Here is a 59,942-nt window from a genome sequence, read left to right as displayed (position 1 = left end):
CTCTGGTTCTTCCATGCATGTAGCTATGCCTCTATCCATGTGCAGCAAGAACTTTTACCTGAAGTTCATATCAGCATGTGCCAAATTAAACCCAAAGCCACAGTTCCTAAACTGAAGCTCATTAGGGTGCTCTGGGCTGATCCAGGAGTTAGAACTTTAAATGCATTGCAGATCCCCTGAGGCATAATACAGATATCAGTAGGTTGCAGTTTTGCAAATATATGCTCTCAGTCTGGAATAGTTGGAAAAACTCCTTCAGCCTGTAACTACACTCCTTTTCAATCTCAGCAGAAGAGTAATGTAGTATTAAATGCAAATCTCCCAGAAATGATTGCCTCTGATTCTGGAAATATTTGCTTCTATACATTTACAGTGTATATTATAAATTATTTCAGAATAAGCAACTTATGTTCACACTCTTTAGAAACATATTTTGAAGGAGTTAAACCTATAAATTATGAATACCAGCTTTCTGGAATATTGTTTTTAAGAAGGAAGTAAAGTAAGCCAATCATGTGTCTATTTATTTGTTATCTTTACTAACAATGAGTAAATGTTGCCTGAATACATATGGGATTCTGCTACTATAGTCTGTTACTGGGGAAAAAATATCTAAACTAGACTTTAATCTTTGTAATAGGTTGACTGCACTAACTAATTTCACCAGCAGAATATAATAATTCCCACTTTCCCTAGTTTTCCTCTTTGGAATAAGTTTCTCACTGGACTTGATTCAATAGCAACAACAAAATACTGTAAGATTAAACTATTCTCCAGATATTTTTCTGTGCATTGAATATGATGTACAAAAAAAATTAGATTCCCTTTACTCTTTTGTGAGTTACTGCCTCTTCTTCATTCCTTAGTCTATGATTCAAACATCCATTCAGATTCCCTCACTCTTAAGCTCACTCTCAACACCATACAGTGAGACTCCTACTAGATTTCAGTTTCAGAAGTGCTTTATATCTTTTGAAAACATACAAAAAATTGCCACCAAATTAATTTTTCTAAAACAATGTTTTCATCTCTATTTCTCATTCAGTTTCTAAATAAGACACAGTTATATTGACCTTGTACTAATCTTTTTTTTCCTAACTGATGCCCCATGACATAAGGACAGTAATAACAAATGTCTGGCAATTCAAGAAGACAACAAAGCCAAGTGAAGTGGTGCATAAATAAAATATAAATAATAGGACTTTAGATGTGGCTGAGTGGTTAAGTGCCTGCTGAGTTCAATTCATAGTAATAAAAACAAGAAAAAATTCAATGAACAGCTTAAATATTTTTTTCATCAGAGTACAATTAGGCCCTCACTTCCCAAAGGAAAATGATATCTATTTCATTTCACTCCATCCTATTCTCATGAGATCTGGTCTAACTCGTCCTACCCATACCATTTAATCTCTTTTCCCACTGACCTAGAGAACTTGTCTCTAAATAAAGTGAAAAGGGTCAGTGTTGTGGCTCAGTGGTAGAGTGCCCCTGCATTCAATCCCCAGTACCATAAAAATAAACAAATTAATTTATTAATTAAAAATGCCAAGGAAATGCTTTCCAAAGTAGCTGAATATAAAGATAGCCTCAATACCAAATTTCCCTTTATTCCTACCTGGTTTGGTGTCTGCATAGTTGTTTCTAGAGAAGGTCTGGATAGGAAAGTTTACTTTTTTAGTTATAAAATCAATGAAAATCTCCTGCAATCAAAAGGAAAATATATTTGTAATTTTCCCCCTAAGAAGGCAGATTAATTGATATAGGAATATTTTGCTAAGCTTTACAAGATGCAAATGTTACCTTGGGTTTTAATTTTTCCTCTACCATATTCATTATACCACCTCTCCACTTTTAGACAGTATTGGTAAATTATATTAAATAGACAATCATCTTCTCTTGCTCCTCAATATTGAGTGCATGAGTACTCAGAGTAAGAGACTGAAAATGGCCAAGCAGGGATAAACAGAATTTGAAAAGGATGGAAAGAAAATCAATCACTTAATTTAATGAAAGTGACTTTTTCTGTGTTTCTGGGTGTTTACAATTGTTTCTTTATAGGTTTTGTATACATCTGGTTAAATTAAAACCTATTACTATTATCTTTTGTGTTGGTATTATGAAAAATTAACTTTTAATACAAAGTTTTATATTAACTTTCTTATAGTATGTCTACTATTCACTATTTGTATAAAGTTCTGCTCATATCTCAATTTAAATTTTATATCTTTCAATTTCCTGTATGTACTCACTTGTACTTTGTAATATTCTTCCAAATATACATTTAAATGAACTAAAACTAAAGATGAATTATGTCTTCCTTTCCAATATTTACAAGACTAGTTACCCTCTTTGTCTAATTTTATTGTTTGTAGTTCTAAAATTATTTTTACAATTGTAATGAAGATAATTCCATTTTTGTCTTATTTTAAAATTTCATAGAAATGATTCTAAGATTTCCTTGTAACACTAATTTATAAGTCATTTGAAGAAAATTAATTTCTCTTTTATTGAATGCATTATTTTTCAATATAGAATTGAGTGTTAGATTTCATCAACTTCCTTTTCCCCATGGAATTAAATAGACAAATTTATTTTTAGTCCTATTGGTATGCACATTTTAGTAATGGGCTTCCTGTTAATGAATACTAACTTAAATTTAATCTATTTTTAACAATAGTTTTGGAATATATTATTAATAGTTGGCTTAAGGTTTGTTTTGTTTTATTTTGGGGTTTTAAATTTTTGTTTGTTTTGTTTGGAGTGAAAGATAAGTGAAAGGAATTTGCTAGCATCAAGTAGGAAAAAGACAAAGGCTATGTTCTCTTCAGTTATTTACCAGTCATAGTCTAATAGATCTTATTGTATTTGACCAGTGAGAATATTATCGATTGTTGCATTCAAAATTCATAGAAAATAATAAATAAGATAAAGTTTTTAAAATTATGCTTCAATCACATTATGGTTAAGCATGTAGATTTTGTAGTCGGAAAGCCTACATCCAAATCCTAACTGAATCATTAAATCTTTTGGTTACATGGGTAAGGTAGATAAACTTTCTATGTCCTAGATTGTTTTTGTGGGAAAATGTAAATAATAATATTACCTAATTGAAAAGCTGTGGTAAAATTAAGTTACTTAATTTACAAAAAGTACTGAAAATAGCACATGGAAGTGTTCCATAAATGTTAAAGCATAGAAAAATTAAAAGTGTAATGGAATGCAATGAAAATTCATATTGAAAAAAAGTAAAGTGTATGAAATTGATCATAGGAGAAGACAATTGTTCATGAGGCTGTTAAATAAGAGGAGCTCCTTGAGAGTGCATTGTACCATAGACTGCAGTATGGTTGTCATAACTGCTCCCGCTCTGACTCTAAGCTGGGCTAGTGAACTTATTTGACCTAATAGAACTCTACAGAGGTAAAATGTGACTTCAAAGTACACTCCCTAAGAAGCTTTGCAGATATCTCTCTCACTATCTTAGATTAGTGCTAAGGTCCAAGCTACAGGCGGCTCTTCACAGGACAGTATCAGAACACTGTTACAAGAGTGTGAGCAGCAGACACTATCAATGACATCTTAGACAATCTAAGTAGAGTTAATTGGTTAGGATTTTATTTACCTCTCTCTCTCTCTCTCTTTCTTTATACCAGGGATTGAACTCAGGGACCACAAACCCAGCCTGCTGTTTATTTTTATTTTGAGACAGGGTCTCACTAAGTTGTTCAGGGCCTCACTAAGTTGCAGAGGCTGGCTTTGAATTTTCAACCTTCCTACTTCAGCCTTGCAAGTCACTGGGATTATAGGCATGGGGCACCTCACCTAGCTGATTCGGATTTTCTAGAGATGTAGAACCAACATGGTGTGTTTGTGTGTGTGTATGCGTGTACTTAGTTGACTCACAAAACTGGTAGCCAGTAAAATGATTGTTGTTTGAAGTTACTAAGTTTTGTGATGAAATTTTCATAGTGATAAATTATACGCATGGGAAAACATAACTCTTAAAATGATAAGAATATATTTGATAAGAATTTGTCAAGTACATTTTAAATACTGATAAGCAATATTACTGTCTTGTAAATCAGCTTATTTGTAAACCTTGATATTGGAGATACTTTAGCCTCTTCATGATAAGCAATAAATATTGCTGTGTCATTGGACTAGGGTCAAATGGATCATTTCCATGGAAAACTCCTTCAACTTCAACAATTTTCTTGCTAGATAGATAATTAGGTGAATTTTCCTACAAATCTGTGAGGGAGTATGAGTAGGAGGATGTCGCAAGCTGTGCTGTTAATAATTACACAGAGGCAGATTTTCTTTAATGCAAGCATATATTGTATCACACCAATCATCAAACATAAACAATTAATGCAAAAAGTGTTGGGTGTGCTGAAGCACCCCAACTAATATTTAATGCACACTAATTACCATTACAAGCAAATCACATAATCCTAGGGCAATCCCAAGCCCCTTAACAGAGGCTAAGTGACTTCCCTTAGCAAAAGAGCAGACATTGTTGTTGTTGTTGTCATTGTCCAGTGGTTCTCTCCAGCCAATGGTTGGACGTCAGGGAATGATGGAGTCATCTGAGGATGGATATCAAGGTGGCCAGTCTCACTGATGTCCTAGAAGCAGCCTCTTTGATGTGGTGGACAAGCGATTTAAATATAACCAAGTTGGTGGTGCACATTGGTGATTGGTTACACCCAGTGAAAGTCAATGTCCATTGCTTATGTCCAGTGAGATGTTGTAATTGCAATAGGGCATGTTCTTTGCACATGTCCATGGAACTGTGCTTCCTATCGATTGTAACCAGTCATTGTTAAGTATGCCTATGGCTAATGCCCCTTACAACTCCTTATCAGTTGCAACCAGCGTCTCTATGGTTGCTGTTCTTTATGGCCAGCAACTTAGTGAGTCCCAGCATGTCCCAACATGTCTATGGCAGATGCTCTTTACAGAGGAATAGTTCCCTTTTCCATCTAGAAACTTATTAGAATCATTAGGAGTCGTTAGGTCTAGTGTGTCAACTTTCATCATGTTTTCCTTATTTGGAGTCTCTTGTCAAATTGGACATCACCCTTCTCAATGTTTTCAAAATTAATGTCTTGAATCATTCTAAGTTGAACATTTAACTATTTATAGCAAATAAAACTCCTCGATGACAAAACAAACTGTCTTTTACATTATAGTCTATATATTTGAATTGAGATTTGCTGCTTTTTTCCCACCCTGCCTTTGATTTTTTTTTTCCCTTGTGGTTCTGGGGATTTAATCCAGAGCCTATCACATACAAGTGCTCTACCATTGTGCTACATTCTAGCCCCAAACTAACTATGTATGTATTCATATATGTATGTAAGTATGTATGTATTTATTTTTTGTGTGTGGTGCTGGGATTGAACCCCAGGCTCTTGTGTATGTGAGGCGAGCACTCTACCAACTGAACTATATTCCCAGCTCTAACTATTTTAAAAATCAAAGTTACCAAAGAAAATCTGTTGGGTTAAAATTAATACATATTACTGAATGAGTTTATTACTTGGACACATTATGATAAAATGATTCAAAATAATAATGTAAATCAAATATACATACATACTCTCACATATGCTGGCATTTTGGCAGGAAAAACATTGACTTTGAAGCCATATTTTATGACAAAGATCATAAAAAAATAGGGTATGATCTAACAGATTTGTAGTGAAAAATATAGGGATGAAACAAATTATCACTCATGCTGTTTTCCAGGTATGAAGACAAAAGAAAAATCTATTATAAACTGTCCAAAAACTCAGAAGTTTTAATCTGACATCTCATGTTGAAATATTTTCTTGAAGATCCATTCTACTAACTGATAATTAAATTATGCCAGCAATTGAATAACATAGATCATTTTATACAACATGCATCAATTCTCTTTTGTCTAGTTTGAACTTGCACTTCATGAATCAACAAAAATATTTGCAGTCAGGTTTGTGCAATCCAAGTAGACTTTAACTGGAAGAGCTGTGTGGTGACTCCTTAGTATCCTCTCCAGGATCACCATGCAAAGAGTGTTTCTAAAAACTGCTTCCTATTTAGAATCTATATGACATTTATTGTCACATTTGTTTACCAATAAATACTGATGTTCTGCCCAAGTACTTAATTATAATTAAACATGACATATTTGGGACCCTATGCCAAAAGACATATGAACTTAATTTATTCTATTTTGCATTTAAACACAAAGCTGGGCATGGTGGCACATGTCTGTACTCCCAACAACTGGGAGGCTGTGACAGGAGAAATTCATGTTTGAAGCCTCAGCAAGTTAGCAAGACCCTGTCTCAAAATTTAAAAACACAATAGTTGAGGAGCATTGGGGATGTGACTTAGTTAAGCACCTCAAAATTAAATAAAACATCTTACAAAAAAATGATAAATTCTTTCCCAAGGATATTGCAAAATGAAAGTGTGTAATCTTAAAACATTATTTATTTAATGATCTAAAAGACTACCTTTAAGTTGGGAATGGTGGTGCATACCTGTAATCCAGTGTCTCTGGAGGCTGAGGCAAAAGGATCTTGAGTTCAAAGTCAGTCTCAGCAACTTAATGAGACCCTAAGCAACTCAGCAAGAACTTGTCTCTAAACAAAATACAAAAAAGGCTGGGGATGTGGCTCAGTGGTTAAATACCCTTGAACTCAATCCTGGATACTAAATAAGTAAATAAATAAAAATAATAACCTTTTAAAATAAAAGAAAAATCAATAAAATCATTCACTCTCATCATTATAGAGTTCAGATAAATGCCTAGAATAATCACATTTCATTAAAAATTATTTTATAGTTAAGAATAAAAAATAGTAATTTTATATTGCATGATTTAGAGAGATTGGCATATATGTCTTAATAATGATTCCAATATTAATAATCATTTTCAGCTATTATTTCAGATATACCAATAATAGATAGTAAAGGCAATATTCAATGCAAATAGTTTCCAGAGAACCAATAGAAGAATATACCTTTAACAAGAGATTAGTAAACTTCATACTGTAATTGGGAGCATTGCTAAGTGTAAACAAAATCTGTTTAATCTTTTCTTCATTGAGGACCACATTACTCATCATATCACTTTTATCCTGCTAGGATTTATTTAAGTTGAATTTCTTCCTGATGACAAATTAGAACTACTAAAGTTCCTGCTGCAAACCTAAGGTAAGAAATTTGTAAACCTCATGAAAATCAATATAGAATGTACATTTGGACTTATTCTATCTTTTCTTCTAAAACAAATATCAATCATTATAAGCTTTTGAGTTAATATTTGGTTTATTTCATTGCTTCCACTTTAAAACTTTTAAGTTCTATTCTGAAATAATTTGCAGGGGTTTTCTACCCAGGTTTTATATCTCAAAATTAATTGTTAGTTGTCAAAGGAAATGCATTATAAAGCATTAAACTGGGAGTCTTGGTCCAAGTGTGAACTCATCGTTTTCTTTAAACATTCATCTTATACCCCTAGTTCCTTCTAGTGGAGAGTTAATTTATTCCTTCATTAGGTAATAGAAAGTTAATTAACAAGTAAAATTTAATCTGATATATGGTAAAGGGAGGATGAGTCTCAAAAATTACCTCCATGATCTTTATGAAGATACTTGTAGAAGGGAATGCAAGATGTCAGCCATTTAGGGTACTTCATTTCCTTAATATTGTGTAATGAATTTTTAATATTCATATTATTTAAGAATTCATGTACTTTAAAATATATGAAGTAAGTTTTAAAGACAAGTTTATTTAATAAAGGGAAAGGAAACAAAGCTTTTCTAAAGAAAATTCTGTTATAAAAACAATAACCAATTTTGATAACATAAATACCATTCTTGCTCCTTTTGTGATCAATTAGGCAAAGTACATCTTTTATTTTCATTATCTATAGTAAAAATATTTGAATATTCTTTCTCTCAAATATTTGAACTTTCTTCCTGAACTCATAAGGTTTCATAAACACATGAGTCATATTTTTAATCATACCCTTTTCAAATTTTCAAAAATTTTCTGGAAAGAGCAGATTAGTTTTTCATGATCACAAGTTCACACCCTCACTTGTGACAAAATATTTTATAGCTTCTTAGAATATTTTTCAATATTTCTACCTAATTCAAGAACACAAATGTTTAGTTTTCTACCTAATTCAAGAACACAAATCAATGTAAAAATTTAACAACCATAGTTTGAGAAATTTGTTAATACTGATCATGTTTCTGAGATGTTTAAACAAATATCAAAGTTTTCATAGGGCATAATATGGCTTGCCTTTATAAACTCTGCTCATTATACACAACCAGGTGCTTCATACTTCAAAGTAATTATCAAATTCATTTTACTCATGATGTTTCTATCCTCTGCTCCTCCTATATTCCCCTCCGAAAAGCTGGCAGCAATCCCTATCCTATATAACTCTGAATATTTTACCTGTGTCATTTCATCTAAAGACACTTGTCACTTTCTCTGTGTAGAACAAGATGAAGGAATTACAGAGGAAGATAATCAATTTTAAATATCTCTTTATTTCAGGCACTATATTTGTTACTTAATAAATATAATTTTATTTACATACATAATTATATGGTGAGTGTATTATTTTACATAGTAATTTGTGATCTTATTGTATAGTTACACATGTTTTGTATATTTAAATATAGCATTTGTTTTTTATTGTATTACTTGTTACATATTACAGTCTCTTCAATTGTCTTTTAAATTACTATCTTATAGATGAGAACACTAAGTTTCATAAATGTTATGAAGAATAACATTAAGCTATGTTCTTTACCTTAACTAATCCTAAAATATAAATTATTTTTATAATATGCTGACTAAAATATACTATGTTGATTTTTGTTATGGTTATGTATGTCCTTCTCTTATGTTGAATTGATAGACCATAAAATAAATGTGAGAAAGATCCATTATATTCATCTTCTACCTTGTAGGGAATGTTGTGTGTAATAAGTAACAAAAAACAAACAAACAAACAAACAAAACACACACACACACACATACACACATAGGAATTGAATACTATACCATATTTTAATTGAATACTGAAATTGATTTTTTACTAGTAAGTGAAATGAATAAAACAGTAACAGTGAATCCCAGTCAATTGTTCATTCTAGTGGACAATGACCATTATTTCAAAGTCTTCTATCATGTGACTGTGGAGCAAGCAGACATCAGCAGGAACACCATACAATCTTTTGCAGAGAACTTTAAGTTGAAATCCATTCAAAGGAATTGTATGATCACTTTGCTAAACTTTAAACAATACTTTGCTAAAGGTTATGGCTTGCTCTCTCTGTTTATCCACAAACACAGGCATATACATGCACATGTGTATAGATGCAAGATAGTTGTTATTCACCCAGACCACCTTTACTTTTTTCTGGTACCTGGGATTGAACTGGGGAGTTCTCTACCATTGAGTCATATCCTCACCCCTGTTTTTATTTTTTACTTTGAGAGAGGGCCTTGCTAAATTGCTGAGGCTGGCCTCAGCCTCCTGGATAGCTGAGATTATAGACATGCATAACTGCACTCAGTAGACTAGTTAGCTTTTGAAGAACACTTTTGGTAAAGTGTGCTTCCATCACTAATTCTCTTCGAGTAGACTGCATTCACTAGCACCATATTCCATTGTTTCCTGAATATATTACTTGCACATATTTTATTCATTTAATTATGTTTCTCAGTGATTAACAAAATAATTTCTCAAACTATTAGAATAGTAGCAAATATTACACTTACTATATGTACTTCACATTTTTATAATATTCTTCATAATAATCGTACCTGTTAATACTATTATAATAATGTTCAGTTATTGCTAATGAAATTATATGATCTATTAAATATTTTTTAAAAACCCATACAACATTAGCATCCATTCAAGTCTGAGTGAATTCTGGTCCTATCTGAGGTGACAGTAAGTAATCCCAAGTATACAGTTGAGATATACATGGGCTTCCATTTAATGGGAAGAAATGAACAATTATAAGGTACAAAAAAAGGGCCAAAGGATCAGGTTCAAGAGAAGGATCAGAGAACAGGAATTATAACTCGAACCAGAGCAAACATTTGAAAGGTAAGACACATTGCTCCCAAACGTGTAATACCCATAAAATTTGGAGCTAATACTTCTAATATCATTCAGCAGAGAGATTGTTCTTATAGGTATCAATGTTGGATTAATATTGAGAAATATCACTGTCTTTCCCTTTTGTTTGAAAATCAGATAAATTCATTTGCCTCAAGTCTTCCGCATCATCCACATCATGTTCAACAAAATTCTGCTGTTGTCTCTTCAAATAAGTCTCCTAGGAACCACGCTTGGCGGGAACATTCTGATCTGGCCAATGGAAGGTAGTCACTGGCTAAATATTAAGATAATCATAGACGAGCTAATTACAAAACAGCATAATGTGACTGTTCTAGTTGCCTCTGGTGCACTTTTCATCACCCCATCAGTAAGCCCATCTCTGAAATTTGAAAGCTATAAAGTACCCTTCAGCAAAGAAACTGTAGAAGGATTGATCAAGAATTTTGTTTTGACGTGGCTGGAACATAGACCATCTCCTTCAACCATTTGGAGATTCTATCAGGAAATGACCAAAGTCATAAAAGACTTCCATAAGGTGTCCAGAAATATTTGTGATGGTGTTCTTAAAAATGAAAAGCTGATGGAAAAGCTGAAGAGAGGCAATTTTGAAGTTCTGGTGTCAGATCCAGTATTTCCTTGTGGTGATATAGTAGCTTTAAAACTGGGAATTCCATTTATTTATTCTTTGAGGTTTTCTCCAGCCTCAACAGTGGAAAAGCACTGTGGTAAAGTTCCATACCCTCCTTCCTATGTTCCTGCTATTTTATCAGAACTCTCCGACAGAATGTCTTTTGCTGACAGAGTAAGGAATTTTATTTCCTACCATCTACAGGACTACATGTTTGAAACTCTTTGGAAATCATGGGATTCCTACTATAGTAATGCTTTAGGTATGTAATTTTTTTTTGCTTTAAGATTTGAATGTGAACAAGCAGAGACTTGAGTCAACTCTTCTTTATGTCCCTATACTATTGTTTCACAGTTCTATATATTGATGTACTATTACTATCACTTGATATCAGGAAAGAAGATAAAAGACATTGCACAGGCATTGTGGCACATGCCTATAATCTTAGCTACACAAAGGCCCAGGTGGTGGATCACAAATTCAAGGCGTGCCTCAGCAACTTAGCAAGACCCTGTCTCAGAATAAAAAATAATAAGGGCTGGGAGTGTAGCTCAATGTAGAGCACCTCTGGGTTCAATCCTCCATACCATGTACAACACACACACAAAAAATATTTGCAATATAAATTACGTAGATAATATATACATGACACAGAAAAAAAAGAAGGGAGAGAATATATGACAGGAAGAGAATAAAATTCTGAAAAACTTAATAATGCAATACATAAAGAAAATTTTAGACCATAAATATTAGTTTTCCTGCAAAGTAAGTGTGGAGAAGGAAACTGTGCCCAGTGTTGGAGACTTCAAATGGCATTGGGCATTACTGATAATTTACTATTTCTGAGGTCAAAATGTGAGGTGGATAGACATGTAAAAAAAAAAAAAAACATGCTAATCAACATCAACACAAGAAAGAATGAACTAGTTGGGTGCAATGGCACATACCTGTAATCTCAGTTCCTCAAGAAGCTGAGGCAGGCAGATCACAAATTTAAAGCCAAAGTGGGCAACTTCATGAGACTCTGTCTCCAAATGAAAAACAAAAAAGGCCTGGGGAGGTAGCTAAGTGGTAAAATGCCCCTGAGTAAAAAAAAAAAAAAAAAAAAAAAAAAGAATTGACCGAAACAATTCAATAAGTATTTTTGAAGTATCTTCAATATTATGCTTAGTACTTCTGTTTGTGTCTAATAAGCAATTGGGAACTGTTTAAAATGATATTTTGATTGTGACTAGATTTTTATTTTATATAAAATACCTGTACAGATATGGAAACAGAATAGAGAACTTGAGGCTAAGTTATAACATCACCCAGGAAAGAGACAGTGAGGGCATGTGTTAAGAAAGTGACTTACAGTGGAAGAGCATTTATCTGGGATGCATGAGGTCCAGGGTTCAACTCCCAGCACCACAAAAACTAAGTAAATAACTATCCCTTGTTATTATTTGGTTTCCTACTACAAATGGTCCTTGATATGAGGTATCTCCCAAAAGCTCATGTGTGAGACAAAGAAAGACAAAGTGTGCCTGTGTGCCTGTAGTATGCTGTTTTTAATGCCCTTTGGGTATAGACCAAGGAGTGGGATAGCTGGGTCAAATGGTGGGTTTCATTCCTAGTTTTCCAGGGAATCTCCATACTGCTTTCCAATGCTGCACCATTTTGCAGTCCCACCAGCAATGTATGAGTGTACCTTTTCCCCCACACCCTCACCAACACTTATTGTTGTTTGTATTCTTAATAGCTGCTATTCTGACTGGAATGAGATGAAATCTTAGAGTAGTTTTGATTTGTGTTTCTCTAATTGCTAGAGATGCTCAACATTTTTTCATATATTTGTTGATTGATTATATATCCTCTTCTGAGAAGTTTCTATTCAGTTCTTTGTCCCATTTATGGATTGGGTTATTTGGGTTTTTGGTGTTTAGCATTTTGAGTTCTGTATTTACCTTAGAGATTAGTGCTCTATCAGATGTGCAATTGGTAAAAATTTGCTCCCATTCTGTAGGCTCTCTATTCACCTCACTGATTATTTCTTTTGCTGAGGAGAAGCTTTTTAGTTTGAACCCATCCCATTTATTAATTCTCGATTTTAATTTGTGTGCTATAGGAGTCTTATTAAGGAAGTAGGGGCCCAATCCAATATGATGGAGATTTAGGCCTACTTTTTCTTTTATTAGACTCAGGGTCTCTGGTTTAATTCCTAGGTCCTTGATTGACTTTGATTTGAGTTTTGTGCATGGTGAGAGATAAGGGTTTAATTTCATTTTGTTGCATATGGATTTCCAGTTTTCCTAGCACCATTTGTTGAAAAGGCTATATTTTCTCCAATGTATGGGTTTTTTGGGCACCTTTGTCTAATATAAGATAACTGTAATTACATGGGTTAGTCTCTTTGTCCTCTATTCTATACCATTGTTGCCAATACCATGATGTTTTTGTTACTATTGCTCTGTAGTATAGTTTAAGGTATGGTCTGGTGATGCCACCTGCTTCACTCTTCCTGCTAAGAATTGCTTTAGCTATTCAGGGTCTCTTATTTTTCCAGATGAATTTCATGACTGCTTTTTCTATTTCTATGAGAAATGTTAGCAGGATTTTGATTGGAATTGCATTAAATCTGTATAATGCTTTTGGTAGTATGGTCATTTTGATAATATTAATTCTGCCTATCTGAGAACAAGGGAGATCTTTTGATCTTCTAAGGTCTTCTTTAATTTCTTTCTTTAGTGTTCTGTAGTTTTCATTGTAGAGGACTTTTACCTCTTTCGTTAGGTTGATTCCCAAGTTATTTTTTTTTTTGCTTGTTTGTTTTGTTTTATTTATTCACAGATACACAGAAATGCCTTTGATTTATGGGTGTTGATCTTATATCCTGCTACTTTGCCAAATTCATTTACTAGTTCTAGAAGTTTTCTTTGAAATGTTTTGGGTCTTCTAGGTAGAGAATCTCATATCATTGAAAAATAGTGTTAATTTTAGTTCTTCTTTTCCTAGTGTATCCCCTTAATTTATTTTGTATGTTTAATTATTCTGGGCAGTTTTTCAGAACTATGTTAAATAGAAGTGGTAAAAGAGGGCACCCTGTCTTGTTCCAGATTTTAAAGGGAATACTTTTAATTTTCTCTATTTAGAATGATGTTGGCCTTGGGCTTAGCATAGATAGCTTTTACAATGTTGAGATATGTTCCTGTTATCCCTAGTTTTTCTAGTGTTTTGAACATGAAGGAGTACTGTATTTGTCGAACACTTTTTCTGCATCTATTGAGATGTTCATATCATTCTTATATTTAAGTCAATTGATGTGATGAATTACATTTATTGATTTCTGTATGTTGCACCAAACTTGCATCTGTGGGGTGAACCCTACTTGATCATGGTGCATGATCTTTTTGATATGTTTTTGTATTAAATTTGCCAGAATTTTATTGAGAATTTTTGCATCTATGTTCATTAGAGATGTTGGTCTGAAGTTTTCTTTCTTTGATGTGTCTTTGCCTGGTTTTGGAAACAGGGTGATATTGGCCTCATAAAATGAGTTTTGAAGTGATCCCTCTTTTTCTGTTTCCTAAAATAAATTAAAGAGTATTGGTATTAGCTCTTCTTTAAAGGTCTTTTAGAATTCGGCTGTGTATTACGCCTTCCTAGCCGCAGGGATTACCGGCATATGCCATCATGCCCAGCTTGGTTTATTTTATTTCTAAGAGAATTCTAAAAGGACTAAATTAATTAATCCATGATGGAATTTTAGAATAAAATCTGAGAGATACTAACCATTCAATTAGTGTAAGCTTTTTTTTTTTAGGTCTAATTAATTAAAACCAATGGCTAATTAATGAGAATTATTAAGAGGGATGAAGAAGAAATTAAAATTGATTCAATATTTTTGACTTCAGTAAGTGATAAATGGTGCAAATAACTCAGGATGTGAATATAAGAGAGAGAAAATTCAAGAAAAGAAATAACACATTTAATTTTGTACATGTTGCTGGACACAGTGGTGCCTGTTTATGATCTCAGTAACTGGGGAGGCTGAGGTAGGAGAATTGCAAGTTCAAGGCCAGCCTGGGCAACTTAACAGGTCCCTGAGACTGTCTCAGTGAGACCCTGAGATTCTGTCACTGGAATGGAGACCAGTGGTGGAATGTTTACCTAATGTGTGTGAGACCTAGGTTCCATCCCTAAATTAACAACAACTAAAATAAAAAATGTAAATAAATGTTGTGCATGTGATACTTATGGGAATATTTGGTGAAATCCAATAAGCAATTGTTAGGTGGGGTGAAATCTGAAGAAATGTAATGGGTTAGAGATTTAAGTATTATCTGTATAATAATGGTACATATGCACTTTATCTCTCTAATGGTAGCTTTGTTGCCATGTTTTCCACTTTCCTGTTAATGTGCAGTTTGCTTCCTAGTTTTCTATTTTCATACATAGCACATTTCTGAAGTTGTTCACTCTCAAATGATTTGAAGCCAAGAAGTGGGCTTAATCATGTTTATTATAAACCTGATTATCTTCTCAGCCAATAATAGGTATTTCACACTCCATAATTATAGGTCATACTTTGGACAATCTTTGCCACAGCCCGGCTGGCTGGGCAAAATAACCGGGGGGTGACGAGCAACTGTGTAGGTTGATACAGCAGGAATGGGAGCTGTTTATTGTAGGACAACAGAGGTATTTATACATTCCACACAGCTTATCTTAATTAACATAAACTAGATACAGCAGTCAACCAATAAGAAATCTCCACACTTAATGGCTCTCTGGCGCCACCTCACAAACCACTCCCCCTGGCAAAATACCAGGCGCCATCCTGACTTGTTTACAGACTCTAACAAATCTTAATGTTATATATTTACTGTTTTATTTTGATTTCATGATAAACCTGGTAAGCACAGACCTAATCAAAATGTTTCTCACTTTTGTTAAGTTGTATACAGTATTTTACGTAATGTTAGGAAGAGAAAATTTGAAGTTCCTGTGTGGTGATAGCTATTGACATGCATTGGCTTCTTTTCTACAAATCTCTGTATTATAAAATAATTGTAAAATTGATCTATATGAACCAAAACAAACATGCATGGGATGACAGCATGTGGATACAAGTGTTAGATGCTAAAGGTGAATGAATGGATCAAAAGCTAGTGAGCCCATTGTAGTTAAAAATCAATTTGTATCAGCAAAACTCATCACCTTCTCTGGATATGTTAACCAGTTGCCCCCAACTTACAAAACAGATGTTTATCTCCTGGTTATGAAGGAAACCCAACTCTTTCCCTTCAGACAAAACAAAGCACAGGTACAATGATTACATAGAAGCCTGCAGTGTCCTATGAAGACACAAACAAATGGTCTGCATCATAGCATTAAAACTGAATGTCATTAAAAATAAAGATAAGTGAAGAACAAATGGAAATTTTATGAAGCAATGAGGCTTTCAAGTTCCTAAAAAAAATCTCCTTCATGTCCTTGTGCATGTAGTAAATTAACAGAGATACCTGAATATGTGTAGCATCTCAGTTAATGGAAGAGAAAGCAGTATGTGGAATATTCTTGAGTCATATTGAATGTTTATTTTTTATCCTATCACGTCTGTTTTTAATCACCTATTCATCCTGAAGTTTTAATTTATAATTCATGTGGATACCATGCTACTCATTCATATTTGTGTTATCCTTGGTTTACTTTCCTTAGGCTGGAATTTAAGAATTACATGTTCCATTGTGTTTTGTCTGTAAGGCAATGTTGGTAATAATATCACACTATTCTCCCATCTTAAGACATGATACTAATCTTCCTTAATTTGTTCATGGGAATGCAATATAGATTTGTACAGCTCTAATCTTGATATTAAGTATCATGTTTCTAGTTGAATTATACTCTTCCGAATTAGAATGACTATTTAAGTTTGTTTTTACTAAAACACCGTATTCTCATTCATGCCACAGACATGAACGCTCACATTCGACAGACCAGGTAAGAAGTAAAAGTACTCACATGATAGAGTAGCTTATTTTCATGCAAGCCATCGTAGATGTAGTAGGATACATAGAACTGATTGTGAAATTTTCCTTCTAAATTGTAGTTTGAATTTATTTTCTACTTTTCTAATTCATTAAAGAATTTAAACCAATAATGAACCTATATCCACTCAGGTCTCAAATTTTTACACCTGAGTAAATAAACAGACCAAATTTCCCTAAGATTATCTCTTTGCAAAAGAATGCAATGAGAGTCTCAAAGTGGATCTTTAATCTCTGTTAATTGCTAGGAATTGGATATCACAAAGTTGCATTTTGTTTCAAGTTATGAATATTTGGCCCAAACTCATGGAAATTCTAACAGTAATAGTAATTAGCATTTATTGAGCTCTTCCTATATACTAGACACTGTGATAAGGGCTTTATATATATTAGCTCTCCAAATTCTTTCATTGAATTTGTTGCATCATTATAATAAAAAATATCACACACATGAGAATTTTGAGGCTTCAAAATATCAAGAAGAGAAAAATAAGATTGTTTAGCTACTAGTTTGAAAAGACAGTATTCACATTAAGGTCTTTCTCATACCAAAGTATCTGAGTGTCTGCACCTTCCTAAGTCCCAAAGCTTCTCTCTCTCTCTCTCTCTCTCTCTCTCAATTTAAATTTCAAATTGACATCATCAATTATTCAGAGCATTTTTGGTGTAAACTTTCTTGGATTTTTTTTCCTTGTAATGTATTTAGTATCTGGAGTCAACTATTCATTCCATGTTTTGCCTGTTCTTAATTTGATGAACAGAGTTTAATTGGGCCATGTTATCACTAGGTAACTCACTATTCCTTAAGGTGTAGGTCTCCATGTGATTCTGTTGCCTTAGGTGTGTTGTTTGAGACTATTCTTTCCTGCTCTTAAAGAGCTTCATAAGCAGCTTCTGAGAGTAAGACAGGCCTCTACAGATTTCAAACATTTGTTTAAAATTGAACCAGGTAAATTTCTTTTTTTTTCATAATATCAGTAAAAAGTCACCAAAGTTGTGTTCACGTTCACATTTAAGGAGAGAAGAATATAATAATTGGATGACAGTGAAAATATAATCTATAAACACAGTATATTGCTATCTGCAGTTTAACCCTTTGGCACTTTAAAAATGCAGGATTTGTAAAGAATATTCTTTACTTATTAGATTCATATATTATGCATACAATGCCATAATATAGTATTACATATGAAAGCTGGATGAATAGTCTTTAAGATGTAATGCCATCTGTTATAACTATAGACAATCTTTAGAAAGAAGGATGATGCTCTTAAGATATTTGAGTGAAACTAGGAAATAATTTAGCAGAAGTGGTCAATGTAAAATAAAATCCTGGAAAATAAATATATTGAGTGCTTATGTCTCTGTGGTCCTTGATTTCTAGAAGTAAATTTTAAAGGGAAAAAAAAAGTATATTGTAGTCCTTTCCCTGAAAAGTAATGCATTTCTATTTGAGCTACTTTCTTTTCCCTATTTTTCCTTCTTCCTAATCTTTTCCTTGCTTCTCTCCTTCCTTCCTTCCTTCCTTCCTTCCTTCCTTCCTTCCTTCCTTCCTTCCTTCCTTCCTTCCTTCCTTTATTTTTTATTTACATTAATATTGCTTGGTTAGAATCTTTCAAATACTCTCTGGCAGTGACCCATGAGCTGGATGACAGAGGTACTGCATTAGAGATGGCACTGGCTGTCAGACATTCATAGTTTCCAGAGATAGCATTTATGAAAGCATTGTTATGATAGCATTGTTCCTATTTATGAAAGTATTTCAGAATGAAAGGAAAATGATCATTTTTATGAGTATACTCATGTGCATGTTTCTTAAGGTAAATCATTTGTGACCTTTGGTGCTTGTAACTTTATTGATATCACATTATTTGTTATGTGCTTGCAGACTGAACATGACTGACTTACATTATTCGGGAAATTTCAGATATTTCAGTGTGCCATTGTAGGAAGAGGGAGAGATGGTAGGTCAAGGTGATAAGATCTGATTTATTTTATCATTTTAAAAGTAAAATTGTTTCCACCACAGAATTATATACAGCAAATATCTATTGAGCACAAATGTTACTCTGAATAATTTACATGCATTATTTCGCTCATTTCTTACAACTATAAGAAATAGGTTTCATTGTCCTCATGGGTTTGCAAATGAGGAGGCTATCCAGAAAGGCTGAGGCTGCAATCCAAAAAGTAGAGAATCATTTGATTTCAGGATCTAGACTAAAAAGAAACATTGGAAAAAATCAGTTTCTATACACAATTTTTTTTTTAAAAAAAAAAGTAAATTTAAATTTAAGCTTTCAAAAGTTAAGTAAACACTAAGCCAGGAACTCCAATTAAACTGAACCCCTGATGGTGGAACTGGGAAGCCCCTCTGGGAAACTGTCCTTGTCAGAGCTCTTCTTCCTAATCCTTTTTGCATAGTCTAAGTCTACCCCCTCTTGTCTGGGCATTTTAAGTTCTAAAGAGAAGACCCACCTGGCTGGGCTAGGTAGCACATGACAGCAATTCCAGCACTGAGGAGGCTGAGACGGAAGGATCACAATTTTGAGGCCAGCTTGGGCAATTTATCAAGACCCTGTCTAAAAAAAAAAAAGAAGAAGAAGAAGAAGAAGAAAAAGAAGAAAAAAAGAAAATGTGGGGGGATACTGGGAATGCATCTCAGTAGTGGAGCACCCCTATGTTGAATCTCAGTTTTGCAAAAGAAAAATTCAAATTAGCTATAGGAGCTAGTACCAGGAAGTCAAGGTCCATTATGATAAGTAAAAAGAAGACAAGGCCTACATGACCAGGACTCCACTCCTTCCTGACCTGCTCATCCTTCCCTTTCTATAAAAGCCCTTTATGCCTCAGGCATATTCCCACCCAGAGATGGAGTTTTGAGTTATTCCCTGAATCTTCTAAAGATACTAGCCCTTTATCTCAAGATGCTGCCTCTTGGTTCAGTATGGTGCGCCTGCCTGTGATCCTAGCTACTTGGGAGGCTGAGACAGGTGGATCACAGGTGTGAGGCCAGCCTGGTCAATTTTGCAAGACCCTGCCTCAAAATAACAAATAAAAAGAACTGGGGATGTAGCTCAGTGGTAGAGCACCCCTGGGTTCAATTCCCAGTACAGCCAAAATAAACAAAAATCCTGAATTCTTCCTTCCAACTCTCATCTCCTGAATATTGACATTCAAGCATTGGGTAGCCAGACTTTCATTTCAGTAACATTGGGAGGATAAAATTTAAGGTGATGAAGCATTGATTATGCCTGTTCTTAAACAGCATGAAGTCTGGTTTCCAGGTTTTATGGCCTCAGTGACCGTCTCTAAAATTTGGGAGACAATGAAAACAAGAATCAGCGTAGGTAAATCTTAGCCAGAATGATGCTCAGGTAACACAAGAAAACTTTTATCAGGCAAGAAAGTATCTTTGCAGGGATTTTTTTTTTTTAAGAAGAAAATTTATACAAACATTATTTGAAGAATTCTCAGTTTAAATAACATCACACACATTTTAAGAAACTTTTATCTTGATTTAATTTCATGCAGATGAACTAAGCATTCACTAGAAACTGTTTATATACACAATCTTATTAAATGTGATTCTGAGAAAAGTGATTCTGATTTATTACCTTTCATAGTCCTCTCTTTCAAAGTATATAGATGTTAGAATGAAAATGGCTACTTAATATAGAATACAAGGACAATACTGTAATTGGTATAATTTTTCTATGACTTGTTCACTTGTGGCACTAAATAATTTCTGCCATACCAGATTGTGAAAAAAAAACTAAATAAGATAATACATGTAAAGATGCCTTATAATGTAACAACCATCATTTTTGTCACAATGGATTATATAATAAAGGATTCTAAATTTTTTTTCAATCTAAATTTTGGAAATTTATATTAAAGATACATTTTACTAATAATAGTTATTATCTCAGAGTACATGGATACTAGGCTTATCTCTTCCTTGATTCTTTTTCTCAAAATAGGAGTAGATTTCTTTTTTATTATTGGAAAAATCATATTATACATAAAGAATTTGAATTATATTGTTTTCCTTTTGACGTATAGATCAATTGACCTGTGAATGAGTATATTCATCACATTAACCATTGTTTTATTTGAAAAAAAAATCTACCTAAATATATATGGAAGGTTTCTTTTCATCTTAAAAGATCTTCAGTAGAATGATTTCCCTAGTGAATATCACCATGTCTAAGAAGTTTGTCCAGCTGCTGATTTTAAATCTTACTTTGACTGAAATTGTTCTAAGTGGGAACGTGCTAATTTGGCCTACAGATTGTAGCCATTGGTTAAATATTAAGATTATAATAGAAGAGTTGATTCAAAGAAATCACAGTGTCACCGTACTGGCTTCATCAGAAACTCTGCTCATCAACTCCAGTCCTAATTTTCCTGTGAAGTTTGAAGAGATACCTGTTTCTTACAAGACGAGAAATCTAGACTCCATAATTGAACATATGATAATGCTGTGGATAAACCACAGACCAACTCCTTTCACAATGTGGACTTTCTACAAAGAACTAGGAAAACTCCTAGATACTTTTTTCCAAATTAATACACAAATCTGTGATGGTGTATTAAACAACCCTTCATTAATGGGAAGACTTCAGAACGGTGGTTTTGATGTGTTGGTAGCAGACCCAGTTACAATCTGTGGTGACCTTGTTGCTCTCAAATTAGGAATCCCATTTATGTACACATTAAGGTTTTCTCCAGCCTCAACAGTGGAGAGAAACTGTGGGAAAATCCCTGCACCAGTGTCCTATGTTCCTGCAGCCTTGTCAGAGCTCACTGACCAGATGACCTTTGGTGAAAGGGTTAAAAATACATTATCTTATTCTCTGCAAGACTATATATTTCAATCCTACTAGGGAGAATGGAATTCATACTACAGCAAAGTACTAGGTAAGTCTCTAAAATTATCTCTCATTAATGACTCCAGATATTTTTCATTTTTATTGTCCACACAGCAAAATTTTTCCATCCTTGGATGCATAAGCAGAAGTAATTGGACTTATTATATCTCTATAAAATTCCCTATTGTCTTTGGATAAATTCCAAAAATAAAATGAGATGGTGGTATTAAGTTGTATCCTATTCTCTCTCTCTCTCTCTCTCTCTCTCTCTCTCTCTCTCTCTCTCTCCCTCTTCCTCTCTCTCTCTCTCTCTCTCTCTCTCTCTCTCTCCCTCTTCCTCTCTCTCTCTCTCTCTCTCTCTCTCAACCCCCCCACCCTTGGATACTGGGAATTAAACCCAGGGCACTTCACTGAGCTACATCCTCACCCCTTCAAATTTTTATTTTTTATTTTTAGATAGGTTCTTCCTAAATTGCCAGGACTGGCCTTGACCTTGTAGTCCTCCTGCTTTGGCCTCTGAATAGCTAGGATTGCAGGCATGTGCCACTGTGCCTAATTGCTGATATCTCTTAATGGAAATAATGTTGTGTGTTTTAAGATAACAGTTTCACAGTGTATTAATAAAACTTCAAGTACATTTACTAGCAAAAACTATGACATTGCCCCAAAGTGGTTTGGAAAATATTTTGAGGTAATAAATAATTTACTTTCTCTTCTTTAGTCTTCAGTCTTTACTTTGTAGAAAAAAAACTTAAAGTTAGATATTAAAGAACCTGACTTAATACTCTGCCTCTCAGTATCCATCATTAGGGTAATTGGTTTATGTGGGCTAGTGAGCTCTCAAAATAATTTTTCTGTATCCTTTAGCAAGCCTCAGATTTCCTTACTTCATAGATTCTTTATAAGAATCAAATAAAATAATGTCAATTGTTGAAATAGTTATGGGTGTTTTTTTATATCACTTTTCTTTCTCTCATGAGTTTTCTTTCCTTAATTTTTTTAAAATTTCTTTTATTCTAAATGATTTTTACTCCATATCTGTCAGTATTACCCAGGAACATTAATTAGTAGCAGAGATTAACAGTTTAAGCTACCAGTTGTACTTTCTTACTAATATAATGTACACAATCATATCCTTTTTTCTGTGCCTTTTGCTCTCACTCCCTACCTCCCTCCATTCCTTTCTCCTTTTCTTCCCTCTTTCTTTTGTGGAATTTTTTTTGAAAAAAAAAATATTTATTTAACCCCAATATATTATCTGTCAGTTTTCTGGGTATTAGAAACACAACAATGAGGAAAGTAGATAAAATCTCTACCTCTATAGAGCTTACATTGTAACGAGAGGAGACAGTATAAAATAAATACATAAAATGTAAAGGATGTCAGATATGTATACATGCTATATAGTAAAAAAAAAAAAAAGTAAAACAGAGTTCTGGAATATTCTTCAATCATCATCACTTAAAATTTTTAAGTTTTCCATAGAATTTGTCTAGAGAAAAGATATTGTACATATCACATATATAAAATAAAATGTGTGTAAAGTAATTAAAATTTGCTTATGATTTTGGAGGGATAGCAATTAGAGTTTTGTAAGTAAAATCATATATTTTATGTTCTTCAACTATATTTTGGGAGACTTTTAAATTTTATATACCACAAAAACACATTTTGATTTAAATTAAGATGTTATTCTCCTGATTATTTCTCAAGATATCTGGAATGTATTCTGTAATACTTATCACTGCCCATACGTATATCACATACTGACTATTGGGGTACTAAAGAAGATAACAAAACATTTTCTTTATAAGAAGATTACAAAATCAAGATGGTGAAGGGTCTTGGAAAGCCCCCAAGGTTCTGGGTTCTGGCTACTCTTGCTTACTGTCCAATTAGCAAGTTACTTAACTTCTAGTTTAAGTGCTTTCTCCTTAGCAAAATGGGGATAATAATTTTACTGTATTATTTAAGAAGTTAAATTTGATATATGTGGAATACCGTGTCAATTATAATGAATTGTGCTTATATTGAATAATTTTTTTTTTTTTTACCAAACTACTCAGGGGCTTTTAAATAACAAAGTGTTAATTACACTACCATGGGGCTCTATACATAGAAAATTGTCAGTAAATACCTTCAAAACCTAAATGGCCTCTAGTATGCAATAAATATTTTTTTTTCTCAAAGGAAGCATAGACAAATTATATAATCTCTGAAAAAGCCTTTGTAAAAGAAAAAATTCCCAGCTTCTCATGTTTACAAGGATAATAATCTAATTTCAGAAATCCTACCTTTTAAGAAATTAAATATCTTACTTACGTAAATCTCTTATGCTCCTCATCTTACAAAAATATTTGAATAACAATAACTGTCTTAAATACTTTATTTTAGTATACTGCCAAAAAGAACTAGTAAAATCTACTTTGTCTTATTTCGCAATTTCATTGTTGAAGTCTTAGCAACATCCTGTAAGTAGACACTGATACTGAAAGAGTGCAGATACCTTATATTTTATATTATTGTGTTTGAACACAGGAGATTTAACTTGTCAAGTTTCTGTGGAGTTTTCCATACAATGGTTGTTTTTCAGTTTTGTGTGTGAAAAACAGACAAGGAAAATGATATGTTTAACTATGCTAAATAATAATCGCAAATGTCTTAAAGACAAGAGATAAGTAACAAGAACAAAACTAACCACACTGATCTAAAAGCCTCTTTTCTGTATTAGGAGATCTTAAATCTTATGGATGAAGTGATAAAATTAATCTCTGTTTTCAAATATTCTTCAAACAGCTAATGAAGAAGGAATATTAGGGAATGTGAAAATCATTGTTACTCATATCAAGAAGTAAATCTGTTACCCAAGTCCTAGGGGAGAGACCCAATTGTGGGGATGCCAACAAATCAGGTCCAGCCACTTTTGTCAAAAACCAAGTGAAAAACGTAATGGTGAAAAACAGGAAAGGAGTTGTAATCAGTGTAGCTTCACCAGGAAGATGAGGGTACACATGTTCTTAGCCCTGTCTTCCAAGGCACTGACAGGAGCTTCCGAGGTAATTATTATTTAGACAAGGTGAGCCAGAAATATGCATAATTAAACAGCAGTTTTGGTCAAACTGGTAAGGTTGACCATTATCTGAGGATTGGTCAACTGGGGCCTTGTCAATAATAGGAAAGTTACTGTTACTTGGGGGTGGTTTCACCTCATTGTAATATGTATTTGATCTGAACTGTTGCTCCTGGGATCCAAGGTGATGCTGAGCAAGGAAGACAGGCAAAATTGAGTCAGATAGATCAAGCTTGTTATCCTGCTTTTAATGACCTAATAGACCTTTGCAGACCCAGGGAAGAATCTAAGTTTTTCTTACAAATCTATTAATAAATCTGCCTCAGTCCAAGTGTCTCGTGTGAAACCTTCAAATTGCACTGTCTGATCTCTTCAGAGATCAACTTCTGAGAGGTCTTTGTACAGTACATAGATTTCACTTGGATAGTGTTTTTTTTTTTTTTTTTGAAAGAGAAAGAGAGAGAGAATTTTAATATTTATTTTTTAGTTTTCGGCGGACACAACATTTGTTTGTATGTGGTGCTGAGGATCGAACCCAGGCCGCATGCATGCCAGGCGAGCGTGCTACCGCTTGAGCCACATCCTCAGCCCACTTGGATAGTATTTGAGGATGAGTTTTGCTAAGCTATAGAAAGGCTGAGTCCTGGATACCAAAGTGAAAGTGGTTAAAAAGATAAGGCAACTGGAAGGTCCCACTTTGCCAGTTCTTCCTGGCAGTATACTAAGATAAAATATTTAAAATATTTTTAGTTTGTGATCCGCCAAGAATATCTGATCAATTTTTTTACTCAGTTATTTTTGCAGGTACTGCTCTTACATATTAGATGTTTTTTCCAGTTTCCTTTTTTTTCTTATTTTTTATTGATACATATCAATAAAATTACCAAAATTATCTTTTTAAAAATAATTACCTTTATAAAATTACCTTTACCTTGACCAAAGGACTAAATTTTTAGTACTGTAATATATTGTTTGACATTCAGTAAAAGGGGCTTCTTTCTACTAGATGTCTTAACAAAAGAGAAAGTAAACATCATAATACAAAGCAAAATCTAGTGTATATTCTTTATTTCTATAGTATAAATATTTCTCATTTCTCATTGTTTTTCAAATGTATTCTCTATGAAAAAAAAAGGCAAACATATCCTTGCAACAAAACTACCATTGCTTATAATGTAACCACTGGTTCTATGAAAAAAGGCTGAAATTGTACAGAGACTGTCTTAAACCTATCAAAATAGCTACACGTACATAAAGAGAATTAAGGATATTTCTGTTTCCTGTATTATTTGTAGATAATCTTCCAACATAAAAATTTTGAAAAATGACTTTATCTCAGAGAGGAAAATTAATAGTAATACCATTAGTGCTATAAATTTGGTCCTTAATTGCTGTGGTTTGGATAGGACTTGAGTATGTCCTCCAAAATTTCATGTGCTGGAAACATATTTCCAGTGTGGCAGTGTTGAATTGATAGATCACTTAAGAAATGGGGACTAGTGAAAGGTTCTTCCACTAGTGGAAGGTTCTTGAGTGACTGGGGACATCGCATTATGTAATATAGTTCTGGAGGAACCAGGTTAGTTTCTGTGAGAGCAAGTCAAAATAATAAGAACAAATCTAGTCCCTGTGCCCCTCTTGCTCTCTGACTTGCCCTGTGATTGATCTTTCCTTCTTTCACATGACTCTTCCATGATTCCATCCACCATTTGGTGATGTAGCCAAAAGGCCATCGTCAGAATCTGTGGGCATTAGACTTGATCTGGGGCTTTAGTCTCCCAAACTGTAAGCTAAGTAAATACATTTTCTTTAAATATTACTTGGCCTCAGGTATTTTGTAATAGCAATAGAAAATAGAATAAGACATAACTTTTGTGAAGACTAGTTTTTACTTTTGTTATGATATCAAATCATCTTTTGTATTTTATTACTAAAGTAGCTATCTTGTCCTTTAAGTCACATTGACTTAACATCTTTAAATTTATTGCATGCTGTTTTTACATTTTCAGAGACTAGAATTTTGTTTATTCTGTTTGCATCTTGAAAATTAACCACTAGACTTATTTATCACCTTTTCTGTCTTTTAGCAAATGAGCTCAAAAATGGAAGCTAAATTAGAAAATAGTTCTACAAATGAAAAGAATGATTATATTCATTATATATTCTTAGGAATTTATAACCACTGAATCTTTTCTTTATAATAATATTGTTGAATTTTAGTTTATGTGAAAAATATAGCAACTACATTTTTGAAAGCGATAAAGATACAGAAAATTCTTTTTTAAAAAACTGTATTGCATAACGTGTATTCTAGGTAAGATGGCCTAATTAATCTGAACTTGAACAGGAATGCTTATTTTTGTCCTCTTCGTCATTCATTAAGTTAAATGTTGGCACTATTTATCTTTACCAACAATTACCTATAGGGGAATTGTCTATTTTGATATTTAATTCACTGATTCACTTGCTTACAATATGATTGTAATTCTATTTTATATTACGGTAGTGCAACTTTAGTGAATGTAATATAAGTAGCCTTTTAAAAAATATTGTTCTACTTTTATTGTTCTGGAAACCTTGTGTCTGTGATTAAATCTATCTGCTGGATGGTGAGAAGCACATAGGTCTATGATATGAGGCCACAAAGGTAGGAGCTAGCCACCAGCAAAACTTGCCAGGATTGACCCCTAGGACAATCTCACTCACATGGAGATGAGCAAGGCCAGCTTAGAAGTACTCCATCTTGCCTAAATCAGAATCATGAGCTAAACAGAAAGTTGTTTTAAGACAGTAAGAATTTGGGTAGTTTTTGATGCAAGAACACTCCTTGATGACTTCTAGTCCTGATTGTTCCATATAGCAATCCTAGAACTCTGCTTTGTTTTCATCTTTATATAATCACTGTATTTTCTACATTTCTATATCCAATGGTGTCCTATAAATATGTAACAATTGGTCCTCTGTGCTAAAAGAAAAAAAAAGGCAGCATTTTCCAAATAGCAGTATAAATCCTTCCATGACTAATTGCAAGCTGCTGAGATATTTTGATTTACATATTTCAGTTTAATGGTACAACATTATATTTTTCTTCTCTATTGGTTTTTGTGGATCTTATAATCATGTAGATTTTCAAAATAGCATTTTTAATTCTGTTATGTTTTGGAATCTGGTCTCTATTTTTCAGTATCAATGCCAGAATACATATGGATCATTGTTACTACTTTTCATAATACGTTAACAAAATAGTATCATTAATTCCATTTTTGTAGATGATAAAATAAAAGTTGAGAGAAATGATGTAACTCTCTCATTAACAAACATTTGTCAAAATGACAAACCATTTTGCAGAGTATGTGAATGGAAGTATATTTACATCCAAAGTCCACATAACTGATCTCACTACAATCGCCAAGTGGCTCAGTGGTTTTATGATTAACTCAAGCCTGAGCTCTCTGCTTTTTAAAAATAAATCAATAAAAAGTAAACATTAATTTGAAATTGAGACGGGTAAAACTGATTTTCCTTTTTAGAATAGAAAAGAATGTTATATTTTTGCAAAATGGAATCCTAGAGAAAATTGTCAACAATTTTAAGAGAAAAAAATAACTACAGTGGCAACTGTTGATAAATGCTCATTAAAACATTTAAAGTCACATTTAAATCTAAGAACTAAGTTTAAGTAAAATAACTTCAATGCTGTTTTTTGAAATTTTTATTTTACTCATATATTCAAGATCAAGGGAATAGTATTTTACACAGAAAATTCCTTTGTGATCATGAAATAAGTTTTGTTTTACTGAACTATCCACAGTGTTGTATTTATCATTCTTACATTGTTCTGATTCTAAAATAAATATCATATACTTAAGATAATATTATATATTATGTGTTATATACTGTATATGATACATATGGATGTTCTACTTTTTAATTTTATTTTTTAATTTAAATTTCTTTTTAGCCAATGTATAAAATATAAAAATTGTTCATACGTGTGAGGTGTGCTGGGGTGATTTGATAAATGTATACATTGTGTAATGTTTAAATCAAGTTAAATATATCAAACTCCTCAACATTTATAATTTCTTAGCAGGATGAGGGACACATGCCTGTAACCCCAACAACTTGGGAGCCTGAGGCAGGATCACAATTTTGATTGTAGCTTCAGCAACTTAGTGAGACCCTGTCTCAAAATAAAAAGTAAAAAGGGCTCTGAATGCAGCTCAGTGGTATAGAGGCCCTGGGTCTGGTCCCCAGTACCACCCCCCCCCACCTCCCCACGCTCTGCACACACAAATACTATCATTTATGGTGAAACTATTAAACTCCTTTCTTCCAACTCTTTGAAATATACAGTACATTTTCATTATCTATAGTTATCATGCTGTGCAAAGATACCACAACAGAATTTTTATTAAAATATTATGTATGTATGTTATGCACATAAGTGTGCATACACACACATACACACATATACATATATACACACAAATTATTGGTATTTATATGTGTATATCCAATTTTATATGTAATGACATGTTCTTTGAAAAACATCACATATAGTGCATTTATATACATAATTGCTTAGAATTTTAAAATATGTGATTTATCTCACAGAACAACATATTGTTGTTTTAGATATTTGCAGATAGTTTTCTATTCTGAATTATCTGTTATTACTTTATAGCTTCATAGTTTCCAGATTTTAAATAATGCCATATTCTTTGGTTATAATCATTTACTCGATTTTATGAACTATTGCAAAACTGGTTATTCATTGTGTTTAAAGTATATTTGGTTTAAAGTATATTACCAATACTGGCCAAACACTACAAGAAGATTGAACTCAGGGGCACTCGACCACGTAGCCACATTCCAGTCCTATTTTGTATTTATTTAGAGACAGAGTCTCACTGAGTTGTTTAGCATTGCCCTTTTGCTGAGGCTAGCTTTGAACTCTTGATCCTCCTGCCTCAGTCTCCTGAGTCACTGGAGTTCAGATGTGTGCCACTGTGCCCCACCCTCTTATATTAATTTTAATGTCAGCATACACATCTGGTCACTTATGACAGTGAATGGGAATTTTATTTTGATTTACATACAATTTATACTTTCCACATACCTGTTTTCCATTATTCAAATCCACTTATTACTACTACATTAAATTTTGCATTCATAATTTTTAAAAAATATATAATGTTATCAGAACAGTGTTATAAAGATTCATATATTTGTTTAGATGTGCTACTAGTTCATGGAATTTCAATGGTATATGATGTGCACTCTGTCAAGTGCCACATGACTCATTTATTTCTTCTTTTAATGGCATCTGAATTCTTTCCAAGTTTTACATTAATAGCTTGTTTCCCTGTACTATAATTATTTTCTATGTAATTAATTACCAATCTGTAATGGTTATTCGTTAGTTGAATGGTTAAGTTAGAGACTATATGGATGTTTAGCTTTAAAAAACAATGCTGAGTCAGGCACAGTGGCACACACCTGTAATCCTAGCTACTCAGAAAGCTGAAGCAGGAGTGTCATACCTGTCTCTTGCTTTTGCTGACCCTAAGATATTAAAAATTATTTCATAGTAAATAGTACTTACTCATTTAATTTGCAATTTTATCTGTGATAAATCTTTGAAGCTAGGATCTAAGTTGTTGCTGCCGCTGCTGCTGCTTCTTATTCCTCTTCCTCCTTTTTTTTTTTTTTCATTGAGCCCAGGAGTGTGTCACATCCGAGTTATTTTAATTTTTTTTTTTCAGACAAGGTTTCATTAAATTGCTGAGGTTGGTTTTGAACTTAAGATCCTCCTGCCTCAACCTCCTGGGGTTACAGATGTGCATCACCATGCTCCTCAGCCACATCATTCTCTCTCTCTCTCCTTTTTAGTTATACATGACAGCAGAATATACTTTGACTTATTCATACAATCATGGAGTACATCTTATTCTAATTAGGATCCCAGTCTTGTCATTGTACATGATGTAGAGATTCACTATGGTGTATTCATATGTGTACCTAGCAAAGTTATATCAGAATCACTTCTTTTCTTGCTTGTATTTTAATTGAATGAAAATCTATCTCAGGGTGGCTTGTGTTAACAAACCACAGGGAGGATATTGTTCTTCCACACAATGCCAACTCAAAACAGGTAATTTTCCTTGCTATAAACCTGTGTGTACTGGAATTCACCTGTAAAAGTGAGGGTATATCTTGGGAGTCCAGCATTAGTGACTGTATGTGTAGAGTAAGGAGCTTGCACAAGCCTTTAGGGTTTCACACTTTGTCGCCCCTGAAGCACCCTGTGTACCCTTTGCAAGAATAGCTGAAGTTTTGGTAAAAGCTTGTGCTTCAGAATTCCTGTTTTTACTCGTTTTTGAGTGTCTGCTGATTTTAATTTTGTCAAATCAAAAATAAATTTTATAAGATCAATTCTATATTTTATCCAATCTTTTAAATATTTGTTTGCTATAAGAGAAAATATTTGCATTCCTTTAAATTTCTTTTAGATTAACCAGAGCTAGATCTTAAGTTTTCTCAGATAAAAAGAAATTTAGAGATATTTCTCAAATAATATATAAAATTGAATGTAATATTTGTATGTTATATACTATTTCTTCTTTGACTTTGCTTAAAGTATTTTATAGCACAACATGAACTTTGTCATAGTGTGTAGATAAATTTATTTTCCCCCTCCTAATTGTATCTCTATTATCTTTTACAAAAAAGGACTCTTACCTTCTCAGATTATAATGTTACCTCTATTTTCTTAGAGTACTTTTATGACTCATGTCTTTGGAGATATTTCTGAGGTTCCTTTTTTTTTTTTTTCCTGGAATGTGTTTCATCAGCTACCCCCAGAAATTCTACAAATTCTAGTCATACAATGCAATAAAATTCCCTAATCTTTGGTGCTAGCTTTACTATTGTATCTTACAAACAAATCTATTCTGTTTGCAAAATAACAAACTTAAGATATAGAAATTTCAATAATTTGCCTCTTTCACCAAATATTATAACTGAATTTAACCCTTGATACAATTAGTATCATGCTTCATAGAATGCACTTACATCAGTATTTTTTCTTCAAAATTATACTTTCAACCCATTCTTAAGGACTTAACTAAAGCATTATTTCATCATTGCCTTCTTTCCGCCGAACAATTTCCTCGGAGGATTTTTCTCTCCTAACTTCTAAGATTCACCTCTCTTATGTTTGTAGAGTTAGTGTTGTTAAAAGTGACTCAATTGCTGAAATAAAATGTGAACTCATATTTTTTTTATTTTTTTTAAAGAGAGAGTGAGAAAGGGAGAGAGAGAGAGAGAGTTTTAATATTTATTTTTTAGTTATCGGCGGACACAACATCTTTGTCTGCATGTGGTGCTGAGGATCGAAACCGGGCTGCACGCATGCCAGGCGAGCGCGCTACCGCTTGAGCCACATCCCCAGCCCGTGAACTCATATTTAATTGGAACTATATTGTGCTGGTCTCTTTGTGTCCTGTCATTGTATAAAACTGACAATATCAAGTGCTAAACATTGTTAAATGTATGATATTATGAAAAAGGGAGAAATTGAAGTTACATTAAAATATGGATGGCTAACTGGATATAAAAACCTATATTTCTAATTTTCACCTCTCTCTTGAGATTCAAGTATTTATAAGTCAAATATATATATATCCACTGACATGTCTAATCACTAACTCATACGTGGCAGGTCAAAAATTTTTGCCCTAGCCATTCCTACCTTTGAATTTCATGTATTTTTGAGTCATTGTTCTCTCTTCCTCAACTATAAAAATGAGCCTTTCCTTTCCTTTTCACATAAATGTTGATCCCCTCTCACTTCTCATCAGTCCTAAGAACTCTCATTCTAAACTTTCCATCCAAAAACCAAGATTAAAGTTAAAAACTGAAACCAGAGAATAGCATTAAATCTCACCAAAGACTCTTAAAAATCCCTTTTCCACACTTTTCTATGTCACCCTGCACTCCATACATACTAGACTAAAATGATCACAATTTCTGCATTATCATTCTTTATCTTGAATTCTTCCTTTCCTCTTGAGTAAGTATCTTCTGCCCATTTTGCTTCTAGACACAGATGCTATGCCTGTTCCAGTTTCAGAAGGTTTTCTGATTCCTTTCACATAAAAATGAGGCATCTTTCTCTGGAGTTCTAAAACAGTATAATAGTTTTTTTGATAATTAGTATTTACCTCCTTTCATTATATGTCTTTTACATACTAGAATGTAACCAATTTTAAGGCAAGACCTGTATATATTTCCCCATATTATCACTTATCAGTTTCCATAAGATCACCATACTATTTACTGAACTTCTTTAAATGCATTCTTCTATTATACTTTGAATTATTAATCTGAAGTATCAAATTTTTGCCTATTTTAACATATTTAATGCAGAATTATTAGAATACTGGAATAAATTCTACACAAATGTTTAAAAGGTTTTTATCATTCAGCAAATGTCATATAGGTGCTGCACCCAGGCAATGGGATGGGCAAAGTTCTGTGCACATGTGTCCTTTCCTACTTTTAGAAGTTAATATTTGACTTGTTTCTTACCACAGTTTTTACTTAACCCAGTGAGCACTCCACCACTAAAGAACAGTGCAGAGGAGACACGGTCATGATGTTTGAGAAATGGGTTTCGACAATTCTTTTCTTGCAGTTTTGCTGGGCCGGCTGTGGATTCTGTGGGAAGGTCCTCGTGTGGCCCTGTGATATGAGCCATTGGCTCAACCAAAAGATCATTCTTGAGGAACTCCTGCAGAGAGGACATGAAGTGACAGTTTTGACTTCTTCACAGAATCTCTTGGTTGACTATGAAAACTCTTCTAGATTGAATTTCGAGGTGATCTTTGTGTCACAGGACAGAGAAAGTGCAGAGAAAAATCTAGAGGAGTTCTTACATTTGGCTGTGAACGTCATGCCATCATTGTCACTCTGGCAATCAGCAAAAATATTTCAAAACTTCTTTCTTCAAGCAACTGAATACTTTGAAGACCTCTGTCGGAAAGCAGTTTACAATCAGTCCCTCATGGAGAAGCTCCGGGAAACCAAGTATGATGTCATGTTTATAGACCCTGTGATTCCCTGTGGGGAATTGGTGGCTGAGTTGCTTGGGATCCCTTTTATACACACGATAAGGCTCTCCATGGGCAACACTGTGGAGAAATACTGTGGGCATCTTCCAGTTCCACCTTCCTATGTGCCTGCTGCCATGGGAGGACTAATAGATAGAATGACCTTTTTGGAAAGGGTGAAAAATATGATGTTTACATTCTTCTTTGACTTTGTGCTCCAGCAATATGACTTTAAATTTTGGAATCAATTTTACAGTGAAGCATTAGGTAAGAGACTCTGCTTCTCATGGTATACTCGTATCCAAAGGCCTTTAGGAAGCCAAAGAAAAGCCCAGAGAAATGTAAGAAATACATTTTTCAAATCACTGATTTCTACATAAAACTCTATAAGTTTGGTTTGTTAAACAAGTTGGGTAAGGAAGACAAGAAGACAAGAATTTTTTTCTTTTTCTTTTCTTTTTTTTCTTTTTATTTTTCCAGGGGTTATTCCTTTTCTCCTCCTCCTCCTTCTTCTTCTTCTTTTGTTTTTTCTCTTGGGACTGAACCTAGGGGTACCTTATTACTGAGGTATATCCCCTTTCTTTTTTATTTCATTTTAATTTTTTTCTGAGGGTCTTGCTAAATTATGGAGGCTGTCCTTGAACTTGTGATCCCCCTGCCTCTGCAGGAATTAAAGGTGTGTGTGACCACCCTGGCTGGTTACTCCTTCTTTATAATTGTTAGACTGTTTTGTAAAATACCTTGAAATTTAATAGATTGTTATAAAAAAAATGTTAGTCCAAGGAAAGAAGACTTTTTTTTTTTTTTTTTTTTGTCAGATATAGGATAATAAATACTTCCAGGACATTGAACTTCTTTTTACTATGACATTTAACTTTTTATTGATTAAGGAGGGGGAAAAAAAGAAAAAAATTGCAGTGTTTGTTATAATAAGAAAATCTTTCATTATGCCAGTAATAAACTGAAATATGAGCTATTTGGGGAATGGAATCAAATTCATTATAAAATTGACTTTATCTGAATTTTGCTTCATAAATTTTTGAGAATAACTTCTTATTACTCTCAAATTTATACCATTCTCCTCTTGAACCAGCATACCTACCATTTCCATGTATCTCATAAAGTAGGTAGAAAACGTCAGTGAATGTATCTCATAAATTAGGTAGAAAACTTCAGTGTGTCCTGTGAACTGCTTCACCAGAGTTGGTCATAATGAAAAGTTTCCTAGGATACTTTACATTTCAGAGAGTATAATTCAGAGAGTTGAAAACTTAAATACAAAACTCGAAAAAAGTTTATTTCTTGAAAGTTTAAAAATGTAGTGAACCTTTCATTTAGATGGTAATATTCATTCTACTTACATTTAGTTGCTTACCTTTTTCTAATGAATGATGTTACTTTGTTATTTTCGTCTGAATCCATCAACTGAAGCCTTGCCCTTCAACCCTTTTTTGAGAATCATGAGGAAATACCAACTTCCAAACAAAAGACGACACAGAGTGTTAAAAACACTAGCTAATTTAACTCCCCAGTTGTGTTAATTTGCTAGGGCTTCTATAAGTAAGTACCAGAGACCTGTGACTTACAAAAAAAAAATGTATTTTTTTCCAGTTCTGGAGGCTGGGAGTCTGACATCAAGGGCTGCCAGGGTGGCATGTTCTTGGGGCTTCTCCCCTCTTGCAGATAACCTATCTTGTTATGTCTGCACAAGGCATTTTCCGTTGCATCTGTGTGTACTGGTGTGTCTTCCTCTTTCAAAAGGATACTAGTCATATTGGATTAGGATCGTACCCTTTAATTCACTTAACCTTATTCACCTCTAAAGACCACTTCTACAAATAGAGTCAGGTTTCAACAAGGGAATTTGGGGAAACACAACTGAGTCCATCACACGATTTTCTTTTTCATATATACATCCCATTGATGCTTTTTATTTATACAGAATGGTGTGTTTCATTGTGGCATATTTGTATATACATAAGAATGTAATTTAATCAATTTTACTCACCAATACCACCCCCACCCTCTCCTCTCCTTTCTCCTGGATCCCCTTTCTCTATGCATGGTCTGTCTTCTACATTCATGGTAGTCCCTCTTCCTTCTTTCCCATTTTCTTTTCCCTCCAGCTTCCACATATGACAGAAAACAATGCTTTTCTCTCTGAATCTGACTTATTTCACTCAGAATTATGGTTGGTAGTTCCACCGGTTTTCCAGCAAATAACATAGTAAATGTTCATCTGATGATGGACACCTAAGCTGGTCCCATAATTTGACTATTGTGAATTATGCTGCAATAAATAGGAGAATTCATGTATCACTGTAGTATGCTGATTCTAATTCTTCCGGATAATTAAGGAGTATTATAGCTGGATCATATGACGTTTTTATTTTAAACTTTTTGAGGAACATTCACACTGATTTCTGTGGTAGCTATCCCAATTTACATCCTCAAAAACAGTGCATAAGAATTTATTTTCCCAGCATCCTTATCAGCATTCATTGTTATTTGTATTCTTGATGACTGCCATTCTGATGCAATCTCAGTGTAGTTTTGATTTGCATTTCCCTGATGGCCAAAGATGTTGAATAGTTTTTCATGTAATTGTTGCCCACCAATTTATTGATTGAGTTTTTTTTGTTTGTTTGTTTGTTTGGGTCTTTTTTTTTTTACTTTTTTTAAAAATTCTTTGAACATTCTGGTTACTAATCGTCTGTTGAAGAAGTAGCTGGTAAAGATGTTCTACCATTCTGTCAGTTTTCTCTTCACTCTGTTCATTGTTTCTCTTATTGTGCAGAGGCTTTTTAATTTGATGCCATCCCATTTATTGACTCTTGCTGTTATTTCCTAAGCCATAGAGAAATCTTTAGGTTGAAATGTTTTTCCCAAACAGTTTTAAAGCTTTTGCTCTTATATTTAGATCTTTAATAAATTGTGAGTTCTCCTTTGTACATGATGAGAGAGAGGGATCTAGTATCATTCTTCTATATGTGGATATTCAGTTCTCCCAGCCCAATTGTTAAATAGGCTTTTCTCCCCTCCAATATGTATTTTTGCCAGCTTTGTCAAGGATCACATGACTGTATCTGTATGAGTTTGTCTTTGTGTCTTCTATTCTGTTCTGTTGGTCTATGCTGTTTGTCTGTTTTTATGCCAGTACCATGCTATTTTGGGTACCATGACTCTGTAGTGTATTTTCAAATAGGGTCTTGTGATGCCTCATGTATTGCTCTTTTTGCCTAAGATTGCTTGGGATATTCTGGGTCTTTTGTTCTTTCACATAAATTTAGGATGATTGTTTCTAGTTCTGTGAAGAATATCCTTGGTATTTAGATGAAAACTTCATTGAATCTGCTAATTGCTTTTAGCAATATGGCCATTTCAATGCTATTAATTCTGCCTATTCATGAATATTCCAAGTCTTGCCATCTTCTAAAGTCATCTTGAATTTATTTCTTCAGTGTTCTGTAATTTTCATTATAGAGGTCATAACTTTCTTGGTTAGTTTATTCCAAGATATGTAATTTTAAAGCTTTTGTGAATGGGATTTCTTTCCTGATTTCTTTATGAGCAGATTCATTATTGATTTTTGTATGTTGTTACTATGATGAATTTGTTTAATAGCTCTAGAAGTCTTCTGGTGGAACCTGTAGGGTCACCTATGTATAAGAGGATTATATTATCTGTAAATATGGATAATTTGACTTATGTTATTCTCTTTGTGTTACTTATTTGTGTTGCCTAATCCCTGTGGTTAAAATTTCAAGGACTAGATTGAATATGTGTGGTAAAGGTGAACATTCTTTTCTTTTCCTGATTTTAAGGAAAATACTTTCCATTTTTTTCCCATTCAGTATGATATCAGTTTCTGGTTTTTCATGCATAGCCTTTATTATTTCAAGGTAAATTCCCTCTATCCCTAGTTTTCTTAGTTTTTATCATGAAGGTTTGTTAAATTTTGTTGAGTGCTTTTCTGCATTTTGAAATAAGCATGCGGTTTTTGTCCTTTGTTCTTTTTATGTTGTGTATTTCATTTATCAATTTGTGCATATTACACTGATTTTCTAACAGATATATTATTTCATAAAACTAATGCTAAAGTTGCCCCATTTATAAATTCTTAGCTTTTAGACAAGGTTTTAAACTAAATTTATACTGCAATACTTTCCGAGTAAGTAATTTAACATCTAGTATATTGGAAATAAGATACATGAGACCATGATCTTGGCTTTAATTCTACCTTCAGAGACAAATGGAAGAGATAGAACCATAAATATATCACTGTAAAATTTTGGTATACAGGGTTATGAATGAAGCCTTCTGGGAACATATATATTTAAGGTAAGCAGAAACAGAAATGTTATCTTAGCAGACTAAAATGAGGGGAATTCTTCATCAAGCAGAGTATGTACTGAAAATGTCACACATCTTTGTGTTTGGGTACTCTCTTGTGATAGCAAAGATTTAGTAAAATGTTAGCAAATAATTGCTCTCATGAAAAGAAGGAATTGTCTTTCGTTTTCTCCATTGATATGACTTAAGGAGACTGAATATCTATCCCTATCTTTTCACCCTGGTCTCCCATGACATAGTGTGTGTTTAACACTATATGATTATTGCTTCTGATTTTCTAATTTTCAACTTTTTTTCTGACTTACTAATAGTTATCTCTTTTTCTCCTAACTAATCTAATATTTTTAATAAGACTGTTAAAACATGATATTCTTTATGAAGAGGTTCATTTATAATCTGTAGTCCATAGGTAATGAATGATACTAGATTATATCAATGTCAAAACAGTAAACAATTTAAAATAAAATAGTAGGTATTCTTGTTTCTAAATATATTTGGTTATAGGCTCAGATTTTGTAATGGACACAAGTTGTACACTGACCTTGTTGTGTCATGTTTTTACACATTGTTTTCCATTTTACTTGGATTCCATTAAACAATAAATATTTTCCACTTCAGTATCCACTATAAGCAATTAAGTTTTCTACATCCACCACTCTACAGACAATGATGGGCCTAACTTTGCATATTTAGTATGGATTAAACTATTCTATTACATAAAGAAAACCACCCTTCAGTGACAGAAAGTACTCATAAAAACTGGGAAACTTTCTTTTTGTTTGAACATTGAGTTGAAGAAAAGTGATTTACTTTTTCCTCTTCAAATTGCCTCATTTCCTAATTTTCTATGTGGACCTTCCTACTTATATGTGGACATACTCTCTGGACTGCATTCACTAACAAACAGGATTCAGATCACTGTTCAGAATGATCCTAAGATCAATATAATGCTTGCCTTGAAAACTTTAGTTATTTAGTTCTTTTTTTTCTTTTTTAAAAATTGATTTAAAAACCAATAAATGACAAAGGAATGAATGTATTACAATTCTTATTACATCTATGCAGCACAATTTTTCATATCTCTGATTGTATATAAAGTATGTTGACACCAATTCGTGTCTTCATACATGTACTTTGGATGATGATGTCTATCATATTCCACCATCCTTGCTAATCCCCTACCCCCTCCTTTCCCCTTCCACCCCTCTGCCCTATCTAGAATTCATCAATTCCTCCCATGTTCTCCTCCCTATCCCACTGTGAGTCAGCCTCCTTCTATCAGAGAAAAAATTCGGCATTTGTTTTTTGGAGATTGGCTAACTTCACTTAGAATTATCTTCTCCATCCACTTACCTGTAAATGCCATGATTTTCTTCTCTTTTATTGCTGAATAATATTCCATTGTATATATATGCCACATTTTTTTTATCCATTCATCCATTGAAGTGCATCCAGGTTGGCTCCACAGTTTAGCTATTATGAATTGTGCTGCTATAAACATCTATGTGGCTGTGTCTCTGTAGTATGCTGTTTTTAAGGCTTTGGGGTATAAACCAAGGAGAGGGATAGCTGGGTCAAATGGTGGTTCCATTCTCAGTATTCCAAGGAATCTCCATATTGCTTTCCATATTGGCTGCACCAATTTGCAGTCCCACCAGAATGTATGAATGTACCTTTCTCCCCCACATCCTCGCCAACACTTATTGTTGTTTGTTTTCATAATAGCTGCCATTCTGACTAGAGGGAGAAGATATCTTAGTTTTGATTTGCATTTCTCAAATTGCTAGAGATTGTGAACATTTTTTTCATATATTTGTTGATTGATTGTATATTCACTTTTGAGAAGTGTCTACTCAGGTCCTTGGCACATTTGTTGATTGGTTATTTGTTTTTTAGGTGCTTAGCTTTTTGAGTTTTTTATATACCCTAGAGATTAGTGCTCTATCTGATGTGTGAGGGGTAGAAATTTGCTCCCAGGATGTAGGCTCTCTGTTAACTTCACAGATTGTTTCTTTTGTTGAGAAGAGACTTTTTAGCTTGATTCCATACCATTAATTGATTCTTGGTTTTAATTCTTGTGCTATAGGAATCTTATTAAGGAAGTTGGAGACTAATCCCACATGATGAAGATTAGGGCCTACTTTGTCTTCTATTAACAGAGAGTCTCCTGTTTAATTCCTAGGTCCTTGATCCACTTTGAGTTGAGTTTTGTGCATGGTGAGAGATAGGGGTTTAATTTCATTTTGTTTCATATGGATTTCCAGCTTTCCCAGCACCATTTGTTGAAGATGCTATCTTTTCTCCAATGCATGTTTTTGGCAACTTGGTCTAAAATAAGATAATTGTAGTTTTGTGGGTTAGTCTCTGTGTCCTCTATTCTGTACCATTGGTCTACCAGTCTATTTTGGTGTCAATACGATGCTGTCTTTGTTACTATTGCTCTGTAGTATAGTTTGAGGAATAGTATAATGATGCCATCTGCTTCACGCTTCCTGCTAAGGATTACTTTACTTATTCTGGGTCTCTTATTTTTTCAGGTGAATTTTATGATTCCTTTTTCTATTTCTATGAGGAATGCCATTGGAATTTTGATCAGAAAAGCCCAGGACTGGATGGATACACAGCTTAGTTAGCTTTTCTGTTTGCTAATTTATTTTTTGGAATTGATAAATTCCCTTGTAAGTAACTGTGGATACCAATTTAATGACTAATCCAAACAATGGGTATTATTGTTTTTTCAGTAGCTAGCAAGGAAGATGTAAGAAAGTTAAGTACAAAGAAAGTTTGAAGTTTGGTACCATGGCAGGCATTGATGGGAAGGCATAGGTTCAAGAATGATCAATGTCAGCCTCAGCAGGTTAACAAGGCTCTAAGTAACTTAGCAAGAGCTTACCTCCAATAAAAAGAGCTGGGGATATAGCTCAGTGGTTAAGTGCCCCTGGGCTCCATCTTATAAACCTTTGAGGTTTGTGTTGTCGTTGCGTTTTTATTTCACTTTATCATAGGTGTTAAGGTTCCCCATTTTATTCAATTAAATTCAGTTCTTCTAGTGACTCAGGTAAAAACATAACTAGGATCATTGTACATTCAACTCTCTTTTTTTACAGTACATAAATTATCTGAATGGAGATCCTGTCAATTCTGTTCTCAAAGTATTTGTAGGATATGACAGCATCATATCATCCATTGTCAATATTCTAGTTTGTGCTACTATGATGTATTGCCTACCATGAAACAATGGACTCCACAGTGTGAGCTGCAGTAAAAATATATAACAAAACATTGTAAATGCACAGAAATTATTTCTCCCTCATGTAACTATCTACCTGAAGAAAATAAGTTCTACTCATAAAGTCATCCAGGAATCAAGAACTAATTATCTTAGTTCTTACAATAGTTTGTGATGCTGTTTTTGCCCGAATAATTGGACAAGGTTATTTGTATATTGGCCTGAAAGAAAATGAAGGTAAAATGGAGAATATACTTTTAATTTTTTTAAAAAAGTGACCCAGAAATGTGCATATACATTTTCTCGCATTCCATTGGAAATAAAAACACCTAGATAGCCTAGAAGTCAATCTAGCTAACATGTCACCTCAGATATTGGTAAATGCCACCTACTAAATTTTTCTCTCGTCCACATAAATTACAGTCAGGCATGTAGCAATTAATTCAAGTTACTAACAGGAGTTCTTCAAATTAAAAGCCATCTCATTAGACTTAGTTTTAAAATAATAGAGGCAATCAATAATAATATTCACTTGACATCTCATATTTTATAATTTATTAATTATATATATAATTATATATATAATTATATTCCAATTATAATTGCCCAATGTTTATAACTATTTATATAAATAATATAATTAGAATAAAAGAATTGATGGTAAATTTTAATTCAATATTTTTATTTCATAATTCTTCAGTATAACTTTTAAAATTTCTTATGAAATTATTTTCCAATTTTGTATGCATTTGTTCAAAATTATTTTCATTTTTCTCTGACTCTATGCATATAATTGTGATCACTGCTTTAAAAATACAATTTTACTGAAGAAGCTTGGTCTTCCTAAAAATTTGTTCTAGAACTTATGAATGTAAACTTCACCTAGGGAATTCATAATGAAGGCAGGATGTGGCACATATGAAATAAAGCATCAATAATAACTTGAAGTGTAGGGATCAAACCCAGGCCCTTGTACAGCTAGGCTCTACCACTGAGCTACATCCTCAGCCCAAAGTAAAGGCACTTCTATAACACAAACATTTTGATGTAGAAGATGTGGAGAGAAGTTTTCATCCAATCTCTGAAAATTTCAAGTTGAGTTTCATTGGGCAATCTTTCTTCATTATCAAATTAAGACAATGGTTACATGACCTCATACATATCTTCAAATACTACTAAGTAATGACTATTCAAAGAGGCTTTTTATCCCAGGAGTATATACTAACCAATTATGATTAGAATTCTTAGCAAGAAAATATTCTTATTTGAGGTTTTCTTTTCTCAGTTGCAAAACACATTTTCTTGTATGTAGAAAAGGTTGACTTTATTGACAAATACTCATTCTTTTCCACAAAACTCCTAAAGTTAATACTTAGAATCTGTCCCTTTCAAAAAACATCATTTAAAGTTAACACTAGAATAAGTATATGATATTAATACTAGTTATATATGTATTGCACATATAAGGGGGGTATTGAGTGTGAATTAATCAAGAACTGTTTATTGAAAACATATGATAAATCAATTTAAGTGATAAGATTTGATTCAGAAAAAAAGTTGGATTGAAATAGGCATGGGTTCTTCAACAATATGTTTGAATGAGACTATACAAGCTGTAATACAGTCCTGTTCCTGAATAAAAACTGGGAAATTTTTGAGAGGTGACTTGAATGAGGCTTATGTGATGGAGTTAATTTATCTTCTGCACTAAATTAAAGAGAAAGAACAAGTACTAAATCTCTCAATATTTGTAGTTAAATTTTTGTTTCCTTCACTGTTATGAATCTATACTTACATATTAATCGTTTTTCATTGTCCCCAAGTCCTTTTTTTTTCTCTTCTTTCCTCTCTCCCTTATCCCCTTCTTCCTTTTCTTCCTTCCTTTTAACATATAGTCATTGTAAGTATTCTAGAGGTCTTCATTCTTTTCCTTAATAGCTTATAAAGTAATCAGTGATGCATTTTTTGTTTTTTCCTAGCAAATATGGCAAATATGTGTATTAAATTTCTCCATGCAAATCTTCATTTTATCCAGGAAGACCCACTACATTATGTGAGACTATGGGCAAAGCTGAAATTTGGCTAATCCGGACATATTGGGATTTTGAATTTCCTCGTCCATACTTACCTAATTTTGAGTTTGTTGGAGGATTGCACTGTAAACCTGCCAAACCTTTACCTAAGGTATGTCTATGGTGATAAAATTGTCCCATTTTCCTTTAAAGTTCACAGCTCCAATAACAAAACTATGTTGTTGAATATTTTCAGTCTGCCACTCCCAGGTTATTTTCTTCATCATAGGGGTCTTTTTTGAGTGATATTAGGTCTTTTGGATTTTAATTGAGAATTTAGCTGAAGAATAAAATAATTTGAGTAGTGAACTAAAAATACCTGTATCTTTAGTGTGGATACTGAGCAAAAGGACAGAAAGGAGAGCCATGGAATCACTAAGGAGACATTAAGATATTAATGTGAAACCTGATTACCAGGGACATTTTCCAAAGGAGTTGGTTGAGAAAAATAACTTTGTGAGAATTCTTTGTTAATTGCACAGAATTTGATGAATAGAAGAAATAAGTATTAAGAGAAGGCACGGAATAAGATAGCATTCTTAGATTTTAATCCTGGGGGTTATTGCGTGGTGGTGAACTTTAGTATTATAGGAAACAACTGGGGAAAAAAACTCCACCGAGTTGATGATGAGTTTAGTTTTTGACCAAAAGGGATTTTCACATGATTTCTGGAAATTTTTTGGGTAGCACAAGGTCTCAGTATTGGTAGAAAGCATGAAAAATAGATTGACAGTTGTCAGCATACAGAAATAATAATTAAACTGAAAGACTCGCTGGTTGATGTCTGTAATCCCAGCAACTCTTGGGGCTGAGTCAGGAAGATCACATATTAAAAACCAGCCTCAGCCTAAGGCCCCACCTCCTGGACTGACTAGCAACACAATGCTGAACAGTCATGGGCCTAAGCCTTCACTCCATGAGTTACTGGGAACAACCAGCTGAAGAGTTGCCCCCATCTCTCCCTCCTTCTTGGTCCTCCAGGCCAGTCCATGTGCTGTGGCAGCACTTGGTCACTCAAACACCTCAGCAAGAAGGTGAGAGATAGCAGAACCTCAGTTCCTGGGCAGTGGCTACCCCAAGTGTTTCCTCCCAGCTACCCAAAAGGGTCTCAGCCCTGTCCCTGGAAGATGTGGGAGGCAGCCTGGGGCCTTATGGAATTCTCTTAAAGAAAGATATTGTGAAGAAGCATTGAGAAAACATAAGAAGTCAAGTTTTCTCAAACATTGTGCCTGAGAAGAATGGATAAAGGAGAAAATTTCATGTCATAATGTCTTTGCAGTAATTTAAGTATAAAATATGCCTCTGCCAGTGAATGTGAAATCGTACCAGAGAAGAGATCCACTCCCCATGAGTGGGATACCCCACCAATCATGCTCACGATCTTGGGAATTGTTCTGTGGGGAGAAAAGAGGGAAATACAGTCACTTTTTCTTTTATTTGCATGGTGAGATGCACATTTACCCTCTGACTGTTGGCCTTCCTCATGTGGCCAAAAACCAAAATAAAGCCAGTTGTTATGGGATGGGGTAGAAACCCACCCCAATTCAAATGTAATATTGCTTTCTGTAAGCATGATGTCAGTATTTGTTTTTTTGAGAAAAAAATAAAATTGTATGCCATATTCCAAAGTTTTCAAAGAAAAACTTGGAATTCCAGAAATTTTGGACATAAATAAATTTTAAGAAACAACAACAAAAAAATAAATTAGATAACCATGATAAGAACGTTATTGTTAATTATTAATAGGTGTGAGTGAAGAGACAAAACTTTGAAAATCTGGTTAGTAGGCTGCCTGTCAAATGGAATGCCCAGTAGAGTTTTTGATTTCTGTTTAACTTAAGTAAAGCATGTGTAAGCTTAAAATTTCACTTCAAGATTCTGAATATGCTTAACAGTCAAGTTTATGGCTGCAAAAAAAGCTATGCTAGGTACTGTCAGTACAGGAATTAATAAAACAATAACTAAATAAATATACAGAGAGAGATACAACTCGTCTATGATCACTAGATAATACCCCTACCACACTATTTTATATAGCCTTTTCTCCCTTTCACATGTATAATTTCACAAAAATAACTTTCGACATGCTTTACAAGAAGATTCCAATTTGGATTCAATTCCAATCTCAGATTACCTATTGATATAGACTTTGAGCAGTATGATTACCAATCCTTTAACTTTTACAGCTGATGAATGAATTATGTTAGACACTAAATAAATAGAATAAAAAGAATAGACACTGTTAAGTCAAAAATACAGATCAGCATGGGGTGTGTGTGTGTGTGTGTGTGTGTGTGTGTTTGTTTTTGATTTGCTTGATAAGCACCTGCTTCAGAGAAAACAGAAACACTCTCTTGACATTAAGCAAGCTGGAAAAACAGTTCACTTTAATTCAACACATTGCCCTCCTCTGATAAGTTTACTAGCCATAAATTGACTTTAGAGGGTGGCATTCACATAGGTTATTATGTAAAAGGACCCAGTCCTCAACTTTGCAGTGCCCAATTTGCAAAACTGAGCAATGACTCAAGGGATTTTATTTATATAGGAATCTGTACTTCACTACTGCTCTAAGGCTCAAATTAAATGCACCATCTTATAAAAGTCATTATTATTATAAGAAGATAAACTGTGTGGTATCTTCTTCCAAAATATATTAATATATATATATATATATATATATATATATATATATATATATATATAACATTTTTAACAAATTTCTTCTTAGCCCTATTAATCAGAAAAGTGAATCATTGTGAAAAAATTATCTTGAACTTTTGTCTCATAGCAAGGTACATTTTGGATATAATAGGAATATTGATAATATAAAAGCCTAGATCTGGATCCTTTCTTGGGCTTCCTGCCATGAAATATTTTTACCAGTTTGTAGATAATTCTGTTGGTTGGGAAAATGATACCTTGAGAATAACAACTGCACTAACCACGAGAAGAGCTGCCATCATTGGCTATTTGTCTCTGTAGTGATTTGATTCATATTTGTACTTGCAATTACTTACACTACATATTAGCCATAAGTTTCAGGGATCTACTTCTTTTTAAAGAGACTAGATAGTTATATGTCAAAAGATAGAATCAGCCTAACAATTTCTCTGACATTAGTTTTTACTTTTTCTACTTCTAAGTATAGGTGAACATTTTTTTCTTTGTGATGCGGCACTTTTAAAAAGAAAAAATGTATGTCCACAGGAAATGGAAGACTTTGTCCAGAGCTCAGGGGAAGATGGTGTTGTTGCATTTTCTCTGGGGTCAATGGTCAAAAACCTCACAGAAGAAAAGGCCAATCTCATTGCCTCGGCCCTTGCCCAGATTCCACAGAAGGTCAGTATGATGTCCACTCTGGTCAGTAACTTCTTAGTAATGGGCCAGAGAACATAGTTAATCATACTCTTTGCAGATGGATGTTGAAACTCATTAACAGTGAGCATAACTGACACCAGGGTTAGGTAAAAATTTGTATAACATTAAAATGCTGTACTTAGGCACATCTGATCATTTGCCTAACAGAACCTTGGCATTACTGTCGGAACTCACTTTTGTATTACTTAATTTTAACAGAATAGAGGTGTAAAATATTAGGCCTTTTGTAACATTTTGGATTGCATCGACTATTCCCAGTTCTGAAGTACAGAATTTTCTGTAGACAGAAAATTTTCTGAAGACAGAAAATACCTTTTTTTGTGGTTCAGTGATACCTCCTTGACCTCACCTCCCACAAAGGAGACAAGAGAGGCAGGCAAAAGAGAGAGAGAGCAGGCCTGAAACCCTATTTATTGGGGGGAAGACAGTTGAGAAAGTTCCACCCAAATAAGGCAAGGGATTAGGTTTCAGGGATGGTTTGGTGATGTCTTGTGGTCAGCAGATTGGCTGACATCTTGGAAGGCCACACCCATCTCAAGTGCGTGTGGGGATCATAGGCAGAGTGAGTGAGAAGGACACATGTCAGCCCTCAGAGCAGCAATGTCAGTTCAGTCCCCTCAGGTACTCCCATGTGACATAGCTCACACACATAACCCATGGCTGGCTTGTGACAGTCCAGGAAAAGAGACAGACTATATACATAGTACAGAAAAATCTGAACTTCTGAGTTTTTTTAAAAACTCTACCAAAGTGTAATTGCTTTAGAAGTAAAAGGTTAGATTCACTTATTCTTTCCAAATTGGATAAAAGCAATTAAAATTGTAACATTATTTTCAAACAATATTCATTTTTAATTTGTTATTCAATTAGCCTTGATTTTTTATCATTATATGTTTATATTTATATCATTATAAGTTTATATTTCTATTTTCTATATAATCCTATTTATGAACTATCCTGGTACTTTTTATATTTATATATTAGTTAAACTACATAGAATAGTACAAAGGTAACTATGCCAATTTGGCATAATAGAACTTCTAGTTTCCATTTCTATACTTGTCTGGGGTCAATTTTGCCTTTTCTGGAGGGTGTGGTTGTGCATTCCTATAATCCCAGAGACTGGGGAGGAGGAGGCAGAAGGATTGCTAGTTCAAAGCCAGCCTCAGCAATTTAGTGAGGGACTAAGCAACTGAGTGAGACCATGTCTCTAAGTAAAATACAAAATAGGGTTGGGGATGTGGCTCTGTGGTCGAGTGATCCTGGGTTCAACCTCTAGTACCTCTGAAAACTTGCCTTTCTAGCAAAAGACAAATATGTACAAAAATAGTTAATATCCAAATAAAATACTTTATTGAAAAGTAGAATATAAATTGTTATTTAATTCTTCCGCAAAAAAAAAAAAGAAAAAAAGAAATTAGAGAGAGTGCTGGGGAGAAAGAGAGGAAGGGAGAGGAGAAGGGAGAGGAGAAGGAAGATGGAGAAGAAAATACTGTCACCAAAATAAATAAATAAATAAATAAGAAGAATAAAAGGAAAGAGGAAAAAACCAAAATCTAAAGCTAATTACATTTTTGAAAAAAAATTACACTTGAAACATACCATGTAGGATGAAATAGTTTACACAGAATTTGTGTTTCTCTCAATGTTTTTAACCTCCATATTCTGATTTATTAGACTAGTCCTATTTATATTCTATTTCTCTAAAGAATCACTTCCAACAATTTTTAAGTAATAATCCTCAAAATATACTATACTTAATAGAATCTGAATACAAGTCTTTAAAGATAGTCATGAACAGTCCCAGTATGTACCTCAATATTTGCAAGCTGCAAACTGCTTCTATGTACCCCTCACTCAGCTATCACTGGTAGTATGGAGGCAAGTGATTCCTAAATAAGTCTACAGACTGAACACATTCTCATTGTGTGTACTTGAAACATGATAGCATTGTCTTCCACAGGTCTTATGGAGATACCAAGGAAAGAAACCAGCCACATTAGGAGCCAATACTCGAATTTTTGATTGGCTACCTCAGAATGACCTTCTTGGTAAGACTGTGGGGGAAGAAAAGTTATATCATTGGTTGGATAAGAGAAAAGTCAAGTCACTACTTTTAAGTTTGTTGTCACATAATCTTGCTATTGAATAACAACAAGTGCACTTTAAAAATATTTAATAACTAAACATTTTCATATTTGATTCCATTTTTAAAGCAGCTATAATTAAACAATTGGCCATTAAATTCATAAATTCATGCTTCCCCTAATTCTCAGTTAAGACTCATCGTATTTCAAATTTCAATCCCAGCTCAGATAACACCACCTTAGTAATGCCTTCCCAGACAATGAAAAAATTTATTCTCTTTCTGGGATCACAGTTTTCTAGGGTAGCATTGTCTTATGAAATTAGCTTTTGTTAAAAAAAAAAAATGTTGCCTTCTTCAGTGACTTATATACTATAGCTTTTTGTTGCTTCCATCTCTGAAATTTTGCTAATGTGTTAGCTTGAAATCCATACCCACTTCTCCCTCCATCCCCAAACTAGGTCATCCTAAAACCAAAGCTTTTATCACTCATGGTGGAACTAATGGGATCTATGAAGCTATTTATCATGGGATCCCTATGGTGGGAATCCCCATGTTTGCTGATCAACCTGATAACATCGCTCACATGAGGGCCAAAGGAGCAGCTGTGGAGGTGAACTTCAACACAATGACAAGTGCGGATTTGCTCAGTGCTTTGAAAACAGTCATTAATGACCCTTCGTGAGTACTGCTTTTTTTTAAAGACTTATCTGCCATTGATTATGTTATTGGTAATCCTAGAAAAGTACCACTGCCTCAAACTTAGTAATGGGTTTATTGTCAAATAATATAGCTTGACAAATGTAAAACCGTTTATTTCATTCCCAACTGTGAAAATGATTTCCTGACATGAAAATACAACAGCAGCAACAACAACAACAAAAACCTGGTTTCAAATAATCTACTAACTTTTTTTAAAAAAATAAACACAATTATAATAGAAGCACTTACATTGTTTTTCTGGATAATCTGTTTAATTTCATGAATAAAAATATTTAAATATTATAAACCATTTATTAAGTGCAAAATAAAAGTGATAATGTTCCCAATATTAAACATTCAAAAACAATTACTAATACTGTCAAACAGTGTTGTTAAACACTGCTAATAACTATTTCTGAATCATTAATAGCTTTAGGATCTTTTAGACATCATAATTTATGAGGTAGCTAGGGGTTAGGAACTTCAATAATTCTTAGTATGATTTTTTTTTTCCTATAAATGTTGTTCTTGAAGTTTAATCCATTTCTTTCTTACCAGGATGTTAATTACTGATAATTTAGTTCATTTTATTCAACATGAAAGCTGATAGATTTTGTAATTCTTTTTACCTCTAATGTATAGAATGTCTATTAAATTTTAATTTAATTTTATAATGATTGATTCATGAAAACAGAATCATAGATACTCAGAAATTTCCAAGTAAATACTAAAAGTTGTCTAATTAAAATATATTCACACTAATCCTCAACCTAATACTGACTCTGAGATTTTCTGAAAACACAAGAGTGGTATAGTGTAGAGAATATATATGGATTTACATGTGTCCCATTATCTTATTCCCAAAAGCAATTAAGAAGCACAAAAGATTACATAATAATATATAAATCATAGTAATTTTAATTATTCAAAATATTTTATCATTGTCATAAAACAGTTCATAAAAATATGAAATAATACATTTATGAACATGATCCTTGATTATTCTTATTCATTAAACAGTTTACCTGTATTCGTATGTATACATTTATCTATAAAATTTATGTATATTCAAAATTTTAAATCTTTATCTATAAAAAGTGAAAATCTTAACAAGAATCTGATTTGCAGAAAAAAGTTTTTACAGCAACTACACTTTTGTCTAAAGTGCAATAGAATGACCATGTGTGTGTGATTACTATCTTGACCTTACAGGTGAATGGCAGGATGGCTCTCACTATACACAAAGAATGCATGTTGTTAATCTCATGCTGCTTGGTCTAGTTCATATTCACCTGTGAATGATGACCACATTCCCTTTCCCCAATCCTAACAATGTCCTGTTAGCACAAACTAACCTGGAACCTACTAGTTATGGCTAAACTATCAGGAAACTTAAATGAAGACATATCTTACCTTTTAAATACATAGACTTTTACCCAGTGTTGTTTGAGAAACAATTAGAGCTATTAACAATAATTCTTGCTATTGTGGTGCCATGTTGATTAGAGGGGCTCTAATTCTAGGGAGAGAGTTTTATTTCTTTCAAGAACTCCATGCAGTTGGATTTGCCAATTCTTAGTGTTTTCATTCAGTCCTGACATTGCCAAGAAAGACATTGTCATTTTCACCACAAATATGCAAATGTGCAAAGGAATAATTACTGCACTGCAATGGTCTCAACAATGTGAAATGAGTCATTAAGGTTGATGACTAACTCCCCATGTTTGTCATTTGATCTGTTCAGATATTAGTGGCCGTGCATATTGATGTTTTAAATAATATTATCTAATAATATTGGGTTATTCTCATCTTCATCTTAAAACAGTCCTGAACACTATAGCTCACATAATATCAATTTTTTTTCATTGAAAAATTAGTCTATCTATTTACAACTGAATATTTCATTTCTTTCTACATATACATTTCTATATCTAACAACCACGTTGTGTTAAGAATATATCTCTTCCACATATACACTTTTATGACTTAAAATCCTGGTCAACTGGCTAAGTTCATGCAAGATAAACTTTTTCTCAACATAGCTATGGGTTTTGGCTTGTATAATATTGAACTTACCTTTAGTAAAAAACAAAAATAAAACTAATTTTTATGTATTTGCCTTTTAGTTATAAAGAAAATGCTATGAGATTATCAAGAATTCAACATGATCAGCCTATAAAGCCCCTGGACCGAGCTGTCTTCTGGATCGAGTTTGTCATGCGCCACAAAGGAGCCAAGCACCTACGGCCAGCCTCCCATGACCTCAACTGGTTCCAATACCACTCTTTAGATGTGATTGGATTCTTGCTGGCCTGTGTGACAACTGTTATATTCATGGTCATAAAATGTTGTTTGTTTTCTTGTAAAAAAATTGGAAAGACAGGAAAGAAGAAAAAAAGGGAATAGGTCAAGAAAAGAGGAAACAGACCTTTCTAAGTTTGTCAAAGTCCAGAATTGTGAAATCCTATTGATTCTAGCCACAAAATGCTTACTGAAAATCCATCTCTGCTTTCTGTTTTCAGATATCCCCTTCTGGGCTGGGGGTATAGCTCAGTTGGTAGAGTGCTTGCCTAGCATGCACTGGGTTCAATTCCCAGTGCCACAAAAAAAGAAAAACAAAAATCCCATTCCTCTGACTTAGTCTAGAGAAAAGCCTAGATCTCAACATGACCATTAACTAGTGAGTATGCCCCATTCTTTCTTTCTTCCTCTCACTTTGCTGACACAGGGGCACTACAAAGTCTAAATATGTTCTTTTCATAATGTAATTTTAAATTTTTAAAAATCAATTTATACACTGACTAAAAATATACCAAATCCTAGGGAAAGCACAAAGTTTAAATGGAATTTGATGGATGTAAGGAAATCAGGAGTCAAATTCACAATTCCCTGTAGATCACACAAATCAAGTAACCACCACAGGAAATTAGTTAACAATTTTATTTTTAAATTAAGGGAAAAAAAAACACTCTTCTGCTTCTCCATTTTACAGTGATTACAGCATGAATTTATAACTGTGATGGTATATCATGGTGGGTCTACAACATTTTCATTGAACACATTTAGATAATCATGGTCTTTTTTTTGCTTTTCTTCAACAAATATTCTTGTTTGTCCTCTACTGTAAGGATATGGATACTGTCTCAGAAAGGGAGGACATGAATTATTTTTTTCAGAGTCAGTAATATGTTAAAGATGAAATGATCATTTTTAGAGAATATAATTAGGAAAAGAACAAAATTAGTAATTTTATAAAATTTTTAAGTAATGGTAAGTGCTAATCCATATATTTTAAATCACTGATATTCATAATTTATGATCACTATTTATAATCAAGTTTAATTTTCTGCCAAAAAATATTTACTAGAATTTAAGATTGCTGTTTCCAGTATCTATAAGTTTAAATTCACCTATTAATTCTTATGCTAAAGATACATGAGTCTACCAGTTTGAATAAGAACATGTTAAAATAAATATTTATCATTTAAGGCAAATAAAACTATTTTAATCATCTTTGAATTAATAACATTTATAAACTTAATGGCATGTATAATTCTTTTCATTTTGGTATTTGATATATAATTGATATAAGTGACATTCATTGGCTTAGTGAAATGTTTAAAATTCTTATTTGTTTTAATGTAGTTTATTGAAAACTACTCCATTTAAAAATAACTATGTGGCAATGTATGTCTTTGTGAATATATGCATTACAGAAAATGCAAATAAATTGTTTGTGACGGCTGAAAATGTATTTGATGAATTTTAACAATTTTTTAAAAAGGTGATTCACATTGATGTGTTTTGAGTTTTACAACTTTACTGTATTTTGAGAAGAGTTTTTTTTTTTTTTTTTTTTTTTTTTTTTTTTTTTTTTATGTTGGCTCCATGATCAGGTTATTTTCTGCAGTTAGAATTCCTCCAGGGAAGTTCCATAGCACTTGGAGATTCAGAAGAGGCTGAAGTTGGTAATTTATTCTATTCACATACATTCCATATATATGATAAGAGTATCCTCTGGCAGCTTCTCCAGTACTCAAGGATAACTGGCAGGATTAAGCAAAATTCATCAATTCCCAATCAATATGATAACATGCTTCTTGATGTATCTCACAACATTCTACTGTAGTTTATTATTGAACATCAGATAATTAAATTGTATCCAAGTAATGTGCTTTATACTAGACATAATTTTGCCTGGTCCCAATGTGTTTCTGCAACATAGTTGGATCAGAAACCAAATACACAAGATAGCAATGTCTTTCCTATTTTGAAAAGGGAAACTCAAAATAATAACAGAACACTCATATTTTCTACTCTAAGTAAATTATGGCCAAAATCCTGGGTTGGGTCATTAATTTTTTCCTTAAAATTACACCCCCAACTTTCTGCCTCCAGATTATAAAAGTGAAAAACAAAATTTTCTAAGAAAAAAAGTAAAGGCTACTTCTTAGAGGCCCCATTCTCATAATCAACTTCTTGACTTCTGGATCCATGTATTCACAATAAAATAAAAAGACATCAATATCAAGCTATGATTTAAAACATACACAGTATCCTTCAATTTATCATTTCAAATAACTAAGGTATGGTCTCCTAAGTAAAATCTCAAAAATTGTCATTAAGTAATGAGAACTTGATAAAAATCTGCAAATTTTGCAGACATTGGACTTTGTTGAATTGCCTTTCCTATTACTATATTACCTGGTCACGTTCAGCATTAAGATTATTACCATGATTTTCACTAAAACTTCTTTATGTCCACAGAACTTCATGGCAGCAATGCTACACTGAGGGATAGAAATCCATTATTTGTAAATTATAAGTACTTCTGATGCATCCTCTAATTTAAAAGGTGACCAAGACAGTCTGTTACTTGTGGCTAGTTAGAACTCTAGGGAGTAGTGACTTCTTAGGAAACAGTGGGGAGATAATTGCTATTAACAGATAAAGCATGTGGCGGCTCCAGTAGCCAGATGACTTTAGTGAGAAAATTCATGCTGGACATTAATGTATAGTCCCCATCCTAGTCACCACTGTTCCTTTTTTTAATGTAATTTTAAAAATTTATATATGACAGCAGAATGCATTATAATTCTTATTAATATAAAGAGCACAAGTTTTCATATCTCTGGTTGTATACATAGTATATTCACACCAATTTGTGTCTTCATACATGTACTTTGGATACCAATGATCATCACATTCCACCATCATTAATAACCCCATACCCCCTCCCTTCCCCTCCAACCCCTCTGCCCTATCTAGAGTTCCTCTATTCCTCCCATGCTCCCGCTCCCTATCACACTATGAATCAGCCTCCTTATATTAAAGAAACATTCAGCATTTGTTTTTTGGGGATTGGCTAACTTCATGTAGCATTATGTTGTTTAACTCTATCCATTTACCTGCAAATGCCATGATTTTATTTTCTTTTATTGCTGAGTAATATTCCATTATGTATATATGCCACATTTTTTTATCCATTCATCTATTGAAGGGCATCTAGATTGGTTCCACTGTTTAGCTATTATGAATTGTAAGTAGGCCCTAATCTTCATCATGTGGGATTAGCCCCCAATTTCCTTAATAAGACTCATGTGGCACAAGAATTAAAATCAAGAATCAATAAGTGGGATGGACTCAAACTAAAAAGTTTCTTCTCAGCAAAAGAAACAATCTTGGAGGTGAATAGAGAGCCTACATCTTGGGAGCAAATCTTTACACTTCACACATCAGATACAGCACTAATCTCTATGGTATGTAAAGAACTCAAAAAGCTAAACACCAAAAAAACAAATAACCCAATCAATAAATGGGCCAAGGACCTGAAGAGACACTTCTCAGAAGATGATGAACAATCAATCAACAAATACATGAAAAATTGTTCATCACTAGCAATTAGAGAAATGCAAATTAAAACCACTCTAAGATTTCATCTCACTCCAGTCAGAATAGCAGCTATTATGCATACAAACAACAATACGTGTTGGCGAGGATGTGGGGAAAAGTCACACACACTGCTGATGGGACTGCAATTGGTGCAGCCAAAATGGAAAGAAGTATGGAGATTTCTTGGAAAACTAGGAATGCAACCACCATTTGACCCAGCTATCCCTCTCAAAGGACTTAAAAACAGCATATTACGGGGACATAGCCACATCAATGTTTACCACTGTTCATTTGTATATGAGTTTTATACCAAATTCTGGAAGGTCAGGAAAAAGAAATTGACAGCCATTGGACAGGTCATAAATCCACCTTGTTATTGATTCAGTTTTCTGGATTTCACGCCTTTTGGTGGGAAGTGGCACGGAATGTGAACATCCTAGTTACTTATGCCAAATCTAAGAGGTGTATTGACATAATTCTATGTTAGATTTTCTTATCATTAATCTTCCACTTTATATCAAGTCTTTGCTCAACTAGTCAACCCATGAGTCACTGCCCTGACTCTGTATATTTGTAACACAAACAAGCCATTGTTGCTCTCCCCACTGGACCCCAAACATTATCCAGATGTGGTGCTTCATAGTCTGCCGTTTGGAATGATTTTATTTCACTGTTAACTTTCAGAGACATTTCTGAATGGGACTATAACAAAGACCAATTCCTGGGTTCTGTGCATATAATGCAAGGCATACATACCTGGTCCTGGAATATTTTCTCTGCTTTTATTAAAGACTTTCTCCATAAGGCTAAGATGATGGTTTACCGAGGTTTATCTTTAAATGTTAATAGTTTCCATGAAAGTCTAAGTCAGCTAAGAAAATTTACTTATTTCTCTGGAACTGTTAAGGCCTATTCATATATACATTTCATATATATATTTAATAGTAGAATATTGTCAATGTTCAGTTCTATTTCTATTTTTATTATAACAATGGCCATGAGAAGTAGCATAGTTATGGTCAAGTTTTCAGCCTCATCCAAAACTTAATAACAAGCTGATGACTGCTTTGTCTATGCAGGATAGGGATCAGGAGAGAGACAGTAAAGGACCCTTTGGGCAAATAACTTTATGTGAGTCCAGGGTATGACCATTTCAGATATCTCACCTAAGTGAAACAGTGTGGTATTTGTTTTTCTCTAGTTGGCTTATCTCACTAAGCATAAGACTGTTATAATTCATCCATACAATTTCACATGGCAAGATTTCCTTCTTTTTTAAAGCTGAATTGTATTTTATTTTAATTATATACCATATTTCCTTATTCATCCATTCGCCAGGGAACATTTTGCTTAATGTTATATCTTGACTATTGTGAAAAATGCTGCAATGAATATGGGAGTGCAAATAATACCTATGGCATCCTGATTTCAGTTTTTCAGATTAGTGATCAGATAGGATCGCTGGATCACATGGTAATTGTGTTTTAAGACATGTGAGGAACCTCCATAATGTTTACACAGTGACACTCTTTTATGTTCCCCCCAGCAATGAAATGCTTACCAGTTATCTACATCTTCATTAATACTTTATTATTTTTGATATCTTGGTAATGATAAGCAGTAAAAAAAGGATTATGTTTAAGTTGTTGGAGAGTTTAGCTTATTCAATAATAGAAACAAAAATATGATTTCTAGATTTACAGCTGTGTAGTATTCAGGTCATCGACATTTCCATTTTTAAAAATTTTCACACCAAAGGATAGTACTTTTTACTCAGTAGCGAATATCAATACTCCATCAAATCCTTCATTTCCATTCATTCCTTCAATTTTTCACCTGCATGCCCATAAGCATCACATCCTTTTGGATTCTCTTCAGAAGTATGTTTTCCATCCACTGCCAGTTTTCAAGTGGACATCCACAGTAGCCCTATCCTTTCCATAGTCCTCAACTAGAGTGATATTTTAAATCTTAAATCATATGTGTCCCTATTCAGTTTCAAACCTTTCAGGGACATAGTCTAACTCAGTATCTTGTGTCCTAAGGCACCTTCTGCATGATAAACCTCTGGTTAACCTAGACCATCTGACCCACCACTCTCTCTCTTGATAAGTGGACCCCTGTTTTACCAGACAGAAAAACAACTAACTCTAAGGGTCTTTTAATATCATGTTTCCTTTCCCTGAGTTGCCTTTTCCAGGTAATCCTTCAAATTTCAGCTTAAATTTTATTTTACTTAAAATAGTTTTTTCCTACTCTAAATAATTCCCTCCCAAAACTTATCTATTTTATTCAACTTGATTAATTTTTCTTAGATATGTGTCAATCAATAAACATTTTTAAATGTAAACAAAGACTCATTTATTTTGATTTTCACTGCATCCCCTTTACCTAGGTGAGTGTCCTTAGGGGTCGGTGTCTCTCTATTACAGATCCAGAATCCCCCACCTTCTCTTTCTTCGCCCATGTCTGTACAAAGGGCAGGAAGGAGCAGCACAGGGGTAATTGTTAGCAACTCCTTGTGCTGGGAAGTGTGATCCTGAAGGTTATCTGTTAGCAACTCATTGTCATTTCTTTGATAACCAGTCCTCAATTTCTCACTCCCTGTCATTCTATACCTACACTGACTGCCAAACCTTCTACCCGTGTAGGGGTTCTGTGTTTGGGATTGGGGTCCCTGATGACTTCATAGCTATGGCATGCTTTGTGCCTTGGAAAGTTTCTGTGCAAAGGCATAGGATGTTTAGTTTGCTATGGTTAGAGGCTTATCAGCTTTGACCTTAATCTTAAGCACATAGCTCCTGGGAATAAAGGAAATTGCTTGCTTCATAACTATAATGTTTCACTAAGCTCTGGTGCTCCTGGAGCTGCCTGCCTAACAGTAACTTTAGAAAATGGACCTTCTTGAGAAGTGTACAAAGCTTCTAACATTGCATATTGTAATTATGGAATGTAACTGCAGAATAAGCAACCTTACTGATATTCTAAACAATAATGTGGTTATGCTACTATTGACCTAATGTAGTCTATTGTTATAAATAAACATGGCCACTTGGACAAAGGGCCACTCTGCCCCCTTCCTCACCTCTGCACCTTGTCTGTCTCTCTTTCTACATATTATTATTATTATTATTATTATTATTATTATTATTATTATTTACATGTCCCCTCCCTCAGTTTGTTGAGGAATGTGACATTTTCTGACCTTTCAGGTCAGGCGGGGCTGCAGAAAAATTAGATCATTTTGAGGAATTATTCTTTTAACCTCATGTTCCCACCAACCTCATCTATTTGTCCTTACATTTCCCCTTCAAGGACTTTGAACCCCTAGAGTATTTGGGAGTATCTGGGCATCAACTTGTTATGGCTGCTTCTGGTGATGTCTAGGGAAGGAAAACCCCAAGTCTTTGGAGAGTTATGGGTATTTGGCATAAAAAAGTGGATCCAAATAACTTTTAGTTCATGTGACTCAAAAAAATTTTCAATTTTAATTAGGTAAATGATGATAGTAAAGATGTCTTTTAAATGACTAACTCACAAGTTTTGCTAGGTAGTCAACAATACAATGTTGGTTTATATAAAATATATAAAGTGTAGTAGTCATTGCTTCTAGAATTTTAATTCAACAAGAAAGAGATGGGTAATACTGTTAACTACACTTTTATTCTATCTGGGTTTTTACAGTTAAAAATGAATAAAATTAGAATTAATATCCAATGGGATTAATCTTCACAAATGTGTTTGTTAGAGAAGACATCTGGTTAACTTACAAAGTTAACATTCAAAAACATTGACTGCTAAATATAAAAATTAAGTGCTCTTGATTGCTTACATTTCATGCTAATATCTTAAAAGTTAAATATGTACTTTTAAAGTATAAATGGAAAAGAGTTTGAGATTGCTTTATTTCTTTGTCTTCACTAAAAACAAGGTTAGTAAGAGATAAGTTCTATCAAGATTAATTTTACCTACAAAGAGTCAAAATCCTTCAGTAAATTTTAACTAAAGGACTATAAAAACAAAATATTTCATCTTATTAAAGTGACATAAATTATCTAAATTCAGAAATTTTATAAGGATTGTTTCAGAATGTAAATTTTAAGAAAGGAGTCAACATCTAGGAATGAGGTATAAAAATGTTCTAGGTATGGAAATATATTTTAATATTAAAAGTAGAAAGAAAAAGAAATGTTTCTGGATGAAAAATCTTTTATATAGCAAAGTAAAAAAGTAGTAGAATGTCTAAGTTACACATGGTTTGTGGAGGGTAAATCTCACAAAGTTTGTTTGTGACTAAGTTGGCTATAATTAAAACAACCAGTTAGTTATTTCAGGTTTTCCAAAGGTCAAATATTAA

The 59,942-nt window shown here is 33.5% G+C and overlaps 1 protein-coding gene across 3 annotated transcripts; it reads left to right on the top strand.

Moving 5' to 3' along the window:
- The first annotated feature begins 10,328 nt into the window (after positions 1 to 10,328).
- On the top strand, positions 10,329 to 52,104 carry LOC143405586 (UDP-glucuronosyltransferase 2A1). 3 transcript variants are annotated; one of them, XM_076863924.1, is made up of 6 exons: positions 10,329 to 11,043; positions 43,488 to 43,636; positions 46,735 to 46,866; positions 48,869 to 48,956; positions 49,453 to 49,672; positions 51,820 to 52,104. In XM_076863924.1, the coding sequence occupies exons 1-6, from the start codon at positions 10,329 to 10,331 to the stop codon at positions 52,097 to 52,099; spliced, it is 1,584 nt and encodes a 527-aa protein (XP_076720039.1). In that variant the 3' UTR covers positions 52,100 to 52,104. The 3 variants fall into 3 exon arrangements, with proteins under 3 accessions (XP_076720039.1, XP_076720041.1, XP_076720040.1); XM_076863925.1 differs by lacking the exon at positions 10,329 to 11,043 and adding an exon at positions 33,414 to 34,137; XM_076863926.1 differs by lacking the exon at positions 46,735 to 46,866.
- Positions 52,105 to 59,942: the final 7,838 nt, after the last annotated feature.

This window comes from Callospermophilus lateralis, chromosome 8 (assembly GCF_048772815.1).
Source record: "Callospermophilus lateralis isolate mCalLat2 chromosome 8, mCalLat2.hap1, whole genome shotgun sequence".
Lineage (NCBI taxonomy): Eukaryota > Metazoa > Chordata > Mammalia > Rodentia > Sciuridae > Callospermophilus > Callospermophilus lateralis.
The sequence above is the reverse complement of the archived record's forward strand: the minus strand, read 5'-3'. Positions and strand labels throughout refer to the sequence as shown.

Coding starts and splice junctions, on each gene's coding strand:
- LOC143405586 (XM_076863925.1), top strand. CDS start 33,414: ATGATGTTTGAGAAATGGGTTTCGACAATTCTTTTCTTGCAGTTTTGC. Junction 34,138..43,487: donor ATTTTACAGTGAAGCATTAG/GTAAGAGACTCT, acceptor CATTTTATCCAG/GAAGACCCACTACATTATGT. Junction 48,957..49,452: donor ACCTCAGAATGACCTTCTTG/GTAAGACTGTGG, acceptor TCCCCAAACTAG/GTCATCCTAAAACCAAAGCT.